Source organism: Hibiscus syriacus, unplaced genomic scaffold (genome assembly GCF_006381635.1).
Source record: "Hibiscus syriacus cultivar Baekdansim isolate YM2019G1 unplaced genomic scaffold, ASM638163v2 tig00110831_pilon, whole genome shotgun sequence".
Classification (NCBI taxonomy): domain Eukaryota; kingdom Viridiplantae; phylum Streptophyta; class Magnoliopsida; order Malvales; family Malvaceae; genus Hibiscus; species Hibiscus syriacus.
Genome location: NW_024062882.1, coordinates 1661416 through 1733504, shown reverse-complemented (window position 1 = coordinate 1733504; position 72089 = coordinate 1661416). Strand labels below are relative to the sequence as shown.

At 35.5% G+C, this 72089-nt stretch overlaps 4 protein-coding genes and 2 pseudogenes across 5 annotated transcripts; 2 read left to right on the top strand and 4 right to left on the bottom strand.

Annotated features, from left to right (window-relative positions):
- Positions 1-31994: 31994 nt before the first annotated feature.
- Positions 31995-32792, top strand: LOC120142790 (annotated as a pseudogene).
- Positions 32793-32945: 153 nt separating this feature from the next.
- Positions 32946-36254, bottom strand: LOC120142747 (leucine-rich repeat extensin-like protein 5). Of its 2 annotated transcripts, none has more exons than XM_039157257.1 (6): positions 36245-36254; positions 35450-35892; positions 34752-34861; positions 34313-34684; positions 33482-34190; positions 32946-33335 (listed from the first exon to the last, which is right to left on the bottom strand). In XM_039157257.1, the coding sequence occupies exons 2-6, from the start codon at positions 35676-35678 to the stop codon at positions 33256-33258; spliced, it is 1500 nt and encodes a 499-aa protein (XP_039013188.1). In that variant the 5' UTR covers positions 35679-35892; positions 36245-36254; the 3' UTR covers positions 32946-33255. The 2 variants fall into 2 exon arrangements, with proteins under 2 accessions (XP_039013188.1, XP_039013189.1); XM_039157258.1 differs by having other exon boundaries at positions 33238-33337; positions 33467-34190.
- Positions 36255-37420: 1166 nt separating this feature from the next.
- On the bottom strand, positions 37421-39997 carry LOC120142749 (annotated as a pseudogene).
- Positions 39998-43787: 3790 nt separating this feature from the next.
- LOC120142789 (uncharacterized protein At1g10890-like) lies at positions 43788-44737 on the top strand. Its single transcript, XM_039157293.1, has 4 exons — positions 43788-43793; positions 43951-44055; positions 44217-44518; positions 44671-44737. Exons 1-3 carry the CDS (start codon positions 43788-43790, stop codon positions 44481-44483), a joined length of 378 nt encoding a protein of 125 aa, XP_039013224.1. The 3' UTR covers positions 44484-44518; positions 44671-44737.
- Positions 44738-46783: 2046 nt separating this feature from the next.
- On the bottom strand, positions 46784-49376 carry LOC120142748 (RNA demethylase ALKBH9B-like). Its single transcript, XM_039157259.1, has 6 exons — positions 49051-49376; positions 48357-48722; positions 48072-48157; positions 47448-47758; positions 47296-47367; positions 46784-47200 (listed from the first exon to the last, which is right to left on the bottom strand). Exons 1-6 carry the CDS (start codon positions 49220-49222, stop codon positions 46885-46887), a joined length of 1323 nt encoding a protein of 440 aa, XP_039013190.1. The 5' UTR covers positions 49223-49376; the 3' UTR covers positions 46784-46884.
- A 20030-nt stretch (positions 49377-69406) lies between these two features.
- Positions 69407-70093, bottom strand: LOC120142718 (RCC1 and BTB domain-containing protein 1-like). The gene is made up of 3 exons (XM_039157231.1): positions 69949-70093; positions 69759-69794; positions 69407-69653 (listed from the first exon to the last, which is right to left on the bottom strand). The coding sequence occupies exons 1-3, from the start codon at positions 70064-70066 to the stop codon at positions 69499-69501; spliced, it is 309 nt and encodes a 102-aa protein (XP_039013162.1). The 5' UTR covers positions 70067-70093; the 3' UTR covers positions 69407-69498.
- Positions 70094-72089: the final 1996 nt, after the last annotated feature.

Sequence of the window (72089 nt, the reverse complement as noted above, 5' to 3'; positions counted from 1 at the left end):
ACCAAGTTAGTCCATCAGGCGAAAGCGGTAGAGAGAGTGTTAAAAGAAAAATTGTGAGGTAGAAGTTGTTTTGGTGAGACCCAAGAAGCGGTAGGATCATCAGGATCTTTGCAGTAGTCCAAGAGGATGTAGGATTCTTAGGGGTCTTAGAGGCCCCAGCAGGTCAGTCTAGCAAATCTGTGCATAGTAGGAGCAGAGGTGGAGTAGATCTGATCAAAGTTAGAGACCATTATCCACATCTTCAGTTGTGAGTAATGGAGGTTCGACGAGGGTAATCTCAACCTAATTGTTCTACCTCTGGCAAGAGGCATCTGGGAGTTTGTCAACAGAGGTCTAGAGGTTGCTATCCATTGTGGTTCTGTGGACCACTGTATCAGAAATTGTTTGGAGAAGAGAGTTGTGACTCCAGCATTGACTGAGATGTTAGTTCAGAGAGGTAGAGGGCCTCAGAGGGGTGATAGTTGAGCATTTGGTCAGACTGGTAGAGGTGCAGTTCAATCTGGGGATAGTGCTGAGCCCAGATTCGCCTTTCATCAGTATGTAGTATGAGCTCGGGAGGATTACATGTTGTCGACGTGATCTCAAGTACTTTTATCGTATTTTATTTTCCCGTTACTGTATTGATTGAACTAGGATTCACTCATTCATATATTTATTATGATCTAGTCCAAGAAAGAAATTTCCCAGTTGAGAATCTTTAGGTAAGAGTTCGAGTGTCCAGACCTTTAGGATTAGATATCCTAGTAGACAAGATCCATCATAGATGTCCAATGAAAATTCAATGTGAGACTTTTCTGACTAATCTTATGTAGTTGCCTTTTAGAGAGTTCAATTTGATTTTGGGCATGGATTGGTTGTCAGAGCATGAAACAAATGTGCAAGGGTTGTATCGGCCCTTAAGGCAAAAAATATGTTTGAGCAGGGTTACGAAGCTTTCTTAGCTCATATAGTCGACATCAGAGTTATAATTCCAAGGATTAAGGACATACGAACTGTTAGAGACTTCCTAGATGTGTTTCATGAGGAGTTATCAAGATTACCACCAGACCGAGAGTTATAGTTTGGAATAAAAGTAATGTCACGGTCCGCTCCAGTGTCCATTGCTCCCTAACTCATGGTACCGATGAAACTAAAATAGTTGAAGTCACAACTTCAATAGTTGTTGAAAAAAAGGTTCATTCAGCCAAGTATTTCTCTATTGGGAGCTCCTATTCTCTTCGTTATGAACAAGGACAGGTTGATGAGGCTATGCATCGATTACCGACAGTTAAACAAGGTGACCATCAAGAACGGTTATCCCATTCTTAAAATCCATAATCTATTTGATCAACTTAAGGGAGTGTGTGTTTTCTCCAAGATTGATTTCAGATCTGGGTACCATCTATTGGAGGTTAAGGAGGTAGATATCGCAAAGACGATATTCAGGATAAGATACAACCACTATGAGTTCCTTGTAATATCGTTTGGAATTACCAACGCTCCGGTGACATTCATTGACCTCATGAATCAGATTTCCCAACTGTACTTGAACCAGTTCATGGTGGTTTTCATTGATGACATATTGGTATACTCGCAATCAGAGAATGAGCATAACCAATATCTCCTCATAGTTATCCAAACCTGTAACATCCCAAACATCGGGTTAGTGACCAGTTTTGTAAAATTTTAAAATTTTGTGATCAAAGTAGATAAATTGAAAAGTTTAGGGACTTAATTGAAATTTCATAATGTAGGTTGATTAACAAAGATTTAGAAATAGAAGTGCAAAATGGTCATTAGATAATAATAAATTAAAAATTCATTAATAGAGGTATTATATACACGTGGAGAATGAGGGGAAATGAAAGAAAAGTCTGGAGATTTGGTTTAGTTATCTTCTTCTTCCCGTGACTCCATTGGTAAGGTGAGTTGGTCTCAACCTGATTGTTTTTTTCATTTTAAGTGGGTTTTGATTCTTGGAGTATTAGAAAAGTTTAAGTCAGCTTAAAGGAAAGTAGAAGCTAAAAGATGAATAAGTTTTGGGAGACTAAGTAAAAGGGGTTTTTGGGTGAATTGTTGAGAAAGAGTTAGTAAGTGAATTTAGAAATGAAATTTGACTTGTCATATGTTGGATTAAGAAATCTAAAGTGTTTGAAAGGATTAAGAACAAAGTTGAAAATTTGGCAAGATTTTTTATTTCAAGTAAGCTATTGAGAATTTAGATGTTTAGAAGTATTAAAGTGAAATAAATTGGTTTGAAAGAGTATAAATGAGTTTAAAAGCTTTAAAGAAATGTTAGATGAGAAAGTTAGCAAAGTTTGGATAAATTTTTGGTTAAATGAATGATATTGGGTTAGAGGTATCAGTACTATATGAACAATACCGATACTTCAAAAAGCAAATGAGTGATATTTAGGTTATGTGTATCGATACTGGTTGAACAGTATCGATACCATAAGCCAAAAGTTGATAAATTATTCAAGGAGTATTGATACTGAAGGGGTAGTATCGATACCAAGGGTATCATATCATTATGTAAGTATCGATACCATTTTAGAAATAGAATTCCAAAACCGGGAAAGGGTATCGATACTCAACCACAATATCAATACCACAATAAAGGAAGTATCGGTATTATACCTTGAGTACCGATACTACTAAAAGTGAAAATGTGAATTAAGTACTTCTGTTAACTTAGGTTATTGAGGATCGATTCATAATGTTTAGAATTATGATATTCTCATCGAATTTACATTTATGTAGATATCGACCATAAGCAAGTTTCAGAACAGTCAACGAGTTAAGATTGATAGAGAAAAAGATAAAGAGTTATAGGAGTTGATTGGAATAAGTGAGGCTAAGGTGAGTGCATACTTTTAAAATATAAGAATTGCTATATGGAAATTAGACTTGTGACAAGTCTGTTTCTGAAATTTTGAATACATGATTACATAATTATAATTTGTACTGGGTGAATATGTCTTATTTGCTTACATGATGTTACATGAACTTATGCGATATGTGTTATAAGACAATGATGTAAGTGATCATATAAGAATATTACATGAACTATGTGATAAGAAGCTATGAGATTAGATACCTATGTGATATAAGTCATGAGAATTGTGATAAATGATAAAGCTCATGTTGTATGATATGAGAGCTGAGGGTATAATTGGCATGCCAAGAGTTGAGGGTCTATGCAGTCATTCGGGACATATATGTGGTCTTTTGGAACATATATGCGGTCCTTCGGGACATATATTTGGTCCTTTGGAACATATATGTAGTCATATGGGATAAATATACGTAGTCCTTTGGGACATTTCTACGCGGTCCTTCGGGACATATATAGGTGGTCTTCGGGACATTCTATGTGGCACTTTGGTGCAATTCTACGTGGCACTTTGGTGCATTTTATATGAGCTGTGGTGACAACAATTGTGTACAACCTTAATGCACTCACATACATTAAGTTCTCAGTAATGTATCATGGGCTAATAAAAGATATAACATGAAATAACATTGAATAATGTGATAGGTTATTATTTGTTAAATACATGTCTATGTATGTTTTATTGAGTAGATAGATGATGGTTATTATTACATTCTGATAGTATATGATTGCATGTTACATAATTTCATTATTTTATTTTTTTTGTTATGCCTTACTAAGTCTATGACTTAGCGTGTGAGCGTTTCACATGTAGGTTCAAAGAAACAAGGAGATCCAAGTTAGGGCAAGCGGGCAAGACAACATCAATTAGTTGTGGATCAGATCAGAATCGATTTAAACCGTATGTATTTTGTTTATGTTATTTGTTGGCATGTAAAGGAAGATTTAAATCAAACATGCTCTGATCGATTTTGTAAACCTTTTGATTATACTGATGTAAATTATTTAGTTTTATTATAATGAAAGTTTAAAATTTTTATTTATATTGTACAATCAAACGTTTCGAAAAGTCAATGTGACATCTAAAATTTATATTTGGGCTAAATATAGGTCGGATACAGGTTGGGTGTTACATTTAATGGTATCAGAGCTAAGATTTAGTCGATTCTAGGCAGAAATCGGAGTCAAAAGTGTTTTAAAAGGTTTATATGCCAACAAAATACTGAAAATTTCTGATCTGATAAGTAATGATTATGTTGTCTTGCTAATAAAATACATTGGTTGTATCTTATTAGATGTATGACCATGAAAGCTCCCGAAGTGAAGTGGGAAATTATAGATAGGAGGGAAGTAGTAATTCACCTGCCCTAGCCAGGCAAAGTAAAGAACATACACCTCAGGGAGTGTCTGTACAAGATCAAAGAGCATTCTTTAGGATATTGGATGCTATCTTGACACGTTTCCAACCTCCTACTCTCTCAACTACTAGAATGAATATCGCAAAAGAGTTGAAAGGACTAGGAGCTCCTGAATTTAAAGGTGAAGTAGAGGAAGGTCCTGTTGCGGCGGACCTTTGGTTAAATGATATAAAGATAATGCTAGATGGTCTTCACTGTTCTAAAGTGGAGAAGCTAGATGGAGTGGTTTCATTGCTTCGTGGGCAAGCTAGAATATGGTGGTCGAATGTCACCATAAGAATGACAAGTGACCAAGTGACATGGTCCTTGTTCTTGGAAGAGTTCAAGCACAAGTATATAGGAGATTATTTTATAAGGTAGATGAAACAAGAGTTTATGAGCCTGAAACAATTGAATCACACCGTATATGAATATGAGTGTGAGTTTAATAAGTTGATTCGTTTTGCTTCCGAGCTTATTCCAACTAAAAAAATATGTATGTGAATGGTTTGTTGAGGGCTTGCGCCTAGATTAAAAGAAATGTTAATTGTCTTAAATTTATCCTCGTTCCAAGAGGTAGTCAACCATACTAAAGCTCTGGAGAAGCTCAGAATGAAAGGTTTGGAGAACAGAAAGCTCAGACGTCTAAAAGAACTGGTGCTTCATCGAGTTCAGTACCATCTAAAAGGGACAAAGAATCTGGGTTTCGATCTCAGGCAAGATCTGAGTCAATTGCATCCTCTACTAGAGGATCAAATCCGATGAGATCCAAACAGACTCAATCTGTAGGGTTTGGAACTCGGAGATCTAATCAGGTCAAGTTAGACAGTGTCAAAATTATGGAAAGAATCATTTCAGATTATGTCGGGTAGTCTCCGAAGTTTGTTTTTGATGTGGGGATACTAGACATTTTATTGGGATTATCCATTGATGGCGAGAGAGCTGCACAATCGGAGCGATCTGCTTTGGTATCTCAGAGAGTAAGAGGAAAAGGTAGAGGAAGAAATCAACCTGAATCCTCTACACAATAGGAAGGACGTTCAATTGCTCGGGTGTACAATATTAAAACCAATAAAGATCGTGATGATCCAGAGATTATTGCAGGTATTTTTCAGTTACTGGATAAGTCTATTTTAGTATTAATTGATCCGGGTTTCGTTTATTCGTATGTTAGTAGTAAATTCGTGATTAAGTTGAGAATTCAATTAGAAACAACAAATAGTGATGTGATAGTGACAACCCGTTAGGGTATAGTGCTCGGGTTAATCAGGTGTGTCGTGGGTGTCCCATAAGGATTCAGAGAATTGAATTCCCTATTAATCTGATGGAATTACCCTTTGATGAATTTGAAGTGATTCTGGGAATGGATTGGCTATATCATTATCATGCTAATGTTAACCGTAGACTGAAGAGGGTGACATTGATAAGTCCAGAAGGATTCGAAGTTGTAGTGTTTAGTGAAAGATTTAATCCATTAGCAAGTAATATCAATAATGTCGGCAAAGAAGCTATTATTACAAGGATGTCAAGGTTTCATCGCTAATGTGATTGATACTCGGGTCAAGAAAGTGGAATAGATGATATCCCGATAGTCTGAGAGTTTTCAGATGTTTTTCCAGTAGAATTACAGGGATTAATTTCAGATTGAGGTAATGTCTGGAACTGCACCGATTGCAATGGTACCTTATCGAATGACTTCAAAAGATTTGAATGAGTTAAAGATTCAGTTGTAAAAATTGTTAGATAAAGGATTTATCGAACCAAGTGTGTCACCTTGGGGAGCTCCAATGTTGTTTGTAAAGAAGAATGATGGTTCAATTTGTCTCTGCATTGATTATAGACAGCTCAACAAGGTGACTATTAAGAACAAATATCCCCTACCAAGAATTGATGACTTGTTTGATCAGTTAAAGGGAACTTCAGTCTTTTCTAAGATCAATTTGCGTTTTGGGCATCATCAATTGAAAATTCAAGAAAGAGTCATTCCAAAGACGGTTTTCAGGATAATATATGGTCATTATGATTTTATTTTTATGACATTTGGGTTGACTAATGCACCTGCTGCTTTTATAATTAATGAATAGAGTATTTCAGCCCTATCTTGATAAGTTTGTGGTTATCTTCATTGACGATATTCTGATATATTAAAAGTCCAATGAAGAGCATGATGCGCACCTCAAGATAGTTTTACAAACTCTACGAGATAAGAAGTTATATGCCAAGCTATCTAAATGTGAGTTTTGGTTAAATGAGGTAGCATTTCTTGGGCATGTGATTTCTGCAGAGGGGGTTCAGTTGATCCTCAAAAGATCAAAGCTACTTTAGACTGGGAAATTCCAATGAATGTATCTGAAGTTCGGAGTTTCTTGGGTATGGCAGGTTGTTATCGAAGGTTCGTCAAGAACTTTTCGATGATAGCTTTGCCTTTAAACAGATTGATGAGGAAAAATGTATCGTTTGTATAAACCTCTAAATGTCAAGAGAGTTTTGAAGCATTAAAGAAAATTTTGACAGAAGCTCCATTATTGGTCTAACCTGATTCTGGTAAGAACTTCGTGGTTTACGACGACGCATCCTATAATGGTTTGGGATGTGTACTGATGCAAGAAGGGAAAGTAATAGCTTATGCCTCTAGATAATTGAAACCGCGTGAGAAGAATTAATTGACACATGATTTGGAGTTGGTTGCAGTAGTGTTCGCTCTCAATATATGGCGTCACTACTTATATGGTGAACGTTGGTACCTTTATACGGATCATAAAAGCTTGAAGTATCTGATGACTCAGAAAGAATTAAATCTGTGACAACAAAAGTGGACCGAGTTTCTTAAAGATTATGATATAATTATTGATTTTCATCCTGGAAAAGAAAATATGGTAGCTGACGCGCTAAGTAGGAAAACATTATCAGCTTTACGAGCTTTAGATGCAAGGTTGTCATTGGTGGGAGATGGTGCATTATGTGCATAATTGAATCTTAGGCCGACATTGTTGGATTGAACCAAAGAAGTGCAAGGTAAAAATGAAAAGTGTTTGAAAAGAGTGGAGCAATTAAAGAAAGAAGATAATAAATATTTTGAGGTTAAGCCTGATGGGAATCTGTACAATCGAGCGAGACTGGTTGATATGATTGCCAATAGGAAAGACCCGGAGAAGTACCCAAGTGGCCCCATCACACGAGCAAAGGCTAAGGAGTTTCAAGCAGCCATGGAGAGTATGTTTACATCGAGTTTGGAATGTGATGAAGGAGGAATAATAAGGGAGGAACACTTTACGTTGCTTATGCATGAATTTTCATGAGAATTTAAAGTTTGCAGAACATTCATTGCATTTAATAAGTGTATTGTTCAATCAACCATGCATTGCATTTAAATCATCTAGTTCATTTAGGGAAGTAGTTCATTCATCAAACTAGTTCACTTATTAACTCTTAATTGTTTCATGCATGTTTTCAATTAAATATTGAATAAAGTTCACCTTTGTGTCTAGGTGCATGAGAGAAGTTGAATGGTTTCATCATATGCAAGAATGTCAGTCAGAATGTCTTCCACTTATGGATGCAATACAGATTTTTTTTGGTTCTATAAATCAATTTTAAATTATTCCTCTATCTCTTAGCTTTCCAATGCCTTTTGAATCACCTTAATCCGATATCGGGAGCTTGAGATATGATTGATTTATTGAAGATAGTCAGGCTGGAATTTTGTTACGGGAATTTTATGCATGTATGATTTGGATGAGTTTGAGCCAAGGGAGAGTCTTTTCAACTTCATCCAAGTGACAAGCCATTGAAGGACTCTTAATTCACCCATTCAAGGCATTCAAATTTGATTGTTATCATCTAAATTCAAGGCTGATCATATTCTTCAAGGGAGCATGCAATGAATGGTGATTTAATTCACTTGTTAAAACAATTTTCAACATGGAATAGCAAGAGTCTTCCACCCCGTGGAAAAAATTAAGGCTAAATTCAGCTTCAAATTGTCTAGATTCATCCCCAAAATGATCTAGAATATTCAGCCAATCTTGAAGATAAGAAGACAAAGCATTCAAGTGCATTTTATTGCTAAATTGATGAGAATGTTTTCATCTTTTGAGTCTTTTCATATGCTACTTAGAAACACTATAAGTAGGCACCTTGGGGATTATTTGTAGACACATATTTTGAATATATAAAAAATCTTTGAGAGGCTGCTTTCATTCTTGTTCTCTTGTAGAACTTTATCGGCTTCAAGATAGTCTTGTAGTCTTCATCCATTTCCTTTTGTTATAGCGTTGGTTCCTAGCTCATCTATAGCTAGTGGGTCACATTCCATACCCTACCATTTCGATTCCATCCTTTATATTGTTGGTTCTTAGCTCCAAATAGCTAACGGTCACAATCCACTTTAACCTTACAACACTTACCACGACAACACCATTTGCCACGACAACACCATTCATACTTCACCATCTATTTTCATTATCATTAAACCACAACAACCATCACTCTTCCATCACCTTCAAACAACTTCCTCATTCTTTTATTCCATCATTTCAATTATTATTTCATATCATTTCCTTCATATGTTTATATTTATGCAATTTCAGAGTTAAAGCTATCATTACGGGGTTTCTTACTAGAATCACGATCGGGCATTCACATATATGACTCGAACATATAATCGAGATCATATCATTTGGCGTCAGAGCTAGCTGATTCAGTAAGTGTATTGTTTCATTTTCTCTCTCCCGGGTTAGTAAAAACAAATAAAAAACAAAAGAAAGAAAACAAATTTAAAGAGGGATAGAGTAATTCTTTTCATTTTAAAGAAAAAATATTTACTTTATTTTTATATTCAATTGTTTAATTTTTGTTACCTTTGCTTACCATCTTTTTTCCTTGTAGCCAATTTCTTTTCACTATCCTTACTACCAAGCCACAATTGTTTCAGTCGAAGTCAACTAGACCTTGTAATCCTTGAGGAAGTTCCCAAAAGGACTTGAAATCAAAGCACGAGTGGTAAAAGGCAAGAGCGATCATTAAGGGTAAAAGCCATCCCGAGTGAAACATGAGTGGGAGTGACTTTTCTTAGAGTGTTTGGTGAGTTTTTTTTTGTGAGGTTTTTTTATTACTAATTATGTCCCATCATTCGGGAGACAATTCTCAAGTTACAGGTAACGTTGAACCAAACTTACAAATGCAAGCCATGGTGCGTGAATTGACTAGAATTTTGAGGGAATAGTTGGAACCTCTCCATAAACGTATTGATCATATTGAAGAGGATTGTAATCAAGGATTCCGAGAGCAAGAATATGCCAATCAAGGAGGAAATGAAGAAGTGGAAATACCAGAAGAAGATCGAGCATCACAACAAAGAATGGGAAATCGATGTATAAGGCCCCAAAGGTTTAATCCATTAATGGATGATAATCTTGTTAATATCAAGATTTCCATTCCACAATTCCAAGGCAAGACGGGTCCTGAGGCTTACCTAGCATGGGAAAAGAAAGTAGAGCACATCTTCGGGTGTCATGATTACTCCGAACTTAAGAAGGTAAAACTCGCTGCCCTTGAGTTTATGGATTATGCACTAATATGGTGGGATCAATTGACATCAAGTAGGAGATGCAATGGAGAATATCCTATCACTACATGGGATGAAATGAAAGCAGTGATGTGAAGTGATTTATTCCAACCCACTATCATCGGGAGTTATTCAACCGTCTTCAAAACCTTTCACAAGGTAACCGGAGTGTTGAAGATTATCACAAAGAGATGGAGGTGGCCCTTATTCGAGCCAACATTGATGAGGATCGAGAAGCCACATGCAAGATTCCTAGCGGGACTTAATCCAGACATTGCGAATGTGCTTGAGTTGCAACATTATGTGGAAAAACAACTCAAAAGGAAGGGTGACACACGATCTTATGGGAGTGTAACTTCAAAATGGGGCAAAGTTCATACAAAAAGACTTATCCTTTGCCATCCATGAAAGAGGATGACTACCCAAAGGAAATAAGTCAATTGCCAAAACCAGCAAGGGTAAGACTGTCGCCACTCCAAATCGTTCCCCTGACATATAATGTTTTAAGTGTTTGGGGCGTGGACACATTGCAAGCCAATATCCAAATCGTAACACCATGCTTCTTCGAGATGATGGAGAAGTTGAATCAGAACAATAAGAGGATTAGAATGAAGATACTACCATTGATGAAGAAGAATTAGAGCATGCCGTACAAGGAGAGGTTCTTGTTGTCAAAAGGAGCCTAAATGTGCAATCCAATGGAGGAGATAACAATGTGAAAATATCTTCTATACTAGCTGCCACGTTGGAGGAAATGTATGCTTTGTTATTATTGATGGAGGTAGTTGCACTAATGTTGCTAGTACCTTAATGGTTGATACACTTGGCTTGGCAACAACAAAGCATCCACAACCTTATAAACTACAATGGCTCAACGATGGAGGAGAACTCAAGGTGACTAAGCAAGTTCGAATTACTTTTTCCATTGGGAAGTACAAAGACGAGGTGTTATGTGATGTCGTTCCAATGAACGCAATCCATTTACTACTTGGAAGGCCTTGGAAATTTGATAGGCGAGTGATCCATAACGGTTTACCAACCGGTATATATTCACCCATGGGGCAAGGAATATCACTTTAGCTCCACTTTCACTAAAGCAAATACATGAAAACCAAATTCAATTGAGAGGAAAATTTGAAAGAGCCAAAAAGAGAGAGACCAAAATGGAGGTAAAGCAAAAGAGTGTGATCAAAATGAGGGAAGGAAAATCATCATTCTTTCTAAAGAGAGAGAGTTGAAAAGTGTTTAATGACGGCAAAGGAAGCACTTGTTCTCATGTACAAGGAAATTTTTTATAAACACTAACTACCCTGATCAAAGTTTTCCTACTTTTATTGTGTCTTTATTGCAGGAGTTTGATGACCTATTTCCGGAAGAAATACCAAGTAGGTTCCACATATTCATGGCATAGAACATCAAATAGACTTTATTACTGGATCTGTCATTCCAAACCGACTAGCTTACCGAAGCAACCCCGAAGAAACTAAGGAATTACAAAGTCAAGTATCTGAGTTGATGGAAAAAGGCTACGTGGGGGAAAGCCTTAGCCCATGTGCCGTGTCGATTCTACTTGTGCCAAAGAATGATGGAACTTGGTGCATGTGTGTGGATTGTCGAGCAGTAAACAAAATTACGGTAAAGTATCGTCACCCTATTCCTCGCTTAGATCATGTTAGATGAGCTTAGCGGTTCTAACCTTTTTTCCAAGATTGATCTTAAGAGTGGTTACCACCAAATACGAATGTGGGAAGGTGATGAGTGGAAAACAACATTCAAAACAAAGTAAGGTCTTTATGAGTGGTTGGTTATGCCTTTTGGCTTAACTAATGCACCAAGCACATTTATGAGGTTAATGAATCATGTTCTTAGGCCATTCTTGGGTAATTTTTGTGTGGTTTATTTTGATGACATTCTAATATATAGTAAAACCATGGAAGAACATGTTCAACATTTGAGGTCAGTTTTACTTGTTTTGAGAAGGAAAAATTGTTTGCTAATTTACAAAAATGTACGTTTTGTACTGACGTGGTTGTTTTCCTAGGTTTCATTATGAGTTATGAAGGTTTGTAGGTTGAAAAAGAGAAGGTTAAAGCCATTGAAGAGTGGCTACGACCAGCAAGCATTTCTCAAGTTAGGATCTTTCATGGACTTGCAAGTTTTTATCAAAGATCCATCCCAAACTTCAGCACCATAGCCGCCCCACTAACAAGTGTTATTAAGAAGAATTCTAAATTCTTTTGGGGGGAAGATCCAGAGAAGTCATTTTATAGCATTAAAGATTATTTAATTCATGCCCCTTTACTTGCTCTACATGATTTTAATTTAACTTTTGAAATTGAATGAGATGCATCAGGTGTAGGAATTGGAGCATCTTGTCTCAAGGTAGACGTCGTATAGCCTATTTTAGTGAGAAATTAAGTGGAGCTACACTTAACTATCCTACATATGACAAAGAAATGTATGCTCTTGTGAGGGCAATGGAAACATGGCAACACTACCTTTGGCCCAAGGAGTTCATCATTCACACCGATCATGAGGCCTTGAAACATACTCGGGGGCATCATAAACTCAACAAAACGCATGCCAAATGGGTAGAGTTTCTTGAAAATTTTCCTTATTTTATCAAGTAAAGAAAAGTAAGGAGAATATAGTTATCGATGCATTGTCACGAAGGTATGTTCTTTTAAACTATTTGGAATCTAAGTTGTTGGATTTTACTTTTATTAAAGACTTATATGTTTCTGACTCTAATTTTGGAGAAATTTACAAAGCTTGTGAGAAATGGGCGATTGATAAATACTTTAAGCATGATGGTTCTATTCAAGGAAGAGAAACTATGCGTCCCTCAAGGTTCCATGCGAGAATTGCTCACTAAGGAAGCCCATGGAGGAGGATTAATGGGACATTTTGGGATAGCAAAGACTTTGGCTATACTTCCATAACATCTATATTGGCCCAAAAAGAAACGAGATGTGGAAAGGTTATGTGAGCGATGCATTACTTGCAAGAAGGCCAAGTCTAAAGTTATGCCACATGGACTTTACACACCACTACCCATACTGGGAGCACCATGGATGGATATTTCAATGGATTTTGTGCTAGGGCTTCCACGCACAAAGAACAACAAAGACTCTATCTTTGTAGTTGATAGATTTTCCAAAATGGCTCATTTCATTCCCTGTGACAAAACTAATGATGCCTCACATATTGATACTTTGTTTTTCAGGGAAATTTTAAGGCTACATGGTATACCTAGAACTGTTGTGTCTGATCGGATGTGAAGTTCTTAAGCCACTTTTGGAGAGCCCTATGGAGTAAGATTGGCACTAAGCTATTATTCTTCACCACTTGCCACCCTCAAACGGATGGTCAAACTAAAGTGGTGAATCAAGTACTTTCTATGTTACTTCGATCCATCATTCGGAAGAATTTGAGAACATGGGAGGAGAGTTTCACTATAGCAAAACTGTACATTTGCGGCGTTTTTTATACCTATAGCGGCGTTTTTAAGCGCCGCAAAAAACACATGCGCGCTATAACAAACGCCGCAAAAAGCACCGCTGTAAATAGCGTCGCTAAAGTTCGCGGCGTTTGGTAACAAAAAACGCCGCAATAGGTAACGATATATAGCGGCGTTTGTCCAACAAACGCCGCAATAGGTGTTGATATTTGGTGGCTTTTTCCAACAAACGCCGCAATATGTGTTGAGATTTAGCGGCGTTTTTTCCACAAACGCCGCAATAGGTGTTGATATTTAGCGGCGTTTTGTCCACAAAGGATGTAATAGGTCTTGATATTTAGCGGCGTTTTTCCCACAAACACCGCAAAAGATCTGGTATATAGCGGCGTTTGTATCTTAAAACGCCGCTAATTACCTCTCTATAGCTAAAAGAAATTGATTTTGCAAATTAAAACTAATTTGTCAAATGTTGTTTTCTACTCTTTTATTACCCAAATTTAACCTGTAGCATTTTCCAATAAACTTGACATCGATAACAACAAACTTAAAATCCATAACAAGAAAAATGAAATCCATAATAATAAATCAAAGTTTACATTAACGTAAAATATAATGTAGTTCAACATTATTAACTATAATAAACAATAATATCTAAGATATTTTGTTTCTAATCTTACACATTCTTCAAAACTCTTCGTCACAATGAGGCGCTTAAATTCAAAGAGATAAATCCAGTTTATATGGGAAAACAATGATGCAGAGCTAGTATCGTCCTGTCATTTCTTGCACAGATATTTTGCTTCATGAGGTCTTACTCCAATTGGCATGCCACTTGAAAAGGCCCATCCATGGCAATGCAAACCCGATCTCTAGTTTCATATCCAAATAAATCATCAGTTTATATGAAATCCATTATATCTTACGTTAAAAAAGTTAACAACACATTTCTGCATGGTCAGTCCCAGCAGTCAACAACACGAAGTATTTGCAGGCATGTGTAGAGATGCAAGAAATGAGAACTTGAATAAATGTATTTGCTCAATCCAAGCAACAAATCATACAAGTAGCATAGTTTCAAACATTTAGGAACCATGAAAACTAGTCCTTCCAATTGACCTAGATATTTGAAACAACATAAACAGCCGAACATGTAATTCACACAATGAATTGAAATTTATGTAATGGTTAACCTACCAGGGGAAATAAAATTGCAAGAAAGGGCGATCTGTATGGCAGTATTCTGCTTGTCTCCGGTCAGCATCCAAAAATTTATTCCTGCTTTCCTGAGTGTTTCAATTGTTTCAGGTACACCATCCTAAAACAATTAAAAATAAAATAAAGGGACAAATGTTAACATCCAAAATACATTCCATGGATATAATGTATATTTGACTTAAATATAAATGAAAAAGGTTTTATATGCAAGTTGGATTTAATAGCTCAACTTCACCTGTAGACAGTCTTCTATTGTAGTGACTCCAAGAACCTCAAACTCATGTTCTAATCTTTGGCAAACCTCAGCAATCCTCCACTGTAGAATGTGCAATAAGGTAAAACATAAACAAATGGAGAACACAAAAATATCATTAGATAGTACTTCACCTCCCTGTCAACTAATGTCTACTAGCCTCTTTGAACATCAAAGACCACTCCTGATACTCATCTTTTTCAATTCACGCCAAGCTAAGCATAAAGTACGTAGCCCCAATTGAGCATATTGTTCTACCACTTAATAAATGTTCTTGTTTGTTGCCCTGAAAAGGTAATGATTATATCATATAAAAACCAACCGATTCAGTCACTAATATCTATTGTCCTTTTAAAAATTACCTTTTCTAACATGCAATAACAAGAACTTATATCGGTGAATCTCAATACATTACAAGCCCCACAAAAACTTTCCAATCATTAAAAAATATAAATATATTAGCAAGCCAGCATGATGAGGGGTAAGGCAAGTTTATGATTCTCGATGCATGATCCAGAAATTATATACAAAAGCGGGGGGAAATCAACTAGGAAAAGTCAAAGTCCCATAAATGTATAAAGTAATAGCCCAACAGCATCAAGACCCATAATGGAGATAACCTGTGATAAAGACAGAAACAACAGAAGCCACCATAAGAAACCTTTTTAGCTTCTAAAATTTAGTAAGTACTTCTCTGATTAGAATGAGGTCCCAAAAAGGATATTAAAGAAATTCCAAACCTAAAAAATATAAGTTCATGAAAATGAAATGACAAGAATGAGACTTGAAGTTAAAACAAATATATAGGTTAACATGGACTTAACTACAAGATCCAAACCTCCAACACCCCATCCTCGAATCGATGCACATGGTCATTGTTCAAGGCAGGATAGCAACAGTTATTTATGCCAGTAAGCCAAAGATATTCCTCAAAGAAAAAAGGCGATCCGTGCACATAGGTGCAACAATCATCAAAAAATTAAATCATGCAGACAAACAAGAATCTAACTGCCAATGAAATCAACCATCAAACAAATAGATTGAAGTTAAAAATAATAACATGATGAGCAAAAGATTGAAAAACAAACATTACCATCATAAGCATAAGGGAGAATTGCTTCATCTGCATCTTTTGACAAAAGTAAAATTTTTCCGTTCTGGCAATCTTTAACAACCACTGACATTCTTTTCCTATCAGAAGTGAACTCCAAAATTTCCAATAGTTCATACTTAATTATTGAACCATTGAACCTGATCTCTGTACGGTATTTAATACAGGAAACCATAAATAATCATCCTAGCGATCAACTTCTTTACATCAAAAAGGGACGGATTTTTACCTAGAATATTTGCATTCTTATTGGCATAAACCATATGCAATTAGCAGCAGCATTAACAAGAGATCTTCATCCTGAGATTGTGCCTTGTACAAGATGGCTCCGGTTTTGCTACAGATGATAAAAACAGGTCAGGATGATATGTATTAGCAAATGTATGCAACAAATTTTTGAAATTAAGAACAAAGTTATGACACTGTTATGATCTATCTCTAAATTGCAGCTAAAAGATTCTACCAAGATAGAAGATAGAATCACCTCTTTATAGGAATAACAGTATTACATATAGCCATAACTGTGACAAATTGAATAACGTCAAGAGAGCTACCAGCAACAGCATTAAGCAGCTTATCATCTGTGCACCCGTGGCAAAATCAGTCATAATCATAGTTTACATGAAAATGTCTTCAATATTTGGAAACCAAAAGAAACTCTAACTGATTTAAAGATCCTCCGAATGAATTTCAAACTATTTCTAGCAAAATAAGAATCATAAAATATTAAGAATACTGAGCTCATTTATCTAAAAGCATGCAATTTGCTTCAAGTCATTATGTTATTTCCAAGAATAAAAACTAAAACCATAAAAATTAACTTATTAAAGACTATTTGAAATGATAAATCAGAATTTACAAGAGCTATGAACTTGAAGCAAAATAAGGATGTTAAAGATGAAATTTGTATTCTCATCTTAAACATAGAATTTACGGCCCACGGGCAAAATAACTTATTAAACTCCATTCCCAATTTTGGACCCCCTCAATTATAAAATATCAGCTTTCATTAGCAAGATATAAAAAGTCAAACTGTCCCTGATTATTTCAAGCAAGACAATTTCATTCAACAGAAATGAAAACCTAAAAAATGGATTCAATGAGAATATGAACCTAAAATGGATTCAATGAGAAAAGATTAGGTATGAGCAAGAAGGTGAAAAATAGATACGAACCTTTCAGCGCATCACCACTCTCATTTCCATAGAAAACGCCATTAATGCAGCATCTTCTAAAGATCATTCTATTTTCAGTTAGTGTTCCAGTTTTGTCAGTCATTATGTACTCAACTTGTCCAAGGTCCTCACTTATTGATGTGATGCCACATAAAAACAAACCAATTTTATCAAATATATACATTCACTAAAATCTATGGCAGAATCCAACCATGTAGCTAAATAATTGCATATAATTCTTTTCAAAAACAACTCCTATATAACAAGTTTTAGTTGTAAAATAAACTTAATAATATAGTAAGGAAAAAAGAGAGAGGTAAGAGTTGTGAAAAGTAAAAACAAAAGGGAGAAAGATAAACAAAAGGAGAGTTAAGTGTGCCAAGTCATACAAGACTCAAACATTTGAACAGATAATGTTCAGTTTGAGTGACATCAACTTAGCTACCAGCTTTGTATACTAAGAAGGGCACTCCAACTAATTGATTTCTTGGAAAAAATACTTACTTCGTTGCATGTGAAGGAATACCAGTCTCATAATCTATCATCTCAGAATCCCAATCAATAAACTTTGCATATAAACTTTTCACAAGATCCAGAGAGACCTGCAAAAAAAGGCTTGATGGTTAACAAGATAAAATATCTGAGAAAGAACTCAAATATGGAAATAAAATCAAAAATTGAAGCAAATAAACAAGATTAGAAACAAAAATTAAAAGGATATTTAAGATGAAGCTTATATTCTCATCTATTCGAAACCTTACTTCAAGTAAAGAAACCAATCATCTCCCAACCACCGAACCTAAGAGTATTAGAAAATAACCCATTAATCCAAGAGATTTTAACTTGGACCATCAGTACAAGGACATGTGTCTACAATAAATTTAAACTAGAACTAGTTTCTGACACCCACTTGGATTTCTATTAACAATCAAATGATTGAACAAAACATTCTACACTTGTCCTACTAGTCCTAGTACAATCAAATGAAACTAAAACATTTCTACATTGGTAAAGTTGTAATGCATTCCTAATCATATTATAATCATGCCATAATTATTATTATTATTTTAAACTCAAAACTCACATCACTGTTGCTGATATTATAATCGTAGACTATCAAAACCAGAAGTAAATAAACTCAAGAAATACGAAATAAACGGTTTCTGAAGGAATTTAAAAGCCGAATTTTACCATAGAGCTGCAGAAATTTGGAAGCCATTGTTGCGCCTTGTGCCTGCAGAGAGAAATGGAAGAGAGAGATGTCTAAAAGCAATGAAAGAGGGGAATGAAAAGAATGGAGATATCTGGGTTGAATGTAAGGGGAAGATGGATCGAACAATGGAGGTTGAAGGATCAAAGGATGAGAGTGGATGCGAAGAGATAAAATGGAGGGGAGATATATTTCGATGCCTAGACTGAATCTATGAAATTAGGGTTTTGTTTCGATATGTTAAAGTAGTTTTCAGTAGCAACGTTTTTTTACGTAAACGCCACTAGGTTATATGACAATTGCGGCGTTTGGTATTAAAACGCCACTAAAGTATGAGTCTATAGCGGCGTTTGTTATTAAAACGCCACAAAAGTACGTGTCTATAGCGGCATTTGTGTAAAAACGCCACTAAAGTACGAATCTATAGCGGCGTTTGGTATTAAAACGCCACAAAAGTACGTGTCTATAGCGGCGTTTGTGTAAAAATGCCACTAAAGTATGAGTCTATAGCGTCGTTTGGTATTAAAACGCCACAAAAGTACGTGTCTATAGTAGCGTTTGTATAAAAACGCCACTAAAATACTAGTTTATAGCGGCGTTTGTATAAAAACGCCACTACATTACGATTCTTTAGCGGCGTTTTTATATAAACGCCACTAAAGTATAGTATTTTGCGGCGTTTGTTCAAAAACGCCGCTATATGTAAACAATTACCGGCGTTTGCAGTAAAAACGCCGGTACATCCGCCGCTAAAAACTATTTTTGCTGTAGTGTTTACCACATGTGGAGTTTTCATACACCATTCAATCCATACTACTACGGGGCGTACGCCTTTCAAAGTGGTGTATGGGTTCAATCCATTAACACCGATAGACTTGTTACCATTACCCGCTGATGAAATTGTGAATAAATATGGACTTAACAAAGCTGAATTTGTTAAGAAGCTTCATCAACAAGTGAGGGAGAACATTGAAAAGTGAACTAAGTAATACGAGCTGCAAGTAAATAAGGGCCGTAAGTGAATTACTTTTGAGCCAGGGGATTGAGTGTGGTTTCATATGACGAAAGAAAGGTTTCTGGCTTAACGAAAGTCCAAATTAATGCCTCGGGGAGATGGACCATTCCAAATAGTCAAGAAGATCAATGACAACGCCTATCAATTAGATCTTCCAGGTGAGTTTAATGTTAGTGCAACCTTCAATGTTGCTGACTTATCTTCTTACGATATAGGTGACGATTTGGGGACAAATCGTCTTAAAGAGGGAGGGACTGATATGATTGGCAATAGAAAATACCCGGAGAAGTACCCAAGTGGTCCCATCACATGAGCAAGGGCTAAGGAGTTTCAAGCAGCCATGGAGAGTATGTTTACACCAAGTTTGGAATGCGATGAAGGAGGAATAATAAGGGAGGAACACTTTATGTTTCTTATGCATGAATTTGCATGAGAATTTAAAGTTTACATAACATTCATTGCATTTAATAAGTGTGTTGTTCATTCAAGCATGCATTGCATTTAAATCATCTAGTTCATTTAGGGAAGTAGTTCATTCATCAAACTAATTTGTTTATTAACTCTTAATTGTTTCATGCATGTTTTCAATTAAATATTGAATAAAGTTCACCTTTGTATCTAGGTGCATGAGAGAAGTTGAATGGCTTCATCATATGCAAGAATGTCAGTCAGAATGTCTTCCAATTATGGATGCAATACATATTTTTTTGGTTTTTTAAATCAATTTAAATTATTCCTCTATCTCTTAGCTTTTCAACGCCTTTTGAATCACCTTAATCCGATATCGGGAGCTTGATATATGATCGATTTATTGAAGACAGTGCAGGCTGGAATTTTGTTACGGGAATTTTATGCATGGATGATTTGGATGAGTTTGAGCCAAGGGAGAGTCTTTTCAACTTCATCCAAGTGACAAGCCATTGAATTACTCTTAATTCACCCATTCAAGGCATTCAAATCTGATTGTTATCATCTAAATTCAAGGGTTGTTCATATTTTCGAGGGAGCATGCAATGAAGGGTGATTTAATTCACTTGTTAAAATAATTTTCAGCATGGAATAGCAAGAGTCTTCCACCACTTGGACGAAATTAAGGCCAAATTCAGCTTCAAATTGTCTAGATTCATCCCCAAAATGATCTAGAATATTCAGCCAAGCTTGAAGATAAGAAGACAAAGCATTCAAGTGCATTTTATTGCTAAATTGATGAGAATGTTTTCATCTTTTGAGTCTTTTCATATGCTACTTAGAAACACTATAAATAGGCACCTTTGGGATCATTTGTAGACACACATTTTGAATATATAAAACATATTTGAGAGGTTGCTTTCATTCTTGTTCTCTTGAAGAACTTTATCGGCTTCAAGATAGTCTTGTAGTCTTCATCCATTTCCTTCTGTTATAGCATTGGTTTCTAGCTCATCTATAGCTAGTGGGTCACGTTCCATACCCTATCATTTCGATTCCATCCATTATATTGTTGGTTCTTAGCTCCAAATAGCTAATGGGTCACAATCCGCTTTAACCTTACAACACTTACCAGGACAACACTATTTGCCACGACAACACCATTCATACTTCACCATCTATTTTCATTATCATTAAACCACAACAACCATCACTCTTCCATCACCTTCAAACAACTTGCTCATTCTTTTTATTCCATCATTTCAATTATTATTTCATATCATTTCCTTCTTATATTTATATTTATACAATTTTAGAGTTTAAGCTATCATTATGGGGTTTCTCACTAGAATCATGATCAGGCATTCACTTATATGACTCGAACATATAATCGAGATCATATCACTGGTGATTCAGAGGATGAACAATTGAAGAATGATATGTTGATAGAAGCTCACTGTAGTCCGTTGACGATGTACCCTGGTGGAAACAAAATGTATATGAATCTCAAGAGTCGGTATTGGTTGACGGGAATGAAAAGAAGCATTACATAATTTTGTCTAAATGTTTGACGTGTCAGCAAGTCAAAGCTGAGCATCAGGTTCCTTCAGGATTATTGCAACCAATCTTCATTCCTCAGTGGAAATAGGAGAATGTAACAATGGATTTTGTAACAGTGCTACCTCAGACTCTGAATAAAAGAGATTCGATTTGGGTGATAGTTGATCGATTGACTAAATTAGCGCATTTAATTCATGTACGAGCTAATTTCTCTATAGAAAAGTATGTTAAGTTGTTCATTAGAGAAATAATTCGGTTGTATGGTGTGCCTGTTTCAATCGTTTCTGACCGAGAAACTCGATTTACATTTCAATTTTGGAAGACTTTACAAGGAGCATTAGAGACTCGACTGAACTTTAGCATAACATTTCATCCTTAGAAAAATGGACAGTCAGAGCAGACTATCCAAATTCTAGAAGACATGTTAAAAGCTTGTGTAATAAATTTTAAAGGATATTGGGAGAATTATTTTCCACTTGCCAAATTTTTGTACAACAATAATTACTAGTCAAGCATTAAGATGGGCTCCCTATGAGACTTTATATAGAAGGAAATGGCGTACACCATTGAATTGGTACGAGCTCAAGGATCGTGAAGTTCTTGGTTCGAATTGAACAAGTTAGTAGAAGAGAAAGTTCAAGTGATTTAGTACAATCTTAAAGTGGCTTCCGATAGACAAAAGTCATTTGCTGATCTTAAGAGAAAAGAAATTGAATTTGATGTGGGAGATAAAGTTTTCTTGAAGGTCTCTTATTGGAAGAAAGTGTTACGGTTTGGTCAAAAAAGGAAGCAGAGTCCTAAATTCATTGGGTCATATGAGATTGTTAAAAGAGTAGGACCAATAGCATATCAATTAGCCTTGCCACTGGAAATTGAGAAGATTCATAATGTTTTCCATGTTTCCATGCTTCGAAGATATAGATCTGATCCCTCCCATATTGTTGCACGAGAAAATATAGGCGTTCAACCTGACTTGACCTATGAGGAAGAACCAGTGAAAATCTTGGCACAAGAAGTGAAGAGTTAAGAAAAAAATGATTCTTTTGGTCAAGGTATTATGGAGAAATCCTAAAGTAGAGGAAGCAACATGGGAACGTGAGGAGGATATACGTAAACATTACCCCATCTTTTTGTGCAGTGAAAATTCGAGGGTGAATTTTCTCAAGGGGGAGATTTGTAACATCCCAACATCGGGTTAGTGACCATTTTTGCAAAACTTTAAAATTTTTGATCAAAGTATAAATTGAAAAGTTCAGAGACTTAATTGAAATTTCTTTATGTAGGTTGATTAACAAAGATTTAGAAATGGAAGGGAAAAATGGTCATTAGACAAGAATGAATTAAAAATTCATTAATAGAGGTATTATATACACGTGGAGAATGAGAGGAAATGAAAGAAAAGTCTGGAGACTTGGTTTAGTTATCTTCTTCTTCACATGAACTATGTGATAAGAAGCTATGAGATTAGATGCCTAAGTGATATAAGTCATTAGAATTGTGATAAATGGTAAAGCCAATGTTGTATGATATGAGAGCAGAGGGTATAATTGGTATGCCAAGAGTCGAGGGTATACGCGGTCTTTCGGGACATATATGTGGTCATTTGGAACATATATGCGGTCCTTTGGGACATATATTTGGTCCTTTGGAACATATACACAGTCATATGGGATAACTCTACGTGGTCCTTCAGTACATATATAGGTGGTCCTTCGGGACATTTATGTGGCACTTTGGTGCAATTCTACGTGGTACTTCAGTGCATTTTATACTAGTTGTGGTGACAACATTTGTTCACAACCTCAATGCACTCATATAACTTAAGTTCTCAGTAATGTACCATGGGCTAATAAAACATATAACATTGAATAATGTGATAGGTTATTATTTGTTAAATGGATGTTTATGTATGTTTTGTTGAGTGTATAGATGACGGTTATTATTACATTCTGATAGTATATGATTGCATGTTACATAATTTCATAATTTCATTATTGTTTGTTATGCCTCACTAAGTCTATGACTTAGCGTGTGAGTGTTTCACACGTAGGTTCAAAGAAACAAGGAGATCCAAGTTAGGGCAAGCAGGCAAGACATCATCAATCAGTTGTAGATTATATCAGAATTGATTTAAACCATATGTATTTTGTTACATGTTATTTGTTGGCATGTAAAGGAACGTTTAAATAAAACATGCTCTGATTAGTTTTGTAAACCTTTTGATTATACTGATGTAAATTATTTAGTTTTATTATAATGAAAGTTTAAAAATTTTATCTATATTGTACAATTAAACATTTTGAAAAGTCAATGTGACATCTCGAATTCGTATCCGGGTCGGATATAGGTCGGATACGGGTTGGGGTATTATAAAACCCTTTGAGATGTTCATTGTTCACTAAGTTTGGGAAGTGCAAGTTTTGTTTTGCTGAATTTGTGTTTTTAGTGCATGTTGTAGCAACAGATAGTATTCGAGTTAACCTTAAAAATATTTACACGGTACTTGAGTGGGAGCCGCCAAATAGTTTAACCATTTGTAAGGTATTATCGTTAATTTATTAAGGATTTTTTGATTATAGCAACCCCAATAACTAAATTACTTCATAAAAGAGTGTCGTTTGTATGGGGTGAGAAACAACAAGGTAGTTTTGAATAGCCAAAAACCCTTTAACCCAAACTCAACTCTTAACCCAGCCTGAGTCGGGAAAAAAGTTCACCGTGTTTAGTGGTGCTTCGCTAAATGACATGTGATGCGTGTTGATGCAAGAAGGAAGTGTGGTAGCTTATGCATCCCGTTAGCTTAAACCTCACGAGCAGAATCACCCTATTTATGATTTAGAGATTGTAACCGTAGTCTTCACGATTAAAATTTAGAGGCACTATCTGTTTGGGTAAAAGTACCACATCTTCTCTGACCATAAGAGCTTAAAGTATATGTTCACTAAAAAAAGTTTAACTTAAGGTAACGTAGATAGTTTGAGTTGTTAAAGGACTATGATTGTGTTTTCCACCTAGGGAAAGCAAACGTCGTAGTAAATGCGCTGAGTCGTAAGTCAGTGTCAGAATTGAGAGCCCTATTAGTGCGCTAAAGTATATCCAATGATGGGGTATTGATAGATGAGCTTCAAGTAGAACCCGAGTTAGTGAGTGAGGTTAAGATACTACAAATTTCAGATGATCATTAAGGTCTCGTATGGATCGAGTCTATCAAGGTGAGGCCCTAGGGTTTGAGTTACGAGATGGTGATGTGTTGTTCTTTAGGGGATGTTTATGTGTACCTGTGAAAGAACAGTTGCGTAGTAAGATCCTTCACGAGGCCCATTGTAGTCCCATTTCATTTCACCCTGGTAGCAACAAGATGTACCGAAAGCTTTGACCACTATATTTATGGCCGGGTATGAAGAGAGAGGTGTCTAAGTTTGTCGTGAAATGTCTAGTTTTCCAGCATGTTAAAGTTAAACATCAGGTTACCTCGGGGCTACTCCATCCAATTCATATACGCAGTGGAAGTGGGACAGAGTAATTATTGATTTTTTGACTGAGTTACCGATGACGAAACATAAACACGACGTAATTTGGGTGATAGTAGATCGATTGACCAAGTTCGCTTACTTTTTACCGGTTAGAATGGATTACACCTTGGAGAGGTTAGCGCAGCTTTACATTCGTGAGATAGTAAGGTTTCATAGAGTCTCAACTTCAATTATTTCAGACAGAGACCCTAGGTTCATTTCTTAATTTTGAAAGGCGCTATATTATTCCCTAGGCACCAAATTCCATTTTAGCACTAAATTTTATCCTCAAACAGATAATCATCAGAGCGTATTATTCAAGTGCTAGAGAACATGCTTAGGTGCGTCATTATTGATCTTGAGGGTAGTTAGGAGGACCACATGCCTTTAGTAGAGTTTGTGTACAATAATAGTTATCAATTGAGCATTCAGATGGCCCCATATGAAGCTCTATATGGGCACAAGTGTAAAACTCATCTCTGCTAGACAAAACTTAGTGAAGGAAGATAGTAGGACTAGATATGATCAGAGAAACCAAGGAAAAGGTTAGAATAATTCAAAGTAGATTAAAGAAAGCATTGGATTGGCAAAGATCGTATACAGGTTTGAAAAAAAATGAAATTGAGTTTGCTGTAAGCGATAAGGTTTTCCTTAAGGTGAATCTATGGAAGAAAGTACTTCGGTTTGGACGCAAAAGAAAGTTAACTCCGTGTTTTATCATTCCTTATGAGGTGCTTGAAAGAATTAGACTGGTAGCCTATCGTTTAGCCCTACCTCATAGCTGGAGTGCATTCATAATGTGTTCCATGTATCCATGCTTCAAAGGTATCGTTCTGACCCATAGCATGTCTTATATTTAGAGCAAGTCGAGTTGAGTCCTGACATGACCTACAAAGAGGAACCGATTCGAATTTTAGCCAAAGAGGTGAAGGAGTTGAGGAATAAGAAAATTCCCCTAGAAAAGTTGATTTGGAGAAATCATGGAGTTAAGAAAACTACTTGGGAAACAGAAAAAGTCATGCAACTTCATTATATGCATCTCTTTTATCCAGGTAAGAATTTTGAGGACAAAATTTCTTATTAGGATGGGAGAGTTGTAACGCCCCAAATCATGGGTTAGTAGTTCGGGTTAACCCGAGACCCATAAATTGAACCAGAGGACCCATTAGAATGGTTAGACTTAATTAAGTTGAGAGTGGGCTTGAGTTGGACCCAAGGGTTAGTGGTGATTTAGTTGATTGTGGAAGTAAGGGGACTAAAATAGCAATTTACCTATTTTTATTCCAAAAGTTGAAAACCCCATTCTTTTTTATATGTTTTACATGAATCACTCTCCCTAAAAATCTCACCAAACCTTAATCATTTCATATCATCTTTCTTCTTTCATCCTTCCTCCTTTTAGTGAAGATTTCAAGCTTAGTTGAGTTTAGTTAAGGTAAGCATTGTAATCTACAATCAAAGAGCTTCAATTAAAGCCCCATTTCTAACGTTTTACACTTAGTTTCCAAAAATGGGTTTTTTGGAGGTTTAAGAGAATCTATAGATTCTAAGTTGTTTTTGATAAATTAAATTTCGAGGATGTCTCATTATTTTTAATCCAACCACCTAGTAAGTTTAGTAGTCTTTTTTCTTTGTTTTGATTAGCAAAAAAGTGGATGAAAGCTCAAGTGCAAGGGAAAAAGAAAAATATTCTCTTATGTGATTTAAGGGTTTTTTCTAGCAACCAAAGAAGCAAGGTAGCACACTCATAACTTTCTTATACCATTTGTGGGTCATTTAAAGTGTTTTATAGCTAGAGAGTTGAGTTGAGGCATAATGATTTATTTTCATTGTAGATTATATGATTTAGAGTTATGGCATGTTTTAAAGCCTTATTTATGACTTTTTATTCTTACATAAGACACTAATAATAATTGGGAACCTCAAAATAAAAATATGGGTAAGTTTGAGTGTAACATCCTAAATCAAGGTCAGTGACTAAATTACAAATTTTGAAAACTATGTGCTTGATTTCGAAATAAGTTAAAAGTTCAACGACTTAAATAGGAATAATTCCTTATTGGATTAGATGGTAATTATTGAAATTTTGAAGGGGTAATAGTAATTTCACATGAAAATTTTATTTCCTCCTTTATATAGGATATAACACGTGGGGTGAAGAAATGGAAAAAGAAAAGTCCAGAGTTCTCTTCATCTTCTTCTTTCTTCCAACCGTGGAACCAAGTGGCTAAGGGAGTTTCATTGTTAAACAATTATTCATTAAAATTTAAGAGTGGTTTTGTTCATTAAGTGATACTTAAGCTTAAGGAAAGCTTAAGTTAGCTTAAAACAAAGAATGGAAAAGTTAGTAGAGATTGAAGTTAAAGAGTTTTTAAATGAAATACTGAAGAAGAGTTGATAAGTTAAATTGGAGGTTAAATTTGACTTGTCAATGGTTAAATTAAGAGATATGAAGTGATAGAATTAAATTTAGAACATGTTAAAATTTGAGTATGATTCTTGAATTCTATATAGGGAAGTGGATTTTGAAGTTAAAGATGTATTGAATGAGTATAAAGTGAGTTAAGCATATATAGGTGAATTAGTTATATGTGAGGGGATGAAATATGCAGTTTTTGAGCTAAATTGAGTAAATTGCGTGCTCAAAATGTGAATTCTAGGCAATGGTGTATCGGTACACATTCATATGTACCGATACATCAAGAGTAAAGTGCAGAAAATATTCAGAGTGTACCGATACATAGGAAGTATATTGATACACCACTTGTAACGAAAAACATCGAATGTAATTTGTGTATCGATATATAGGTAGTGTATCGATACACACGTTAAGGAATGTACCGATACACTATCGATACACACGTTAAGGAATATACCGATACACTACAGAGTGTACCGATACCTACCTTAAATAAAAAATAAAAGTAGCCTTTTCTTTAGTTAAGAAATGAAGGATTTGAATCATAGTAATTAGAATGCTGATATGCACATATGATTATGTAGATATCGATCGAGAGCAAGCCCAGACCAGTCGAAAAGTAATAAGCATCAAGGAAAAGAAATAAAATATTAGTATTGAATAGTGAGGCCAGGTGAGTGCATATGCATTGGTATATGATGTGTATGGAAAAAGACTCGCGATGAGTCTATTTCCAATATTTGATTTCATGATTTGTGAATTGTTAATATAGGTGATATGATTATTATGTATGCATGAATACATGAATATAGTTATATGTGATTTCATGTGCAATAGGCATATGTAATAATATTATGATAAGATATAAGATATGTGACAAGATATGTGTAATACATGAAAAAATGATATAAGTTGTGTAATAAACCATATGAACTGATATAAATAAATAGGTGATGAAATCAAAAAGTGAGATAAAATAAGTAGTATTTATTTATAAGGTAAAATGCACATAAGATGACATGTCTATGTTTTAATGTAATAAAGTGAAATAAGTCCAAGGAGGTTAGGAACTCAATGAGACATTATCTATATGATCTAGGTAAAGATAAGAGAACAAAATATAAACTATGTAATATATGGGAAATATATGTGAACTAGATAAGACATACATGTGATATAAACACATGAGAAGTGTTATGAGCTATGTGACACATGAATATGAGATCATATGAAAAGTGATATGAACTATGTGAATGTGCTTATATGATATGTGAACATGTGATATGAGACTCTATGAGAGTATTACATGATATGTGATATTAATGTGTGTATGTGAATGACATAAGTGACAATACCCATGTTATATGTTATGAGAGCTAGGGTACAGTTGGCATGCCAAGAGTCGAGGGTTCTACGTGGTCCTTCGTGACATAGTGGTCCTTCGGGACATATGTGATATGTGTTATATGTGGTCCTTCGGGACAAATTCTACGCGTCCCTAGTGGGAATTATACGAGTTGTAGTGACAGCATAGTGCACAACCTCTATGTACTCACATACCTTAAGTTATCAGTAATGTACACGGGTAACCAAAAGATAATATAAATAAACTTGATATGATAATGCGATGTGATTTGTGTGAAGTGGTATATGTGATATATGATGTGCATAAATACAATTGTCATATGAATGGTTATATGATATTTGTATTAAGTTAATATATGAAATATGTTACAGAAACATATATGATGATATACATATGCATGTGTGTATTTGTTATATGAAAAATTATATGTTTGTTCATGATATAAGTGTATTAAGTGTTCATACATTGTTATGAGTTAGAGTTTTCATTATATGTTTATATGCCTCACTAAGTGATCGACTTAGCGTGTGAATGTTTCACACGTAGGTTTGGAAAGCGAGAAGAGAAGTAAAGAGGAGCAAGACAGGTTAGCATCTCCCTTACGAAGATCAGATCAGAAATATATTGAATATGTGTATTTTGTTATATAGAATTTAGTTGGCATGTAGTTACAAGATTTGAATTGAATATGCTTTGATCGGTTTTCAAAAACAATTTGATTGTAATTATTAATGTAAAGTACCCATTTTCTTAAATGATGAATTTAAGATTTTGCGGATTTGTAAAGAACAGAGCTTTGAAAAGTCAATGTGACATCTCGGACTCGGATCCGGGTCGGATACGGGTTGGGGGTGTTACATTGAGTGCAAAATTTGAGCCTAAGTAAGGTCATTTCGAGCAGAGGGTATCAATACTGTAAGAACAATACCGATATTGTTCTTCCATCAATGCAAAATTTATTAAGTTATAAAAGGAGTATCGATAATCAGAGGGTAAGTATTGGTACTGTACATTTTTTTAAAACATCGAATCCAAATTTGGTATCGATACTCCCATGGGTATTGGTATCGATACTCATGGGAGTATCGATACCCAGGGTAGAGTATCGATACTCCCCATAAGAGTATCGATACCAAGGAAATTTTTATAACATCGAATCAGAATTTGGTATAGATACCCTGGTTAGTATCGATACCAAGGAAATTTTTATAACATCGAATCAGAATTTGGTATAGATACCCTGGTTAGTATCGATACCCTAACTCAGAAGTATTAATACTAGTCGAGAGGGTATCAATATTATCCTTTCTATATCAGTTGAAAATAGAGTAGAGTAACGATGCCTAAGGAAATGTATAGATACTAAAGGATCATTACCGATACTGAAGGGCCAATACTGGTACCATCGTACATTTTGGAGCATAATTTTTAGAGGATTGTAAGGGGAAATGAGGTTCCCAAGAACTCTATGATTACTCTCAAATAAGACTACGTGTGAGAACAATAATAATGCTAAATTACACTTAGAAACGAGATCAATTAGGGTAACATAAAACTAGCCTTGATTGATGCTCGAGAAACGATCAGGACACCCGATTTCCTTTAGTAAAGATAGCGGTGTTGATGTATGAATGAGTCTAGATATCCATAGGTAGTGCGCGAGGCACTTTAAATTGACTAACTAGGGCACGAGACCCGACACATGTGAGGGATGGGTTAGTCGAGGGAGTTGTGTCCGATGTAGAGATTCTGGGCCACATCCTTGGTAGACTAGAGGAGTGTGTGAGCTCCGAGATGTAGAACCCTCAACCGCACCATGATGTCTACCCTAGAGTAAATAGTAAGTATACAAGTAACTCACTGATGCATGAAATCTGATAGCTTGAGCATTTTTTTGATGCACTTTTAGTATGATATAGTTGTTAGTGTGGCACTGGGCTAGTTAGATCAACATTTGGAATTTGCTTTCTTATGCAGATTAGTAGAGGAGCAGTTGAGGAGCCTTTTGTTCAGCCTTGATCCATACCAAGTTTCAGAGCAGAGTATTTCTCGAATTCTTCTTTAGAGGGCATGTATGTAAATCCTATTTTAAATATTCAAATCGTAACTTATTTTAAATGATAGTATGTATATTGAGATTTATTTATTTTTGGGAGCTCTTAATATAAACCATTTTATTTAAATTGTGATTGACTTATTATATCAGGAGTATTACAAATGATTTTTTAAATTAAGCAAAGAAAATTTTGGATAGCCACATTCGGTGGTTCCTTGTGATATTCTAATCGGTCGACTGTGTGTCGTACTGGTTTAGAGTGTTACAGTTAATCAGTGCTCGTCTAGCGTTGTTGAATCATCTTATTATAATTATATAGAAATATATAGAAATAGTTACATCATCATTTAGATAAGATTGAGTCATATATCTTTCATCTTAAATTCGAATCTGGCATTCGAATCTGACACGACTTTAAATTTTCAACAACAACAAAAATTCAATCTTACAAGATTGAATCTAAAAGGGGCTCGAGTCATGCTCATCTTTGAGATAGACGCAAAATGGGTGCGACGATATTTTAACCGAGTGAAAATTCATCTTTGACTCAATTTTACTTGAATATTTTTTATGTGTTACTTCACTATAGAAATGAGATATTATAATAATTATTTAAAATATGTATAGATGAATATTGTAATAATTTTTCCAGGTTCAATAAGAAATTTTTAGATCTTATGGGGTAAAGTTTTTAGCCCATTAAACAAAGTAAAATTGGCCCAATAAACCATTTGAGTAAAAATATTAGTTCATTAGGTTACCTGCAAAATTAATTTAAGATCTACGGCAATATTACAGTGCATGGCAAAGTCGTCACGTTCATATGAAAAATTTGTTCAAATAATATTTTTTATTCAAACTCGTTATGTCAAAGTGACAGTTCTAATAAAATATTATTTTTATTAGATTTTGTCTCATCGGAATAACAAGTTCAATAAAAAATATATTTTATTAGAACTTATAATGCTCACGTGACGAGTATCAAGTGACGGTAGCAAATGTTGTAGTTCTCAAAATAAAAAATATGATGTCGTATTGAGCTAAATAATTAACCCGCTTAATGTATGGGGCAATATTGCCCATTAAACAAGCCATATCAAAACTTTATAAATTGGATCATAACATAATTTGGGTCACAAATATGTGAGAAGAAACCTGGATTCATCAAAAGCTACCAAAGTTGACAATCATCCTTTGCTTTTCCTGGAAGATTAGAGAATCTGGGAAAATTACCAACACAAATCCACGAAAACGTTCCCTTTCAAAGAGATAAAGGAATCCCTTGCTGTATATCTAGAAGGTATCCTTCTCTCACATTTTCTTCACACAACTTCCCATATAAGGGAGCTTTGGATTCTTCTTCCTCAAACCTCGATTGTAGTTTAACCAAAAAAATATGTCTCTAAGCCCCCGTCGACTCGATGCTGATTTCGACCGACGAATTAGCTGGGAATCAGGCCCTGAAAATGGACCTTGGATCACTCTCAGTTTCATTGAACCACCAGACCAGCAGACAACTAATGCAGGCACTGAAGAACTGCCGAACAGGCTGATTCAGCCATCAGAGCATTGCCGACCGTGAACATCACTGAGAACCGTGTAGCCAACACCATGCATTGTGCTGTTTGCAGAGATGAGTTCGAGGTCGGTGGAGAAGCAATAAAGCTACCATGCAAGCATTTGTACCACCAGGATTGCATTGTGTCGTGGATGAACATTAAAACCACATGTCCCATTTGTCGTTTCAAGATCGACGGGGATTCTAATAACACTGCCAGTGATGAAACCTATGAAACTAGTGAGATGAATCATCGGGACATTGGTGTTGAAGATCTGGCATATGGCTTAACTTGCTTGCTCTCTTCAAGGCCTCTTCGCGTATTCTCTCATTGGACACGCAGATATCTTGATCCTTTCGATAGCGTGATCAGTCACCATAATTTTACTCAAGAGGGTAGGATCTGCTACCAGAGCTTAATCACCTGCATGTTCGCTGTTTACATTACTGTCATTGCTAAGTAATTAATGCATATAGATATACATACGTACATATATATGTATATCTAGAGATTGTGTAACACAGTAGCTATGTTATCTTCCCTGCAGCTAGCTCCTGGTGGCCCTCTTGGCTCATTCTATAGGTTCCTCTATATGTAAGCCGCCTGCATTCGGAACCGGGGTCTGCAAACTTTTCAAACGCAGGTAAGTGTGTTCACACGTGGGCATGTGTATATATGCGTGTGTGTGTGTATATATATTGATGATGATGATGATTTGTAAAATCTATACTGCTTTTATCATTCATTGAGTATTATAAAACAATAGTTCTTTACATTTCCAACATGTCTTCTTTACACTTGAAACAATATATAAGAGAGATGGTTCTTGTTGAAACCTACATGTGGAAGACTACTTCTTTAAGTAGTCAAAACCATCTCTTGGAGTTATTATTCCCATTGGGAAAGAAACAACTAGTGTATTTCGTCACGATCTCGAAGTAAGATGTCTGGCTTGTGAAATTTCTGGCTTTGCCATTTCATTTACATGTACATCGTTCCCCGGAAAACCTTTGGAACTTTTTGCAGGGGCTTCTACCATGATTGCCTTTTCATGTTTTGGAACATAGGAGGGTATAACACAAAATGAATCGATCTTGATCATAAACGGAGATGGAAGGTCAAGAATCCTAAGAATGCTGATAACCAGAGTTCGTTCGGGAGAACATCTGCTGCTATAGCTGCAAATTCTCACAACAATCACACAAAAAAATCAAAGAAAATTAGCTATAATATAAATAATACAATGAGAATTCAAAGGAATGCATGTACACACTTAGCAGTTAGCATAAGTGGCTTTGTGTTTCACTTAAGCTTATATTCTTACAAGAAGGAGATAGCGCAGGCGGAGACTGAGCAAGTGGTGCAGAAACCGGGCCTTTCGTGCCGTCCATACCATGGCCTGGATGAGAGCCGTAAGACACAGAAGGTAAAGGTGGTAGATCTGGATACAACTTTGATCCGGGACTCATTAGAGGTGGATGGTTAGAAAATTGTCTAGAATGAGATCTCGGAGAAGAGCTTGGCGGAATTGCAGGGTGAGTGTATGGACAGGGGGGTGGAGGGTGTATTGCAGAACTAGAAGGTTCTGGAGAAATCAAAGGCGGAAAAGTATGGTCGGAGCCACTTCTCGGACCTGGTGAATGAATTGGATTATGACTGGAAGGAGCAGCAGATTTGCATTTGGGACAAGGCGGAAGATGATGCTTCTTGGGTGCTGGTGCTGGAGAACTACTTGGTGAAAAAGTAGGATGACGGGACATTGAAGGCCCTGGAGACGAAGCTAGTGGAGGAGTGGGAGGGGTAGGATGAAGCTTACCCTTCAGATAAGATGACAAGCTAATGCTTTTAACTTTACCGAAGACTGAATTATTAAGCCCGAGATTCTTCGCGGGAGAGCCTGTAATGGTTTGAGCCAACTGCCTTAATCTCTGAGGCAAAAGGCTACTGAAACCATCTGACATCACCGAAGCCTGAACTATGATCGGAGAGGACATTGTGGAGCCATTTATGTTTGTTAATTGCACAAACAAATTCTGCAACGAACAAAAAAAATTATAAAGCTGCAATATACCTTAAGGCTACCATAGATCAACCCGAAAACCAACCATTAGTGAAAGTGTGTACGAGTAAACATTGTTTGAAACTGATGCCATACCTCATAAGACCTCAGATGCAATCCATATTTTAGCTGATCCTTTAGCTCAATGAGTTTGTCATCAATTTCGGATATCGAATTATATAGAGTAAAATTGAATAAAATCTGGTTTATTTGTCCGATAGAAGCATATTGTAAAGGGTTTACAGTGATCCCCCCAGGAAACTTTAGAATCTCAAACTCAGATGGATGCCCAAATACGGAGGTCGTCAAAGTCAGATTGGAGTGACGGAGGAACAGCTCGATTAAAGATGATCTCAGCACACTTAGGTATACTGGATTAATCGGTCTATTTACAGGATCGGGAAGAAAACCGAACACCACATAAGTAGAGTTAGATGCACTGGACTTGTGCATGGATAGGATAACCACCTGTTGAAAATGATTAGCTTTTATATCAACTTTTAACACATATAATGGCAGAAGCTGGGCGTTTTACCTTGGTATACGGAACACCTATTTCTTCATAGATATCATACTCTAACTTTCTGATATGCCGAACGAGCTCCGACACCGGTTTCTCAAGTGTAAAGTATGCATGAACCGGTGCTGCAAAGAATAAATAATAATAACACAAGCAACAAACAAGGAAACTTACTAATGGAACTACATCAATGATCTTGAAAGGACATTCATTCCAATGGAAGGTCTTATTTCGATATGCATTTAGACCAAACCGGGAAAGGATCGATTCAAATCAAGCAACTGAATCGATTTAAGTTAGTTTGGCAGCTCATTTCAAGAAAGAAGTAAACATGTCAAGGAAGAGTATCGAGTTTGATATAGAATCGAATACTTACAAATCGACACATGATCTTGCGAAATATCAACATTTTCTTTGTGATCAAACTGCTTAGCAATTTAAGCTAATACAATAGTAAACAACCACTTCCATTGTTACAATAGGAGCTAGCATAGATTCGTATTGCAACACAGTTACATTGTGAATGAGATATAAATCAGGGAAATACCCATTGACACTCAACACTTGAGGATCCAAACGAAACAACAAAAATGCAGTGAGAATCAAAATACCCAATTTCTGGAAACCGTAATCAAGCAAACAAACTGTTCCAAAATTACAAAAATGGAACTCCAATGACATGAGAAAGAACAACAACAATAAAGAAACCTTACCACTGAGATTAATAGCTTGCTTAGCATCGAGCCCAGATTTCACAGAGCGAGAAGGAAGGATCCAGAAGATCCCAGAGAACAACACCGACAAACTGAGGAGCAAAACAAAAACACATCTGAAACTGAACATGTTTGAAAATCTCGACAAGAATCCAGGATGCCCACGATTGTTCCCTGATTCAACATTCTGCTCTCTTTGCTGCAGATTTTGGTCTTCATTCTTCCCCATTTGAAGAGCATCAGTAACAAAAACAAAACAAACAAAACTTCTCTGTCTCTTTATATCTACCTTGGGTCCTATTTCTATCTCTCACTGTCTAGAAAACCACGGGCACCAAAAACAAGAGCAAAGAAAGAGATGAACAAAAGGGTTGTGAGAAATGGGTGTGGATTGTGACATAAGTGTTAATGGTAGGCGTATGCCTTTCACCGATTTCTCTCTACTGGAATTTGACAGGGTTTCACATTTAAGTCAATTTTAAATTACTTTATAGGCTACCGAACGTTGAGGCGAAGCAAAGGCTAAAGGGACAGGCGAAGTGAGTGAATGAAGCCAGTTTTGGATAATTTAAACTCTATAATATCAAAATCAGCCATTAATGTTGATATATTATTCACTTTCGTCCCTATTTTTAAAAATTATTTTATTATTATATATATATATATAAGTTTGAAAAATTGTGAATATAACAAAAATAATTGTTCATGAAACACTAAAAATAATTTAAAATAATTTTAAATTTTTATAAAATAGTATATGTTCAAAAAAAATTCTTAATCGTTAAAAATATACACTCTCTATACTCAATTGTCCAAATTTAAGACTTTTTAGAGAAAACCCATCAAATTTTACTATTGAGAACGTTCAATGAGTACTCCATTTAATATTAAAGTTAAATTTTAAAATATAAAAGGAGTATATAGTTTGGTAAAGCGTGTTTAATTTTTATTTATTTAGGGTTTTTAATTTGTAATTTGGGTTTCACTCAAAGGGTAGGTGGTGGAGGGAAAAAGATTACCAATATCAATGATGAGTCAAAGATCTCCTTTGTACATCAATTACAATTAACTTTTTATTTATTTATTTATTATTTATTTGAAAAGAGGGCCTCATTATCAATTACAATTAATTATGCCTACATCTTGATGTCTATTTTGATTGGATAACAGTTACCCAACACTTGTGGGATGCAAGCTTATTGGACAATTCATCTCCATTTTAGCTTATTTTGGTTTAACTGCAAACTGGTACCTGTTTTTTAAGTTGGTACTCGATGATGATCAATGGGGATACGAATTAATAATCGGAGACAAAATTAAGATCAAATGTTGGAAGAGATAATAACCCATTAAGTATTTAAATTTAAAAATTGAGAAAGACACATGACTTATTTGATTAATATTTAAACTAATAATGACCTAAAATGCTATTATTCCAAGAAAATTGAGGAACACAATCCCTGCCATCGAACAAATGGCTGTGTCCCTTTAATAATTTAGTAAAGCATGGTAATGTTTACGTGGCAAATTTTAAATGGTTGAAGATTATTTTTTTAACAAAAATCACATTTCAAGCAAACTGTGAAAATTGTATCGATTATATCGTTTAATTTTTTTATTATATAATTAGTTTAACATGAACAAACAAGGAATTTATATAAGAGATTAGCTCAATGGATTAAATGGGATTGAAATTTCAGAGAACAATTTGGTTTGACTTGAATTTTACAAGTTTAATGGTTGGTTTGCTTGATAGACCTATATTTGACCCTTCGGCCTTTGGATACAACTGCTTACCTACTTTAAACCCATCTATATCCGATTTTCGGATTAATTAATTCGAATCAAGTATTACATAAATTTATTAAAGACTATCCTCCTAAACTAATATTTTTCATTCACAATACTATGATTCGAATTTCTGATCTTGAGTTTCAAAAGTAAAACTAGATTGAGCTTGAACTCGCTCGGTTAAATTAAAACGCTAGTCCTATAGCAAGCATAATTGAAGTGTCCGGAAACTAAAGCAATTCTCAGAGGTATTCTAATGTTAATAGTACTCTCTTAAAGTTATCAAAACTTTCCTTGGAGAACATACACGGAAAGAGAAAAACAAGTTTTTGTAATTTTCTCCCCTACCAATCAACGTGTTTAGAATTTCAGATGAGCTTCTTCTTTTGAAAGTATCGCTTCAAGTACCAAATTTGCAGACATGCTGCCGCGATGCAAATACCCAAGGACATAATACTGAACCACGCAACTCTGGCGTTTGTGTTCTCGCTTGTAGTCCTCAATTCCGCTTCTCTGCGGCATACAAAGAGGTTGTTAGCTTACTTTAAAAATAAGCTTAAACTTTGAGCAAGCCCTAAAAGAAAAGATTAACATTTACCTGTCCCTCAGATAGAGTAAGTTCTCGTGAATGGCCTCCACTGCTGCTTCGAGTTTCCTCAGCTCAAGCTCAACACCCTATATGTAAATAAGCACGATGAAACACAAATGAAATACTAGAGGGGAAGTGTATTGAAACATGAATATGATATGATAGAACATTTGATTGCAATTCAAATAAAATACCAAATTCATCTGGTAGTCCAAGTCATTTACTTCTTCAGAAACCAATTTATTAAGTCGTCAAACCAACAAAACTTATCAAATGTATTCCAAGGTCACTCAAAGTGTTCGACTCAGCAATATATAGTTCCGAGCTTTAGACATGGATGTAATCATTCCATCTGCCTAGCTTGACAAACTCTACAAAGCAAAAAGATGAAATAAAAAAATACTAAATTCTTTTTGAGCAAAAGTTGATTGGTATAGCTTGTGGTTTACATAAACCATAAGCTTCACGATAAAAGATCTCTTTTGTGGTCTTCATACCAGCAGAAATAAAAATTCTCAAAAACCATTGCGAACCAACATTTTAGTCAGCACTGGGACTAGGAGAATGGCCCTAAATCCGACATTTCAATACATTTCATACCCATGGTTTCTCTCTAAATCCGAACATTGACTAAACAAGGAAATAAAAAAAATCACCTCAATTTTTTCTTTTCTGGCCACCGACTCCCAGTCTTTAACTGCAATGCCAGTTTTCCAGTCAATGTTGACACTGAGTTCTCCAGATCCTTGGTAATGCCGTCGGACCCGAAACATGCTAGGTTATTGCCAGCCTCCTGAGTTGTGAATGCGAATTGACCATGGGTCACATTCTCTTTGTGATGAAGATTGTTCCCATAAGGGGATGTTACCTATACAATACAAACTGGGAGTTAGAAGTTAGCTGCAAGTAAATTACGCTCAACAAGGTGCCACCATTGGTGTTCAAAGTTTCCATTTCAGAGTTGCAAATTATATTGAAAAGATAGAGGGTAGAGCAACATATTTAGTCTCAGAACTCTGAAACATTTCCCAACATGGTCCCTGAACTTTTTGGTCCGCATAAGTCCTTGAACTTGGATATTTGGTTATTTTGATGTCGCGGCACTCTAAGATTGTGTCATATGACATAGTATTAGAGTGTAACGTCATCTAAAGGACTAAAACGGGAAAACTTACCCAATTCAAGGGATTAACATGGACCAATTTGGGAAAATTTACCTAAGTTTAGGGACTAAATGTTGCTTTATCCCAAAGGTAAATAACAAGCCAGCAGTAATCTAGTACCTGTCTGGAAACATGGTACAGTATCCTACAGAGAAGATCTGGAGATAAAGAAGCAGAGTCTAGAAAATATAGGGATAACTTCAATGTTGATTTCATTACATTTACAATATCATCCCTAGATTTCCATCCTTCCAAAAATCAAATGCTTATTCTACAAATATTAACTTAGAGAGATCAAGTGAACGGTCCCATCTAAATACCATTGGATTCCAATCCAAGAACTCCATGCATTTCTTCCATAATTTGATAATTCTTCAGCCATAGCTAAAATGATCATTTAATTACCCTAAAACAAAATAATTCCTACATCTACATCAAAAACAAGCTATTTCAAGCACAACATTAACAAATCTATTCGATAAAAAGAATTAACAAATCTAACCATTGTATCTTATTTGATTTAAGATTTTCATTACTATTATTCATTCATCAAACTAAAGGAATAAATAAAGCGATTCAAAACTAGTCAAAACCTAACAATCTTGTCCTAACAGATCGAGATTGGGAATTAGGGGCAAAACCGGAAACGAACCTTGACAAAACGGCGGGGACGTGACCGTGATCCTCGGAAACAACGACGTAGTCAGCCAAAACGACGACGTTACTCTGGATTTCCTCGGAGACACACTTGGTGCCGGTCTGAGGAACGTCAACCATATGGCGTCACCTGCCGGAACATTACTCAAAACACACAGCAAAACCACGAGCGCCGCCGACCGGAACATCACCGACCGCCGCACGTCAGCCTTCCCCTGCATCTCTTTGGCGTTTAAGATCTAAGAAATATGGAATTTGACGAAGATTGATTTGGATCTGTGTTCTTACAGCAGAGAAACTAGACGACGAGGCTAGGATTCAGGCTCTTGTCGCTTGATCTATTGTTCTTTAAAGGAGAGCAATAAAGAATAAGCTTTGACTATTATCACATCATTAAATAGCTATGCTCATAGGCCCAGTTCGGTTGGGTTTTTGGGTGGTTCAGTCGAAAACCAGAGTTGGGCCATTGGAAGGCCATTTCCATGACCCCTTTCTTGGGATAATATAACTTTTAGTCCTTAAGTTTGGAAATTCTTTTATTCCTAAATTTTGCTTTGTCCACATTAGTCCTTAACTTGACATTTTTTTATTTTCAACCCTTTAATGATGTATCAGTATGATAGTGTGCCATCTAAAAATACTCAGTATCAAATTGAGACAAATGATTAAGTTTAGATAGATAATGAGTGGTAGGAGACGCTGAGATAAATTCATTAATATCTTGAATGATCATAAAAGATGTAAGAGCATAACAGCTTCAACATTAGTGTCATAAAAATAAAACTTTGAAATTTTATCTTTATGACAGAAATAATTAAATAAAAGAAGATAAAATGAAGTGAAAAGAGTAATCCACATCAGCATAAAATGGTTCCTGTCATCATGTTATTTTTTTATTTAATGTTTAAGTGACAAAAGTAGAAATTATTCAAAATTGTCGTGATCAAAAAAAAACTTTTAAATTTCAGTAATTAAAATAGGAACGAGATCAAAGTTGAGTGATGAAAAGAACGTAGTTTACCCTAAAAATATGATATTATTTTCTTCCCAATTAGACCTAAAGGCTATTGAAAGCAAATGCAGAACCTTTCCTATCTGAAGTTAGATAATTTCATCAAATTCAACCAAATTACTGGTACTGAATTCTCATTCGCTCAATATTCCTAATAATTATAATAGTTCATTCAACAAATTCCCTCTCTAATTTTGCTCTGCGTTCATAATATTTTCCATATTGCTCCAATTTAGGGTTTGGTTCTGATTTGTTATATATATGATTTAGTATTTTTTTTTCAAACTATTGTATGTCAAGTTCGTGTAAATTGAGGTTTCATAAGGTTTTCTGTGTTCTTTAGCAGGTTGGTCTGCTCTAGGGTTTATTCTACCTTTCCTTTTGTTTGTTTAACTATAAAGTCCTGGAAATTTTTGAGAGAATAGGAAAAAAAGGGTTGAAAAAAAATCTTATATATTAAGGAGATACTTTTTCTTTTTCCGATCAGCAATATTGCATTTTCAGGACAATTTGATTAAGGACGATTAATCCAAATTTATTCCTTTTAGTTTCATTGAACTAGCTATGAATATTTTAATTTTGCAGGAGAAACGATTGTATATCTGCTGTGATTTTGCGAAAAAAACAGATATTTCATAACGAACATGTGATTAACTGATAGCAGATGCCTCGAGATTTGTCAAGATCACGGTCTCGCTCGCCCTCGTATAGGCGTAGACATTCGCCTCTCCTGTTAGGCATAAGCATGGGAGGAGGAGCCGGAGGGACAGAAGCCAGTAGCCATATTCATCCTATTCTTATAGCAGGTGATCCGGTTTATGTTCATGCCAGGGTTTCAAATCGCGGTCGCGTTTTCGGTTATTTCGGATTTACCGTGATTGCGGGTGCTATTGCGGCCGTCGCGGACGCTATTGCGGCCGTCGCGGGTAACTCGGACGGCGGCGAAACCGCTATATCGCGGCCGAAATCGTGTCGCGGACCGTTTTTTAAAACCCTGGTTCATGCTGTTTGTGTTAATTTGTTAACGTACAAGATATTGTAAGGAATTTTGTAAGAAAGGTTGGAACTCTGGAATTTTTTTTCGGATTGGAATTACAAATTCATCAAGCCTATTTGTAAGCTTCTTATTTGTACATCTTCTGGTTCTCTTTTGGATTTACGGGAAAGACTATGTAGCTTGCTTTCTGTTTACAATTATGATTGCTTTTCTAGAATTGGATCCTGGACAAGAATTTGATAACAAGTGGGTATTAGACTTTTGAATGCGCCAAATTGAAGGTGCTGCTGCAGTTGAGGATGTACAGTGCTGTTGGCATTTTTTAGACTGGTGCTCTCAGTGTCATTTACATTGCAGTTTAATCTTCTGGTTGTCTATGTTTTGCTATGCGTGTGGCACTTTCTGTTCAGATTGCCACCACTGCCTGATTTCTTGAGTACCTTCAGGATTATATATTTGTGTTTAATGATCACCTGCCTGATAATGAAGTGTAGCTGAATTCTTCCGATAATGTTATATGGTGTATTATTCAATATCTTCTATGAAATTATCAACTCAAAGAGCATTTGACATGTGAGGAACTTTCCTTTTGATTGGTTAATTGGAAATGTCATATATGCTAAAAACAAAAACACTTGGAGCAAAGTATAAAGAATTCTATGACAGTGATAGGAAGCATGCTCTTGGTTAGAACATTAAATACAGTTTCTTCCCATCACTTGAGATGGGAAGTGAGCAGGTGATGGGTGCCGATGGGTTCCTTTCGTTGCTTGAATGTAACCTTATCTTCTTCGTGTCATAAATGATGGAGCTCAATGCTTATCTTAACAATGTATGAGGTAACCGTATATGCTTTTATATTATTCTATTTGATGGTGAGCTTTGCCCATTCTTAGTTTGTGTAGCTAGTATGCCCAAATTCTCAATAATTTGTGTTGCTCTACAGAAGAAAGAGTCGTTCCATTAGTCCACGGCGCTACAAAAGCCATTCTCCAACTGCAAGATGTCATAAAAGTCGTTCTTCGACTCCAAAGCGTTATAAGAGGCAAAGAAGTAGGAGTTCTTCATTGTCTCCTACTCATAAATCATCTAGCCAAATCTTGGGTCAATAGACCGCAAAAATGCTAGTGAGAAACTGAAAAAAGAAGAGGAGGAGAGGAAAAGGTATATTTAATTTGTGTAGGCTAATGTAATTTTTCTTTCAGTTGTTCTTGTAGATCTTCTTGAATTATATCCATTCTTCTATCATTTGAATGTTCTTAACTTTTGCTACATGCTCAATATTTATTTACTATTTTATTGATATTTGGGTTTTATTCACATTGGAGTCTCGACTCTGATGGAAGCTGCTATATTATTGTGTAGTTCTTTTCATAACAATATGATATTTGGTTTATTAGGATGACAGAACCACAATTCATATGGGAGACATGAACGTAGAGTTCCCGTGGGTTGTTAGATCTTGAAAAACTCTGAACTCTTATCCTGGCCTTAGTTTCATTCTTGATGGGCAAAGAACGTTACTTGTATGTACACAAATCCCCTTACCTTACCTTCCTAATTGTGATGCATTTTACCAGCTTACAGTCTGTGTTCCGTGCGCTCTACTTTGTACAAGTCACACAATTTTGCTTCCACAGAATATACAAAGAAAAGACCAGAGAGAGAGTTATTTATGTGCTTGCATTTTGTAGAACACTAAGAGAAATGATTGTGCTGTCCGAGCATTTTAATTCTGTTGGCTTTGTTATTACAATGAAAGCCATTCTTCCTATCAAAAAAAAAAAGAAAGCCATTCTGACTAAATGTTTTTAGTTGTGTACTGTTCAGCATCCATTGAAAAAGGATAGTGTCCATAAAAAAGATTTAAACTTTTCTTGTCAGAAAGCATACTTTGAGTTTGAAGTATAACGATGTTTAGTTATAAATTTGTGGCAAATTACTTGATATTCTTCTCCACAGGATTTTCTGAAGGAAGGTACTGATATAATTCAGTTCTGTTAAATTATATGATCTGAATGGATGCACCTTTCTCCTACTGTTCACCAGTTTTTGTAACTCTTTTTTTTTGGATCAGGTCCGATTAGATGTATGCCTTAAAAGCAGGATAATTTAGTGCCTTTGTCATCATGAAGGTTAGTTTGCCCGTTTATTATAGTTACATAGTGCATCCAGACAGATGGTGAGATAAAGAAAGAAGAAAAAGGCAAACATGACATGTTAGCTGTTCTTTTTTTTTTCTTTTTTCTTTTTTTGTTGTTTTCTGGTTTGGAACGATATCTGTAATGAAAGGTTGCAGCATATTTCCCAAAGGGGCAGAGAAGACTTAATGACGAAGTTGCAGCTCAACTTGAAAAAGAGAAGGAATCATCCCTTTTCGAGGCTAGGCAAAAAGAGGTAAATATTTTAGACAAAATCATGTGATTTCTTGTCTATTGATGTTTGTTTCAGTTCAAGTATATATGGTAATGTGTTTATTGATTTTTCCCTCTTTCTGGCTTATGGTTGTGACTGTTTCCTACCATTTCATGATCAATCTCGAATGATTTTGTTAACAGGAGCAAGTTCGAAAAGAGAACGAGGACTTAGAAAAGATGCTTGAAGAGAACCTGAAAAGGGTGGAAGAAGCTCAGAGAAGGGAAGCACTGGAACAGCAGCGGAGGGAGGAGGAAAGATACCGGGAGCTAGAGGAGCTTCAAGGACAAAAGGAAGAGGCAATGAAGAGGAAGAAGCAGCAGGAGGAGGAAGAACGTTTGAATCAGATGAAATTACTTGGAAAGAACAAATTGCGACCGAAGTTGTCTTTCGCTATCGACTCAAAATGATTGAATTGGAGAAGAAGTTGGTTTAAGTTTGTAGTATTTGTGCTGTCAGTCCAGTTTTGAAAGTCTATTGCAGCTTTTTTTGGGGTTCGAACTAGTAGGTTGGGGATTGATTCGTGATCCACTAGTATCGCTCGACGTGACACGTATCAATTTTTGAACCACAAAAGATTTACCATTGTGCTTTTAATTTGGTTTGCTGATTTGAGATTTTAATTAGGATAATTATGTTCATCAAACCTTGGTAGCAGCATTGTATTTTGGTAGCAGCTCACTGCTTTCTTGGATGAATATACAGAAATGCGTAAAAGAATTGTCAAAAAGACAGTAGCATAGGACCGGAGAAGGATATATACACAAATTTTAATCATGGTTATTCAGGGAGTTCTTCGGCCGCAAGAAATTGGTGAAACGTTTAGCATACAGGTTGGGTCCACAGATATCGATGTCGGGTTGAATTTCACTGATATGCCTGTATGCTCTGGTTGAATTTCACTGATATGCCTGTATGCTCGGTCTTTTTCTTTGCATTGTATCTCTGTAGAATATCGATTATTCCCATACAGAGAACTACATCATATACCTCAAAAAGTTTCAACTTTGGCAGAATCGGGCTCATCTCGAGAAAGCTTCCGAGTAGCCTTTGCTGGCATATTTACTCCTAATTGCACCCGTAATCTGTGTAAAAATGACTAACAAATATGAAAACCTAATTTCACGAGTTTTGAAGGTGTCTTCAACCCTATGTGCAAAAAGAATGAGAACGAAAGCAGCTACCTCCCGGATACGGGCACCAAAACGTCGACTTCCTTGTAGTCCAAAGAGAGAGCTCTTAATGCTCTTCCTCTGATACGAGGAACTGGTTTAACCGAGCTCGGTTCATGGGCCAGCAGCACCAAGCCTTTTGAAGGAAACTGCACTTCATTTGGGGTTACGCTTAGTGATAACAGAACAAATGGCGTATGCCATTAGAGAAATTGATAATGCGACAAATAAAGGAAACCGATATCAGAAAATGGTCACGGAAAATGAGATATAGAAGTCGTCCGGTGAAGACCCAAAAACTTTGTTATGAGAGTATTTTGGTGCTCTTTGACTTGGTTTTAGTTTTTAGGCAGCATCTTGAGCAAAACCTGCAAAGAAAATTACTCGTGTTTTAATCCTATAGACAATCGGTTAAACATGCTCTAAACTTTGAGAACATAAATATAACTGAGCAGATACAATGCATGGAAAGGAATATAGATTCAAACCTTGAGTTCGGATTTTTTCAATGTCTTGATCACAATTTTTCCCCCAGACGTCAAGCCATCACTCATCGCCACAAATGGACATCATGTAATCGGCTGCATACAGCTTGAACAACTCCCTCAGATGCCTTACTACAACAAAGAATGACATCATAATTCAATTCGTCTTCCATACGACTAGAATCTAAGAAATTCAAATTGATCATAAGATATATCTCCAGTAATAAGATTTGATCGACAAAGTCGTGAAGGCGATGTTTTTTCTTTGACAAGTTCAAAGAACGTGCAAATGATTTTAGTACCTGAAAACCATAGGAAAGTAATCCTTCCGGTACAAATCAATAGCTTTGCGTGGAGGGGTAAACTGTGAACCTCTTCTAGGGAAAAACATTGTACTTCTAGCTCGATCACATAAATGAGCTCCTCGAACATCGTGCTCAGGCACTGCCGTTATCTTGCTGACAGTATACCTGTGAACTTCAAATCAAGCATTTTATACCATTAAGCTGAGTCGACGGGTTCGGAGTACGTCAAAAAAGGAAGGGAACTTAATGGAAATCAGCTCACCTTACACCAAGTTGTAAATTAAGCATCAAATGATAGCTGCTTTTTGACTAAACATAACTTCTGTGTGTTCCTTTGGCAACAGATTTAGTTTGCTTTTCACCTTTCTTCGATAATTCAGCGTAATCTCGTATTCTCTCTTTAATCACAACTCCTTGCATGAATTCTCTGTCGTATACGTGAGAACCTAGCCCAAATGGAAGATTAATAGTTCAATAATTTACATGCAAGAAAGTAGTAAGAAACCATAAGTTTTACAATTTTTATATAGTAAATCAGTTAAAAATAGTTGTTCAAATTCAGGGATGGAGCTAGAGTATACGCTTGAGGGGAGCAAAATATAATTGTTTGAAAAGTAGAGGTAACTCATAATTAAATTGATGGTCAAATTTGATTTTTTAAAGGTTATGGGCAAAATTTAACTTAAAAAAAATTAAAGACCGAATTGACATAAAATACAAACGTTGAAGGTTGTGTGTATTATTCCCAACTTGATACAATTTAGCATTCAAGTCTTTAATTACATGAATGAGAAATCTACTAAATTCAATTGTTCCATAATCTATCTATCTATCCAAAAGGAGTACTCATCATCGCCTTGATCCTGCTTTGTTCGCTTCACTGAGCGGAGGGAAGTCGTCCTTTCCGCTGAGGAAGGAATCATTCATTGTTTTCGAGGTTTCTCGATCCGGTTTATCCTTGATTACTTGGCCATTTCGGTGCTGGTTTTGTTGAATGATTGCCTTGACAAAGGAGGAGTTTATAATCGGCTTTTGATGATGGCCTCGCGGAGCGGAATTCGCCGTAGGAGAAACGACCAATGGTTTGATTCTCAATAACTCTGGATCGGGTGAAAATTGGTACGGAAGTTTGCTATCATCCATTCTTCGGAATGTAATGGATATACTGCACAGGCATCAGCACATTGAAATTGTTGAGTATACGAATATTCGAGAAGAACAAATTTTCTGATTAACCGGAAAAAGATTTAGTTCCGTTACCGTTTTCCTGGAACAGCTGGGACACAATGCTTTGCAACGTCGGCTCCGTTACCGTTTAGAATAAGCACAGATCTGCACACCGACTATTAGGTTAGAACTTGCAAGACAATAATCAAATCGGTAAGAACTAAGAAGAGCTTAAGAGGACATACCCTACAGGCAAAGGTATAGATACAGGTCCCGAGAACTCTCCCGGACTCGCAATCTTCAAACTCAAACCGAAAAGAATATTGCATTGAGTCAAGAAAGACACGGTGCAAAAGGGCCTAAGAAAGTCGTGATGATCGATATGTGGAGGAATGCAATCCCCTTCGTCGTAAATGTTTACGATGCAACTGTTGGGAATACATGTCGGAGGCAAAATATGCCATCGGACCATCCTCTTGATCATCTGCTTGAACAGCTGGGGCAAGGGATCGACTTCTTCGTCCCGAATGATTCCCGGTGGGTTCCCATTTTTATCCTGTTTTAAAGGTTCAAATATGAATATGAAGTTCGGGAGTAAAACGTGCAAAGCAGGGTGAGGGAGGGGGAAGAACTAAGAGTTGGAAATTACCACTGCATAATTGTAACAACATCCAAATTGTATCGTAACACGACCTTTTCCACGCATCCACTTCCTCGGTTCTGTGTATGTACGTTCTGCAAACATCCCGAATGATTCCCGGTGGGTTCCCCATTTTTATCCTGTTTAAAGGTTCAAATATGATATGAAGTTCGGGAGTAAAACGTGCAAAGCAGGGTGAGGGAGTGGAAAACTAAGAGTTGGAAATTACCACTGCATAATTGTAACAACATCCAAATTGTATCGTAACACGACCTTTTCCACGCATCCACTTCCTCGGTTCTGTGTATGTACGTTCTGCAAACATCATTCGAACGAAAAAGGCCGATATTATTACTACTACAACCAATCTGTATACTCAATATATTAGGCTAATTTCATGTTCACCATGCCTCGACATTCGGTTTTAGTTCAAAGAACGTACAGGCAAGCCGAATAGTTCAAGTTATAAAGCTTATTATCAAGGTAAGCAAGGTTAAGTTTGCTAGAAATTTACCTCTAAGCTGCCCCTTTTGGCCCATACGTTGAAGATCATAAACACAATCCATAATTCTGCTCTGCTCCTTGGCATTGAAGACCTTCGTATGAAGCTCGAGCCCTTTAAGCACATTCGTCGGTCTCCCATTGACCCTCTCGGTGTGAATGAAATCCTTTTTCCTACCAACTAGGGAAAACCTGATACGCTCCTTTTGTTCCTCCGACAAGCCATTGTCAACCACAGTTCCACCAAGTCCATCATTAAGTAATATATCGAAATTAGCCTCCGGGGTCAGGGTACAATGGACCGCCGAATCCGGTGCCGGAGTAGCATTCGAGGCCACATTGGCTTCTCCATTAGACAAAGATGTTTCACTACCTCTTCCTGCAAAGCAAATAAACAGAGATAACATCGTATATCAGAATCACTTGTTTTCAAAGTTTTCCTAACAACAGGCATGATAGATACCATGCAATCAAAGTAATGCTATGAACATCAGGTATTTTATTTTCGAGACATTACTGTAATTAAAAGTTCGAGGTTGTCTTCCTTTCGAAAACATTGTCTTGTCGATAATACAATACATTTGATCGCGCAATCAAGATATACCTCAAAACGGATTAATTAGTCGCATGTGAGCTAAAACCCTGAAAAATTATGAATCGATGAACCCTAAAATCAAAGAAAGAGAGAAAAACATTGAGATCCTTACCACTCAAGATCTGATGAATTCGTTTATCTAGAACAGCTTCGCAGTGTTGGCAAAACCCTTGAGACAAAGCTTCGAAAGCCTCGTCGCGGTTAATTGTTTTCAACAACCCAACGACGCCCTGGCCGTGGCCGGCGTTGGAAGCAGGCGACTTTCCGGGGATATCACCGGCCATCGCCGCCGCTTTATTCCAGGTGAAAAAGGAGATTATTGCAAAACAAAAAGAACAGAAAAGACAGGAAGGAGAACAGGAAGCAGTAAGATTTAGGGACAAGAGATGTGAAAGAATTTTAGTTATTTAGTTTCAGATTAGGTAAAGAAAATCTGGGAGAGATCCTCGGATTTATAAAAAAGTGGAACCGTGGGAGGTGATAGGCGGTCTAAAAAGCTGCTCCGTTTTACAAGCTTTACTGACGTTTGTGTTTTTTTAACTAGTTGCGTATTTTACCACCACAAGGTTAAATTTTATTCTTAATCCTTGTATTATTTGTGAAATTAGTTTTGTTCATAAACTTTTCCAATGAGATTCTTACTTTGTGGCGTAGCTTTTTTCCCCCTTTGAACTTAAAAATAAATATGATAATCTTTACGTTTTTATTAAATTAAATCAATTTATAAAAATGCATAAAAAAATTGATTTTGGTGATAAAAAAAATTGTTATTCTTTAAGGTCTCAAGTTCGAGCGCCATGGATTTGAGGGATATGAGCGTTCATTGTTAAATAATTAATAATTATCTTGAAACATATATTACTTTGTAATTATTCAAATTAATAAAAAAAACAATTGATGAAAATAATATACAATCTAACATTGCATCGTTTGTTACATAAAACAAGTGAAAATAATATTTAATAATTAGAAGAAAAAAAATCTGAATTATTAAGGAAATGAAATTTTTAAAAATATCAAAAATCAAATTAAAGAATTGACAGAGTCAAAATAACTAATGATTGGTTCAATTTAATAAAAAAATATTTTAACGACCAAAAGAGACAAAAAATCAAAATAATTTAAAAAAATATTTAAGAATAAAAATTTCGTAGGCTTATTTTTATTTAATTTATATCAAATCAATAATCATTTTGTAATATCAAATTCACAAAAAAATTAAGGGTAAATAATCACGCAGAATTTTAATTTATGTATTCATTTGATTAATAAATTTAAAAATATTTCAATTTTTATTAAAATTTTAATATTAAACCATTGAATCATTACGACGTGATTATGTAATTGTTTGGTTCTTATTTGTTTTTTAAAAAATATCAATTCCTTGGATCGATTTTTATCAGTATTGTCTGTCATTGTTCATGACAAAGTTTGATTACCAAATCCATACACAAATTAAAGTTTAGTGACTAATTAAATAACTTATCCCAAAATTAAATGTTATATGGGTTTTTTTAAGAATAAAAAAATATATAGAGACAGAGTCTAGGGATGTGAAATCAAGTAATGGTTCAGGTTTTAATTGGATTCTATCACGTCGGTCAAATCGGATACAAGTTATGTGAGGTTAATTTAATGGTTCGACTCGGATTAAGTTAGGTCCAAGTCAAATCAGTTCAGGTCATTTTCAGGTTGATAAATCAGATTCATTTCGGGTTCAAGTTGGGTTAATTTTAGTTCAGATTGATGTCAGTTCAGGTCAAAACCGTTCATGTTTGAATCAGTTAAATACTAGGTTGATTTAGGTTCAGATGGACTTCAGGTCGGATGTCATTCAGATCGGGCCACATTAATAACAAACAAAATTCAGGTCAGATCTTATCGGGTATGGATTGATTTCAGGTCAGGTCATTTTTAGGTTAATTAATTTTTGCCTTTAATGAACGATGAATTGTAATTTGTAATTTAACGCCCCGAAATACAGGTTAGAAGTTTCAGGTTTATTTGATTGGGATTTAGAATACATTTCCCCTTAGTATTTTAAGTTTTGGACCCAATTGTATATGATTTGGTCTATTGTTGAGCCCAACAAGTTTTAAAAGGGGTGTTTTTTTTAACCAAATTAGGAGGGGCTAGGAGAATAATTTGACCAATTTTTTAAACAAAACTGAATTTCCAATAATTGGGATGATACACCATCTGAAGCATATTTTTCTTCACCATTGCTTTGTCTTCTTCCTCTCTTCTTGCCATCTTCTTTCCTCTCCAAGAGATCAACAAATGTCTAAGCTTTAAGAATTCTAAAGGTAAGAACATCATCCTACACCTCCTAAGCTTCAAATTGAGCTCTTATTTACAAGGTTTAGGTGAGTTAACCAAAAATGTGTTTTAGTGGGTTTATGGAATCTTAGGTTCTAGTTTGTTTTTTGGAATTTAAATTATAGGAAAACGTTTTCGACTTCTTCTTAAGGTTTAAAATGAGCTAACAATTTATTAAACTTGGTTTTATTAGTGGAAGAGCAAGGGGAGAGCTCAAAGACTAAAGGCAAGGAAAAGTTAGTCCTTGGGTGATTTGGGAACGTTTTTCAGTCACCTAACTTCAAAGTAACACGATTCTAACTTGACCATATCATATGTAGGTCATTGTATGTGCATATTTGGTATGTTAAGCTCATAAAAGCATGCTAGAGTAAATTCATGGCATAATTCCTATTTGATTTTTCTAATCATGAAAGATGCCAACTTTTGACCTCAAATAAGACTCTAATAAGCTTTGCTAGTCTTAGGGGAGTGTATGGGTGAGTTTCTGGTATGATTTAATGCTCAAAATAGAGCATTCTCGTTCATCGATATTGGTACTGGAAGAACAATACTGATACTATTCTTTGTGAAAGACAAAAAAACAAAGAAATTTATAAGGGCAGTATTGATACCTTCAAGGAGTATCAATAGTCGGCTCCCAGTATCTATACTCAGAGGGTCAGTATCAATACATTTTTGAAAACATCGAAACCAAATTTAGTATTGTTTCTCATGGGAGTATTGATACCCAGGGTATAGTATTGTTATTTTTAAAACATCGAAGTTAATTTTGGTATCGATACTCAGGTGAGTATCGATACCCAAAATTTTGGTTCAGTCAATTTGGGTATTCAATGCAAGTGAAAACAAACAAGTTAACTCATTTCTCACCTGGAAATCAAGCAAGTTAGGATGACATAAGACTAGCTTTTGTATGATGCTCGAGAAACGGCTAGGACACCCAAGTTACTCTAGCATATTTACGATCATCCTATGTTTGTGAATATCCAGATATTTACTGTTTGGTATACATCTGATGCACGTAAATTTTGGGTTGTATCGGTACGAATTTCGATGCACATAATTTCTGGAATCGTACGTTATGCTCAACTAAGTTCAGAATGTGATATTTTGATGCACATAAATTCTGATCCTCACCCCGACCTTTCGAGTATCCGAGATAGGCTAAGGGCTATATGTTCTGATGCACGTAAATTTTGGTTTTTACCCCCAAGACTATCACATTCTAGATAGGCTAGTGTGTTGTCCGAGATGCATGTAGATTCCTTCGACCACACCACTTGGCTACCTCATGTTTGGTATGTACTTTTGCATGTTTATGACTTTGCACACTGACATGTCCATGTACACTTCTTTGGAAAATTTTCCTTGCAAAAAAGAATTATAGACATCAAGTTAACGAAATGGCCAATCAAAAATAGATGCAAGGGTAAGAAAAAGATGAACATTGTCAATCTTAGAAACATGGGAAAAAGTATCACCATAATCCACTTCTTTTCTTTAAATGTACCCTTTCGCAACAAGACGAGACTTAAAGTGCTTGACATCACCATTAGCTTTATACTTAACCTTGTACACCCACTTGCACCCAATCAACACCTTCCCTGGTGGTAAAGGAACCATCGACCACACATTGTTTGATTTCAAAGCAAAGATTTCCTCATTCATAGCTTATACCCAAAGGGAATTTTTAAAGGCTTCATTAAAAGTCTTTGGTTCAACCAAATGTGACGTTAAGGAAAGAAACTTTGAGTATGAAATGGGAAATGAGAATAAGAAATATGGGATGAAGAAGAATACTTACTTAGAAGGGAAGAAGACTGACAAGAGTGAACATAATCGTTAAGCCAAATGAGGTTTAATAGATCTAGTTGACCTTCTATAAAGAGGTTGAAAAAAGGATGATTACTCAATAATAGGGAAAGAAATATGGGGGTGTAACTCATTAGCATGGGAAGAAACAATGGGTGATGAATCGATATAATCTTGTATGAAAGAACCAATAGGTGACGACCCAATAACAGAGGAATGATCTAGTAAAGTCTGTGGTAAGAGTGATGAATGCGAAGAAATAAAAGTTGGAGTGATAGTAGAAGAATGAGCAGGTGAAAACTCAAGGCAAAAAATCTGAGTATGAAGGTTATGAAGACTAGGGAGAAACAAAAGATCTCGAAAGGGAAAAATAAAATGAAAAGATATATTCCTTAAAAACCATATATCGGTTCACAAAAAAAATATTGTGTGTCAAAATTGAATAAACCTTTTTTTAGTAGAGAAGTGCCCCATAAAAATAGAAGGAATTGTTCTCAGATAAAATTTATCAATAGGGTTAGTTTGTGTGGCGTAACAAAGACAACCAAAACACATATATGAGATAGATTAGGGATTTTTTTGAAGAACGTCTCAAACAGAAATTTCCATGCTAAAACAGGAAGTCGATTGATAACATAGCATGCAGTGGAAGAGCATTCCCCCTAAATTTTATTGGCACATTCAAATGAAACCGAAGAGCCCGAGCAATTTCTAATGAATGTCTATTCTTTCGCTCAGCTACCCCATTCTATTGAGCCCTAACACAATAAGTTTGATGAATATTCCAAAGGGAGGTAAAAAATTTTAAACATTCACAACTAAAAAACTTAGAACCATTATTACTTCAAATAGTTTTGATTGTGGTAGAATGTTTATTTTGCAAAAAAAGAATATATATTTTTAAGGAATAAAGTATCATCACTCTTAGACTTCATCAAATAGACCCATGTCATCCTAGAATAATCGTCAACAACAATCAAGAAGAGTAACCTAATTGTTTAGCTAAATGGTTCCACAGATTAATATGTACAAGATCAAAAGGAGTACAAGACCTAGAACTACTCATTGAGAATGGTAATCTACTATGTTTAGCAAAAGGACAAACAAGACAGTTGGTAATATATTCATAATTCAAATTAAGTGAATGTAAAAAAAAGACTAATGAAGTGTAGTAACTGGAGCATGACCAAGACGATCATTTCAAAAATAAATTAGTATTAACATAAGTTTTTGACATAGAATTATTACAAACATTAGAAGATATAATTGGAAAACCAATATTTGAAGGAAGTGAACTATAAAGGTTACTAGATGAAACAACAAGTGTAAGACTTGTGGAATAAAAAAGCAAGCCTTGAGATTCTTTACCAATCCCCTTCATTATTTCACTACATAGATCTTTTAAAACACAAAAATCGGGATAACAATTTATATTATAGTTAAGGTCATGGGTTAGTTTATATACTGAAAGTAAATTGTGAGTAAAATGAGGAATGTAAAGAAAATTTGTAAGAACATTGGTGCGATCGAAAGAATATGCCCTAATGTGTGTGATAGGTCTTATTTTACCATTTGGAAGTTGAAATAGGCAAGAGTCTGAAGCACATGAAGTAGGGAAATCTAGGCTATGAAAGTCAAACACCATATGATCGGTGGCACAAATCCAGAATCCAGTTAACTGAATTATAAGAAGGCATATCTTATTCAACCGTACTTGCAAAATTGGCAGTTATGTAGCACCCTAAGCCCAATTGGGCCTAAAGTGCCACATTGGGTTACCGAGGTAACCCTTGATTTTTAAAACCTATTCATTTTCTTTTCAAACATGCTAAATGGTATCATAGAAAAATATAAACAAATTTTATTTAAACATTTGATAAAACAGAGCTCCATGACACATAATTTTTTTAAAATATCTTAAGGTTTACAACTCAAATATATAAGTAAGGTCCTATGAATACACATACCCACTAAAGCTACAATACAATACTCTGAAAGAGATGTTGGAAGTCCTATAACGACGGTGCTCCACGAATTGCTCAAGTTACTAACCTTCCAACGGAAAATATCCGAAAGCTGAGCATACAAAGCCCAATAGTATAATAGCTAATCTAGAGTAGCATATGAATCTCATAAACATAAGCATGCTAGAAGACATGACAATAAGCAGGTACATACATGATCATAATCCAATGCTACATACTTTATTCAACAATTCTATCTCTTTAGTGTAAGTCTCACATTTCCCTTAGTCACTTTTAAGGGCCTTGCCATGAGTAACATAAACTAGGTCTCTAACCTCAGTATTACACTACAATGCATCATCATGCAACACACACTAATAGTACACGGTATCACAGAGACATCGATACTATCACACAACAATAAGTAAGCATCATGGTGTAGCTCGAGGTCACATATCATCACATAACTCACACCCCTGTTTTCTTATTAGAGGTACCTTGGGTAGACATGGGCCACACAGTGTCAGCATCTCCCAAGTATCTCAGGCGAGGTTCGTGTCACATAACATCGACACCTCTCAATACCTTAGGCTAGGTCTGTGTTACACAGTATCGACGCCTTGCTTGGCTAGTCTACTCCTCTTGAGTACATAGGATGTATATGGTCTCATAGCATTAGGACGACATCCAAATAACACTTAAAGTGCTCTCGCACTGACTTGGATATATTCGGATATTCTAAGCACGTAAGATGATTGTCATACTGCTAAAGTAACTTGGGTGTTCTCGTTGTTTCCTGAGTGTCACACAAGGGCATAAATCTTATGTAATCTGTAATACCCTAAATAGTAGGTCAGTGACTATTTTGAAAGGAATTAAAATTTGGAAGACTAAATTAAATAAATGGTAAAGTATAAGAAATGATTTAAGTAAGACCAATTAGTAAGATATGGAATAATAAAAGGGCATTTTGGTCTTTTAGAGTGAAATGAATTAAGAACCATTTAAAATTAGGGATTTAAGAAAAAAGGGGAAAGTTAAAAACTATACTAAGATATTTTACTCCTTTTCTTTTTCTCGTGGTTAAGTGTTCTCCTCCATAGCTTAAAGTAAACTTCATCTAACTAGTTTTTCCTTTCGATTCTGGTTGGTTCTTACAACCTTAAGTGATATGTAAGCTTAAGGAAATGTTATATAAGATTAAAACTAGGATATGGGTGAAATATTTGAGATTGAAGAAAATGGGTTTTCGAATGATATGATAGAATATGAGTATTTATTATGTTTGTTAGTATTTTTGACTTGTCAAAGAAGTAAATGAGAGATTAGAAATATTGGATGAGTTTAAAAACAAGTTAGAAAAAGTGTGATTCTTAGATTTAAATGTTCTTGGGAGATTTTAGATGTTTTAAGTAGCTAAATGAAAGAAAGTTAATAGGGATAAGTAAAGAAGAGTTTAATAGTATTATTGGGTGTAAACATGAGGAAATTTGACCAAATTTGGGTAAGAATCGGGTTGAAAAATGGAAAAACTGGGTAAGGGTATCGGTACTGATATAACAGTACCGATACTATAGGCTTAAAATTAGAAGAATCAACTCAGTAGTATCGATACTGATGCAAGTAGTATCGATACTGAAAGGGGGTGTCGATACTATGAGGAAGATATCGATACCATTGATAACAGAATGTAAAAATGGTATCGATATCGTAAGAGAGTATCGGTGCCATAGTATAGTAGTATCGATACCATGGTAGGGGTATCAATACTATTGAGCCATAAATTTTAAGATAGGCTGAGATGGTTATAGAAAATCTAATAATATGTACTTTTGAGTATTGTTTAAGTATAACTGTTAGGGAATAAACTAACAATTGATATTGTACATGTCTTTAATGGATGCTTGAGTATATCGAAATCAAGCTCCCGAGTAAAGTAAAAAGAAAGGCAAAGGCAAAGTACCTGAGTAATCAACTTTGCATTTTGGATACAATAGCAAGGCAAGCCAGGTGAGTGCATTTATTATGTACATTAAGAATTATAAATGTGTGTTGTTAAAAGTATATGTTACAATTGTACATCAATACTATGTGTACTATAGGCACTATGTGTGCAATTCACGGAATTCATCATATGTTGATGAACAACCATTTCGACACCAAGTGTGTAACTCACTGAATTCATCATATGTTGATGAACAACCGTTTCGGCACTAAGTGTGCAACTCACAAAATTCATCATATGTTGATGAACAACCGTTTTGACACTAAGTGTGCAACTCACGGAATTCATCATATGTTGATGAACAACCGTTTAGGCACTATGTGTGCAACCCATGGAGTTCATAATATGTTTATGAATGACCGTATAGGCACTATGTGTGCATCGCAACGAAATGATAATAACTTGAAAATAACAAATTGATATTTGATCGATATGAAATAATGATATGATGATTTCATCGTACTATTAGTCTTGCCTCATTAAGTACATACTTAACGTGTGTTTATTTCATGCGTAGGTCATAATACAAGCGGAGTAAGGAGATCATCAGACATCAAAGCATGTGTCATCTCGTCAGTAACAGTACGACATTCATGTCTACTTTTGATATATTTAGTTGACATGTAATATATTTAGTAAAAATGCTCTGAAAAGCATTTGATTTACCATGATGTAAAATGGTGAAATGTTTGAAATTACTTTTTGATTATCTACTTAAGTGTAATGCATGTTTTATTATTAGTAAATTAAAATGTTTTATAAAAAGAAATAAACTTTTACAGGTTTTCAAATGAGGAACTGCTTTAAAAGTAATGTGACATCTGTATCTCATGTATAGAAAGGTATACAGGAGATGGGTGTTACATTTATTGGTATCAGAGCTACAAGTTTAGCCGATTCTCAGCCAAAATCGAGTGTATTTTAATGTAAGAAGGGTTTACATGCCACTAAGATATCAATGTTACTAATAGGGTATAGAAAGAATATGATAAATGTTTCTCCTTACTAACTTAAGTATATCTTTATGTATGTTATATTAGATGTCGGATTCTATTAATTCGAGAAGAGCGGTTGAACGAGAATAAAGATGGATCGGGTAGTGAAAGTTATGAAGAGAATAGTGAACATTCGATTCCGTCTGAGAACGCCAGCACACCGACACATCAGGGTATGCCCGTGCTAGAGTTTGGAGCTTTTATGCAAGCTCTTATGCTATATTGACAAGGTTCCAACATTCTTTACCTCCCTCTGCTCCTCCAGCACCGAGAATGTTAATCCCAAAAGAGTTAAGAAGTTTTGGATCTCCTGAGTTCCGGGAGAAGAAGGTGAAAGTCCGATGAACTCTGATTTATGATTAAACGATGTTTTTGTGATGCTGGAAATACTATAGTGCACAGATCATGAAAAGATGGACGGAGTTGTATCATTACTCCGAGGATCAACTTGGGTATGGTGGTTAAATATGACGATATATGCATCACTTGAACAAATGAATAGACAATTCTTTCAAGATGAGTTCAAGAACAAGTATATCAGGGAGAAGTTTATGAGGATAATGCTGTTGAAATTTCTTAATTTGAAACAAGGCAATATAGAAGTGCATTAGTATGGGGCTGAATATATAAGCTCAGTCGTTGTGCTACCGAGTTAGTTCCTAATGATAAAGCTCGACGGGATTGGTTTATTGAGGGTCTAAGGCCTAAGTTGAAAGAGATGATGTTGGCCTTAAGCTTACCTAGTCTACAAGAAGTTATAAACATAGCTAAGGTTATTGAAAGAGCTCAAGAGGAGACTCTAGCAGCGGAGCAGGGTATACAGACAGGAAAAAGGATCAGGATGTCTTCATCTACACAACATGCTAAGAGGGGCAAGGGCTCAAGTTCCCGATATACTGACAGAGTTGATTCTGCTGCAGCTTCATAGATAACTAAGCAGTCCCATTCTTTTAATGCTAGCTCGAGTAGAGCTTATGGAGAAGAAAGTAATCTATATCAGACATGTGGTAAATTTCACCGGTGAGTATGTAGAGTACTCTTTGGCGCTTGTTTTCTTTGTGGAGAAACGGGTCGCTATGCTCGGAACTGTCCACAGAGATCCGGAGATATATCAGTGCAAACTGAGAGATCAGTAACATCACCTAGTAGAAGTCTAAGAAGAGGAAGACTAGGGGAGTGGCTCGAATTTATAACATTAATACTCACAAGGATCGAGATGACCCGAAAATCATAACAGATACATTTCATCTTTTTGATGAGCCTATATTTGTTTTAGTTGACCTTGGATCTACACACTCTTACATTAGTACAAAGTTGGTTAGAACTAGAGGAATTCCTTTAGAACCATTTTTAGTGAAATGGTAGTGGTAAACCCTATGAGTCATAGTGCAAGGGTAACTCGGGTATGTAGGAAATGTCCGATTAAGATTCAAGAGGTTGTGTTTCTGACCAACTTGTTGGAGTTGCCTTTTGACGAGTTTGAAATAATTTTGCATGGATTGGTTGTCTAACATCATGGATGAGTGGATTTTCGTAGGAAGCGATTATTTTTGAAGGATACAAAAGATTCCAAATTAGTAGTGATTGGCAAAAAAAGAAAATCACCATCCAATGTGATATCAGCCATGATTGTAAAAAAATGATGTCAAAGGTGTGCATAGCTTTTCTAGCTAATGTAATAGAAACTCGAACACCAGAAGTGAGATTAAGCGATATTCCAATAGTTAAGGAGTTTTCAAAGGTGTTTCTGGAGGAATTATTGGGTTTACCTCCAGATCGTGAAGTAGAATTCAGGATTGAGGTTTACCCAGTACCAAACCTATTTCTATGGCTCCGTATCGAATGACTCTAATGGAGTTAAGGGAATTAAAAGCCCAGTTGCAAGAACTACTTGATAAGGTATATATCAGACCCATTGTTTCTCCTTGGGGAGCACCAGTTATATTTGTGAAAAAGAATGATGGGTCAATGCGGTTATGTATTGACTATCGTCAGTTAAATAAAGTAACGATAAAGAACAAGTTTCCTATTCCGAGGATTGATGACCTATTTAATCAATTGAAAGGTGTAAAGTGTTCTCTATCTGAGGTCAGGGTACCATCTGTTAAATATCGAAAAGGATGATATTTCCAAGATGACTTTTCAGACTCGATACAAACACTATGAATTTATGGTAATGCCGTTTGGATTGGCTAATGCTCCTGTAACATTCATGGACTTGGATCAATTCATGGTGGTATTTATAAATGATATATTAGTGTACTTCAAGTCAAGAGAGAAGTATGATGCTCATCTTCGAGTGGTTCTTCAGATACTTCGTGAAAAGAAGTTGTATGTGAACTGTCCAAATGCGAATTTTGGTTAGCTGAGATTACTTTCCTTGGTCATATAGTCTCTACGGAAGGCATAAGAGTAGATCCTAAAAAGATTCAAGCTATAATGAATTAGCAACCCCTAAATAATGTTTCGAAAGTTCAGAGTTTCTTGGGGCTTGCTGGTTATTATAGATGATTCGTGAAGAATTTCTTAATGCTAGCTCTACCGCTAACTAAGTTGTTACGAAAGGATGTGCCTTTTGTTTGGACGGGAAAATGCCAAGAAAGTTTTGAAATGCTAAAGAGAATAGTAACTAAGGCCCTAGTGCTTGTGCAACTTGAGTCAGGTAAAGATTATGTTATTTTCAGTGATGCATCCCATAATGGGATGAGATGTGTGCTGATGCAAGAAGGGAAAGTGGTAGCTTATGCCTCAAGATACCTGAAGAATCATGAGAGAAATTACCTGACGCATGACTTAGAATTGGCCTCAGTAGTGCTTGCTTTAAAATTTTGGCATCATTATCTTTATTGTGAGCGTTATCATGTTTACACTGATCAAAAGAGTTTAAAGTACTTGCGGACTCAAAAATAGCTGAATTTGAGACATAGAAAATGGATTAAGCTCTTAAAAGATTATGATTTGATTATTGATTATCATCCAGGAAAGGCTAATGTGGTAGCCGATGGGCTTAGTCGAAAAACTTTTACAGCTTTACGGGCTTTAGATGCACGTATATCTTTTAAGGAAGATGGTGCCTTGATTGCTGAACTTAAGTTAAAGTCAATGCTCTTAGACCGGGTAAAAGAGCTGTAAGGTCGAGATGAGAAATGTTTGGCGAGAATGGCGCAAGACGTAAAAGAAGAGGCCAAAGACTTCAAAATAGGGTCGATGGATGTCTATATTATCGTGAAAGACTTTGTATTCCCGATAATGATGAATTGAAGAGAGATATTCTTTACAAGGCACACTATAGTCCTTTGACGATGCATCCAGGTGGAATAAGATGTATCGGATTTAAAGAGTCGTTATTGGTGGCCTAGTATGAAAAGAATTGTATCGGAGTTTGTTGCAAAATGTTTGTCATGTCTGCAAGTGAAAGCTGAACACCAAGTGCCTTCTGGATTGCTACAACCGATATCTAATCCAAAGTGGAAGTGGGAGCGAGTTACAATGGATTTTGTTGCGGGGCTACCTTTGACATCAGGTAAAAAAGACTCGAAAAGGATAATTGTGGACCGATTTACCAAGACAGCTCATTTTATTCCAATTTGAGTAGATTACTCGATGGATAAGTATACGTAGTTATATATAAAAGAGATAGTTAGACTACATGGAGTGCTTATATCGATAGTGTCCGATCAAGACCTAAGGTTTACTTCAAGATTCTGGAAGTCTTTACATGAGGCATTAGGTACTCTATTGAACTTCAGCATAACTTTTCATCCGCAGACAGATGGGGAGTCAGAATGATTTATTCAAATATTAGAAGATATGCTAAGGCATGTGTGATTGAATTTAAAGGATCATGGGAAATGTATTTGCTTTAGCGGAATTTGCTTATAATAATAGTTATCAATCCATTATTAGGATGGCCCCATATGAAGCTTTGTATGGGAGGAAGTGCAGAACACCATTAAATTGATTTGAACTAAAAGATCGAAACCTAGTTGGGCCGAATTTGATGAAAGAAATGGAGGAAAAAGTGAAAATTATCTAGAGTAATTTAAAGATAGCCACTGATCGCCAAAAGTCCTATGCTGATTTGAAAAGAAAGGAAATCGAATTTCAAGTGGGGACAAAGTATTTACGAAGGTATCACTTTAGAAGAAGGTATTACAATTTGGGCGAAAAGGAAAGCTGAGTCCGAGATTCATTGGACCTTATGAGATCTTAAAAAGGGTCGGACCCGTAGCTTATCAGTTAGGTTTGCCTCCGGATATGGACAAGATCCATAATGTTTTTTACAAATCATTCTTAGGAGGTATAGATCAGATCCATCCCATGTTATCACCCCTAAAGAAATAGATATTCGACCAGATTTAACTTATGAGGAGGAACCAGTGCGGATCTTGGCTATAGAAAATAAGGAATTGTGTAGCAAGAGTATTCCATTAGTTAAAGTGCTCTAGCAGAATCTTAAGGTAGAAGAAGCTACTTGGAAAGAGAGGAGGATATGAGGAAACAGTTTCCACACCTATTCGTTTCAGGTACTTCTTTAAATACGAGGATGAATTTTCTTAAGGGGAAGAATTGTAATACCCCAAATAGTAGGTCAGCGACTATTTTGAAATGAATTAAAATTTGGAATACTAAATTGAATAAATGGTAAAGTATAAGAAATGATTTAAGTAAGACCAATTAGTAAGATATGGGTGTAAACATGAGGAAATTTGACCAAATTTTGGTAAGGGTATAAATATTGATAGAACATTACCGATACTATAGGCTAAAATTGGAGAAATCAGATGAGCAGTATTGATACTGATGCATGTAGTATCGATACCGAAATGGGGTGTTTGATACTATGAGGAAGGTATCGATACCATTGATAACAAAATGAAAAAATGGTATCGATACCATAATAGAGTATCAATACCATAGTATAATAGTATCGATATCATGGTAGGGGTATCAATACTTTTGAGCCAGAAATTTTAAGATAGACTGAGATGGTTATAGAAAATCTAATAATATGTACTTTTGAGTATTGTTTAAGTATAATTGTTAGGGAATATACTAACAATTGATATTGTATGTGTCTTTAATGGATGCTTGAGTGGATCGAAATCAAGCTCCGAGTAAGCAAAACGAAAGGCAAAGGCAAAGTACATGAGTAATCAGCTTTGCGTTTTGAATACAATAGCAAGGCAAGCCAGGTGTGCATTTATTATGTACATTAAGAATTATAAATGTGTGTTGTTAAAAATATATGTTACAATTGTACATTAATACTATGTGTACTATAGGCACTATATGTGCAATTCACGTATTCATCATATGTTGATGAACAACCGTTTCGGCACTAAGTGTGCAACTCACGGAATTCATCATATGTTGATGAACAACCATTTCGGTACTAAGTGTGCAACTCACATAATTCATCATATGTTGATGAACAACCGTTTCGACACTAAGTGTGCAACTCACGAAATTCATCATATGTTGATGAACAACTGTTTAGGCACTATGTGTGCAACCCACTGAGTTCATAATATGTTTTTGAATTACCATATAGGCACTACGTGTGCGGCACTACTTGTGCATCACAACGAAATGATAATAACTTGAAACTAACGAATTAGTATCAGAAATAATTATATGATGATTTCATCGTACTATTAGTCTTGCCCCACTAATTACATACTTAACGCGTGTTTATTTCACGTGTACTTTTGATGTATTTAGTTGGCATGCAATATATTTAGTAAAAACGCTCTGAAAAGAATTTGATTTACCATGATGTAAAATGGTGAAATGTTTGAACATTACTTTTTGATTATCTACTTAAGTGTAATGCATGTTTTATTGTTAGCAAATTAAAATGTTTTATAAAAAGAAACAAAATTTTACGGTTTTCAAATGAGGAACTGCTTTAAAAATGATGTGACATTTGTATCTCGTGTATAGAAAGGTATACGGAGATGGGTGTTACATAATCTTACCTCATAAGTTATTTATTTTTAACAAGGGCATAAGTCTAGGGGTAAGCCGCCCACTTTCATGCACTATCACGAATCTGAAGCACAGAAACCAACTTTACCCTCTTCTGTTTTATGACCCTCTTACAAAACACATACTTTTATCACATTTTAGGATACCACCTCGATGCAGTGAAACGTAAACTTTGTTTTCCACAATAATTCCAAACCCAATATAAAGTGGAAGTCATCCAACGACACCAACATCAAGTAAAACTTTCCAGACCATTCGCCAATCTATAGCGAAACTATCTTAGCTACCCTAACAATAGGTTTCACCTTATAGTTCACCACCTTCATTTTGTTGTTCCCCTTTTCAACCCGTAGGCCTAGCCATACTACGATCTATCAGAAAGAAATTTATGAGGGCATAAGTCTTATGTAATCTTACCTCACAAGTTTCTTATGATTATCACATAATTTATTTAATTCTTTCACTTGTATTCTTTACTGAGAGGTTAAGGCAATCCTAGACTCCTTCTCGAGTCCTTAAAATAAAACGAGGCTTCTAGCCTATTTCAGTCTGATGGTACCGATACTAAACCCTTTAGTATCGATGCGACCCTTGACTATCAGTACCTACCCTTGTATCGGTACCAAATTTGGCTATTGGAATTTAAGACCTAACTATGGTATCGATACCAAATTAATAGTATTAATACTCTTTGTATAAAATAGCGATACTACCCAGCCAAAAACTCTGATATTAGTCATTTATAATATTCTTAATGAGTCTTTATGAACAAGCATCATTATAGAGCTAAATGTTTCATATCATTATTAACCAATATGCAACTCAAACTCTTACTAGTATAGGTTAACTTATTCACTTAGGCCCATAAGGGTAATTCGATAAATTTTCATGGTACACAGTTTCTCTATCGCATTATTCGTATACTACACCACCTCGCTTGCAAGTATATTCTTCACAATGATTCGTCGTTCATGAATATTTTATACAAACTCCTTTAAATGTACTTTTAGGGTTTCTTACTCACTCAGGGTATTTTTGGTAATTTAGGTTGCCTGGAGGGTGTTTAGATCATTTCATAATTTATGACCCCTTTCTAAGCTTAATTGTACATTTTACAACAATCTATAACCATTCAGATGCAACGAGTGACTTTTTGAATCATTTGGTATTGAAGAGTATTGATAATGTACTAAGTAGTATTGATACGGGTATTGATATGAGTATCGATACTCTAGGAATAATATTGATATGTGTATTAGTACTCCAAGAAAAAATCAATACTCACATGAACAATATCGATACTACGACTTATAAAACCCTATATAAGGCTCGAGAATTGCCCGAAAACCCTCCCAAACACTAGTTTGTTCCTAAATCAACAAATAAAGCTTAAAAAAGTCTTATATGATAATCTAGGACCATAAAAATATAATCTTTACAACAATAACATCATCTAGGGCATGAATAAATTAAAACCCCAAATATGCTCAAATACTCAAATCCCCAACAAAGCTTCACATTTAGGAAATTTATATCACAACAAAGGATTAGAAATACACTACCTCAGCTTAGGAATCCGAAATGAAGTTCTTTTCTTCAACTACTCTTGTCTTTCTCTTCTCCATTTGCTTTTGAACACTCTAAACCCATTTTCTCTTGCAAAATAAGAAACTCAAGGCTTGAATCATTAAAACAATGTCGATGGAAGAAATATGGACGAATTTTGAAGTATGAGAAATGATTAAGAACTTACCTTTGAGCTATGGAATTCGGAAAGGAAGAACAGAAATGAAGGATGAAGAAGATAAGATGAAAAATCTCTCATCTTTTAAAATGGGTTAATTACACTTTTGGTTATTCTTAACTTTCCATAATTCAAAAATCTCCCTTACATGGCTAATTGGGCACAATCCCAACCCAATTAACCCAATGACTTAAATTATTATTTCCACGAGGTCCACTTACCTTTCGAGTAAACATGAAACTACTAATCCGAAATTTAGGGTGTTATAAGTTAATTCAACAGGATGAGGTCAGTTCAATAAACCAAGTATTTGGTTGTATTGCTCACAAGTGAACACCAAAGCAAAAATGGGATTGATAGCAGTGCCAGAAGAGGAACCAAAATTAGGCTCATGAGATGAAGGTTCAGTCAAGGATGTCACAGCCATCACAGTCGAAGAGCCCTTATTTTTTTGTGAATTTGAAATATGGGGGAAAACCGTGAAGATGGTAACAATTGTCTTGTTTATGCCCAGGAATCTGGCAAAAATCGCATGTACCATTGAAATTTTGACGATCATCAGAACCAGAAGCGGTGGAAAACATAGCAGTGGCTTTTAAGAGTGGAGAGACAGTAAACAATTGAGAACGATGTTATTCCTCTTCACTATAGCAAAACAGAGATTTAGCGGCGTTTTTAGTCCTATAACGACATTTTAAGCGCCGCTAAAACTACTTGCAACAATAGGAAAAACGCCGCAAGAAGCGTCTGCCATACCAGCGCTGCTAAAGTTCGCGGCGTTTGAGAACAAAAAACGTCGCAATAGGCCAAGATCTATAGCGGCGTTTTTGGAACAAACGCCGCAAAAGGTCTATATCTATAGCGGCGTTTTTGAAACAAAAGCCGGAAAAGGTTAGATCTATAGCGGCGTTTTTTTTATACAAACGCCGCTAATTACCTTTCTTTAGCTAAGATTAATTGATTTTTGGATATTTCATTTATGCTCTACATCACCTAAATTTAATAGCATGTAGCTTTATCTAATTAACAACACACGTTATGCAGAAAAATACTTAACAACAAAATAAATTAAAATTTATAAACATTAAAATTAAATGTAATGTAATTTGACATTATTCTCTAGAATTTAGTCTAGGCTCTTTCACTTTCAATTAAAAAAAATATTGTTCACTAGAATTTAGTCTTTATTGCTCGTTCGTGGGGAAAGGAAGTAAAAAAAAACAGTTTTCCTTGTTTGATGAAGCATCGTTAAGCTTTTCCTCCGTGTAAACTGTATATAGAGAAGCTCTTCATCCATTTCACCAAATAAATCCCCTAGCTCCAGTTCACCAAGAAGACTCTTTGCGCACTTCAGTGCTTCACTTGAAACAGATAACGACTTTTCACCTAAGGTAAAAACTCGAATTTGATCCAATAGAATAGACAACCATGAAAAAAAATAGAATGAAATCAAAATGGTACAATGTTAAAAGACATATCAAAGTTCCTTTTACAGAAAACTCAATGTTACAGACAAACACAAGCTGAACAAGTAGTTCAAACATACAATGAAAATAATTGATATAGGAGCTTAGAAAGGAAAATGAGAAAACGTTGATCTTTTAAAATTCTAAAATGAAATAGAAAGTAACTAAGCTACTAGCTCCAGTCCAACATATTCGCCGGGGTGAAAGCACAAACAACAATGAAAATTCATACCTTGATTGCATTTTGAACAGAAGAAATGTCTTCAAACACCACAAAAGCATAACAAAAACCAATAACATCTTGCATGCAACTAATACAAATTTAGTTTATTTGAAGTTATATACGAAAAATAATCAGAAGAGAAGAAAAATAATTTACCTAGCGGTTTCAGATAAAACACACCATCAGGCTTTATTCTTCCGAAATTCTTGAACTCCTCAATTTCAGTAGCAGTTACAGTAGAGGGCAATTTCTCACATAGACAGATTTCTATTCATCAGTAAAACCTAAAAGAATGAGGATCAATAATCAGATTGCAAATCTTAATCCAACTATTATATGCATTTCAACCAGTGAATATTGTCTCAACTCTAAGCAAGAAAAGGCATAGCTGGGGTTTCTTGCACAGTGCTGACCATTAAACTGCAAAGATCTAATTGAGAAACATTAAACTAGTTAAGTCTTTTTCCATCTTAATTCCTTGAATTTTTAGTCTTCCCCATTATCTGCACTTTGTAGGTCAACGTAGGTGAGTAAAGGAAAAAAGAGTCGTCTGGTCACCACACTACCAACCTAGTTACAAGTGCATAAAACCATTACATGAAAACTTAAACATTAAAGCAACATATGACCAGAAAAAGCAAGCATGCACCGAATCATGTACATACAAGTTGAAAAATGGCATTTGTGCTCAAACCTTTTTAAATCAATCATGATTGCACATCAACTTCAACAACTAATAACATTAATAAAAAAAATCAAACACAAGAATCACCTTAAAACTTGTTCACTACTCTGCACATTTCATACTATAGGTTGTTTCCTATAGCACATTCTGCATGGATCCAGTCCAGAAGACCTATAGTACTTATGGACACATACTGTTAGATGCCCCTACATCCTGAACAACAAAAGATGAAAAATGATAAGAGAGAGAATATATAACGAGATTGCACTCGGGGACCAGACATCTAAACTGAAAGGTTGAATAAAATCCCCAAAAGGATAGAAACATTATTCAAATCAGAAGTGGAAGACACAAAATATTAAGCATCTATGTATATGCCGTTCAGGATGTATATGATCATATGTGGTCAGAGTTGAACAACATAATTGTTTGCATGTGGAGATCCAAGTATTTATTTATCTAACTGTAAATATAATATACGAAGAAGGAAATACATATACCAGCATATAATCCCTTTAGTCCTTGCTCTTTCCATATTGAACATCCATCTTGGAACATTCCGGTGTAATAACCATACATTTGTTCACCAGATTTCATTCGCAATTGGTCATTCATGATAGCAAAATTCCAAGAGTTTCCTGAGCCTTGAACCTGCATGCGTTGCTTAATCACTTCACATGGAACATATACAAAAGAACCAAGTGTATCACCAGAAAATCAGAGAAATACAAGATAGAAATCAGAGATCATTTGTGCATTTCAAGCAACATCAGATCATACAGAGAAGATGAAAAGTGGGGATAACAAAGTAAATTTTTGCAAAGGTGAAGCTACTAATATTGATTATGCGAATCAAAGTTTTCAGCAGGATGCTCCACTAGGGTTCTCCTTTCCTCTAAATACATCTTTGGTTTCACCTGCTGCTTCAACTGCTACAGGTTTCCCTCAACCAAAAGTTTGTCCATCGAAGTTTCCCGATCTATACTATATTACTGAATTCCAACCCAAAACCAATACGACTATGCATACAAAATTTACAATACGACTTATTACTACTATATCGATCTTATTACTACTATATCAAATGCATTCAACCATGAATAAACATTGCCAAAACCTTTACAATATCAAATGATTTCGTTCATTAATATGTCAAAGAACATTACAAAAGCGATTTATGACCTGAAACAAACATGGTAAGTATAATTCATGACTACAGTATATACAATCCTTCTCGTCAAAGATGAGAAAATAATAGTAATTTGTATCTGTAATAGGGAAAGCTTATCACAGTAAAAACAATGCTGAATGTACTTGTGTTTCTGTTGTTTATTTTATTACGATGTTACCATACTATTTTCCTTGCGTTGAAGAAGGAAGATACTCCTTTATTATCTCTGAGTCTAACTCTAACTCAGCTTTTGATTGACCAGGGGAGCCCAATTCGAGGAACCGCTCCATCAATTGAGGTGCCAAAGAATTGTCCCCGTGCATACCAAGTTGTCCATCCATATGGCAGTCAAGGTATACACCAAAAGTGAAAGCACATAAAGTAGATGATAGTGATGCAGCAAAAACAGATCTTACCACAAATTCCACTGTAAAAAGGATACATGTATTATAACCCCATGACCAAACTGATCCATCATCTGTTATCCATAGATAGGCGTCAAGGAAATAAAATTTAGATCAACTACAAACAGTGGGCATTCGGTGTGGCATTTTAACAAACATCAAAAAGACTATTCCAATAAAAAAAGCAAGTCCGAAAGTTTTTGCATAAAACCCAAGAATATAATGAACCTGCAAGAGCAAGATTGTGATCAGCGACAGCTATGAACTTAAGCTCCAAGTCCTGGAACTTGACCCGAACCGGGAAAAGTTCGTCGGATTCTGAACCAGTCCCAAGTCGTCCAAACATTCCTCTGCCCCATGAATGCACGTACCCATACCCTGCAATTTTTCAATCATTGCAAAATACATTATTAAAATCCCCCCATTTTAAAAATTCTGATCTCTATACTATATTACTGAATTCCAACCCAAAACCAATACGACTATGCATACAAAATTTACAATATTTCGACAGCTTTTCCATTTTAAATGACAAATAAAACTGAAAATATATTAAAAAACAACTAAACAATAGCTAGAACAAAATTCACAAATGAACCCTAAAAATCATAATGAAGCGTATGAGGGAAGTGAAATTCAAATCTGAAAACCCTAAAGTGTATGAGAGAGTGAGAGAAATGAAAACGTTAGGGGAAAAAATAAAAAACGAGGAGGAGAAGCCTGACCTGCAATAAAAAAGAAAGAGAATATCAGACATTGAAATGACGGAGCTTGGAATTGCTGAAGAATTCATTGACTGTTTCTTTGATTGATTTTTGCTCAGATGACGATTTCAACAAGTTCAATATGTTACACTGTTCTCGAAATTCAGCATCTTATTCCCCATTTTTTTCCCTGAAATTTTCTAGCGATATTTAGGGTTTAGAGTAAAGAATCCTTTCCTGTGTGAGTTCCTATGGATGAGAATCCAATGAGTTCAGATATGTTACTATTTATAATTTTTATATTTAATTAGCTATGAATAAGAACCCTTCAAATAAGAATGGAAGATTAATAAGATTCTGTTGGCTTTATTTATTTAGCGGCGTTTATATAAAAGGCTACTAAAGTGTAAGTCTTTAGCGGCGTTTATGATTAAAACGCCAATAAATTATGTGTATTTGGCGGCGTTTATATAAAACGCCACTAAAGTATAGTATTTAGCGGCGTTTATGCTTAAAACGCCACTAAAGTACAAGTTTTTGGCCGCGTTTGTATACTAATACCACCAAAATACTAGTATTTACCGGATTTTGTTCAAAAAATGACACTAAAATATAATATTTAGCGGCGTTTACATATAAAAGCCACTAACGTGAGTGTTTTTAGCGGCGTTTGTACAAAAACGCCACAAAGTATGAGTATTTACCGGCTTTTTTTCAAAAAACGCCGCTAAAAACACATTTTGTTGTAGTGCTTGCACAATCATTGAATAGGCTTGATTCACGGTTGAGAGTGGTTGCATAACAAGATTTGGCTCCAATTGCCATGTACGATTCATTCAAGCCCATTAAAAACTAGAATTATCGTTGTTGAACAAGATGTTGAAGGGTTTCCTGAGAAACCTTACATTTGCAGATATAGATAGGCACTAGGGAATTGTATTCATCACAAAGCAATTTCAACCGATTGAAGTACTCAAAGACAGTCGACTCACCTTGCCTAGCCGTCATGATCTCTTGGTGAAGGAAGAAAACGCGTGATCCATCCACCTTGTCAAACAACTCCTTGAGATCTTGCCAAACTTGAGCAACGTTTGAAGTAAAAACGATCCCTGTCGAGAGTTCAACACTAACAGTGTTAAGAATCCACGACAAAACAAATGCGTTGCACCGCTCCCATTGAGAGTGAAGATGCTGGTCATTGTTTTCCTTTCTACAACTCCCATCAACAAATTTGATCTTGTAAGAAGGGTTTTTTTGCAAGGAGGGTGAAACGCTTGGAATGACTCCAAATGTTGTAGTTGTCGATGTCAACAAGACAATGAGACACTAATAAACCGCCCGGCGTGTTCGACGGTTGCAGAACAAAGGGGTGATTAAAGTCAATCACCAAATCATCGGCGGCCAAAGGCTATCTTTGGAAAGAGGGAAAAACCTAAGAGGAATGAGAGAAACTGCCAGCTGATTCAAAGCACAAACCATATGAGGCACGATCAAGATAACCCACTAACTGATACCATGTTGAGAAATAATTTTCTAAAATATTCTTCATATATTTCATTTATTAGAATAATGAATGCAACATATACTTATACAATCAACTAATAATATATCTAAGAAATAATAAAGTAACTGCTCGTAATTAAACTCCCAACTACCGCTAACAAA

What these genes read in the sequence shown, in the direction of transcription:
- LOC120142747 (XM_039157257.1), bottom strand. Translation starts at nt 35,678, where the DNA reads ATGGGGAAGAATGAAGACCAAAATCTGCAGCAAAGAGAGCAGAATGTT. An exon ending in TAGGTGTTCCGTATACCAAG is followed by an intron (nt 34,685 to 34,751) that starts GTAAAACGCCCA and finishes CATTTTCAACAG; the next exon opens with GTGGTTATCCTATCCATGCA. An exon ending in GCCTGCGCTATCTCCTTCTT is followed by an intron (nt 33,336 to 33,481) that starts GTAAGAATATAA and finishes GAGAATTTGCAG; the next exon opens with CTATAGCAGCAGATGTTCTC.
- LOC120142789 (XM_039157293.1), top strand. An exon ending in TCGAGGCTAGGCAAAAAGAG is followed by an intron (nt 44,056 to 44,216) that starts GTAAATATTTTA and finishes TTTTGTTAACAG; the next exon opens with GAGCAAGTTCGAAAAGAGAA.
- LOC120142748 (XM_039157259.1), bottom strand. Translation starts at nt 49,222, where the DNA reads ATGGCCGGTGATATCCCCGGAAAGTCGCCTGCTTCCAACGCCGGCCAC. An exon ending in CCAAAAGGGGCAGCTTAGAG is followed by an intron (nt 48,158 to 48,356) that starts GTAAATTTCTAG and finishes TGATGTTTGCAG; the next exon opens with AACGTACATACACAGAACCG. An exon ending in GTTGTTACAATTATGCAGTG is followed by an intron (nt 47,759 to 48,071) that starts GTAATTTCCAAC and finishes CCTTTAAAACAG; the next exon opens with GATAAAAATGGGAACCCACC.
- LOC120142718 (XM_039157231.1), bottom strand. Translation starts at nt 70,066, where the DNA reads ATGTTTGGACGACTTGGGACTGGTTCAGAATCCGACGAACTTTTCCCG. An exon ending in TCACAATCTTGCTCTTGCAG is followed by an intron (nt 69,795 to 69,948) that starts GTTCATTATATT and finishes TATGGATAACAG; the next exon opens with ATGATGGATCAGTTTGGTCA. An exon ending in GTCATGGGGTTATAATACAT is followed by an intron (nt 69,654 to 69,758) that starts GTATCCTTTTTA and finishes ACTGCCATATGG; the next exon opens with ATGGACAACTTGGTATGCAC.